General features: G+C 46.2%; 1 protein-coding gene across 1 annotated transcript; it reads right to left on the minus strand.

Annotated features, from left to right (window-relative positions):
- Window positions 1-1,141: 1,141 nt before the first annotated feature.
- On the minus strand, window positions 1,142-25,136 carry ATOH8 (atonal bHLH transcription factor 8). The gene is made up of 3 exons (XM_074148091.1): window positions 24,693-25,136; window positions 10,483-10,674; window positions 1,142-1,933 (listed from the first exon to the last, which is right to left on the minus strand). The coding sequence occupies exons 1-3, from the start codon at window positions 25,134-25,136 to the stop codon at window positions 1,928-1,930; spliced, it is 642 nt and encodes a 213-aa protein (XP_074004192.1). The 3' UTR covers window positions 1,142-1,927.
- Window positions 25,137-71,879: the final 46,743 nt, after the last annotated feature.

The raw sequence follows: 71,879 nt of genomic DNA on the forward strand, positions 1-71,879 counted from the left end.
CCATCAGTCTTGCTCAAAACCCAGATAGGAGAATTGCAGCATGGCCTCATACAAAACCTGCAGTTCCCTCTCACTTGCTGGTTCTTGAAAGCAAATGCACTTTAAACCCAACCCTTTGACATGGGTGCTGTGGTCCATGAGCTCAGCCCCTCTCCCTGTTCTAAAATAAAAAGATGTCCTTAATTTATGTAACAAAAGACAGGGTTAAAAACTGTGCTTTAATAAAAGAATACAAATGGCAATCTAAAAATGTATTTTATTGGGCTGCTAATAATGACCAGCGGTGATGGTGGAGGGGTGAGCAGCATAATGAGCTCGTGGGAGGGGGCTTGGACACAATTGTCCCCCCCCGTGTCCCAGAAATTGGGTAGAAGACAATTCGAGCACCCTCACTGGGAGCTCGCCCATCCTTGCCTGGGCCAGGGGACTTGGCAGTGAACAGATCGTCACCGCACAACCCGGCTCCCTCCAGACCCAGACCCTGCTCCCATGAGCTCAGGTTTTGCATATAGGCTCCCCAGCTACGCGTTCATCTGCCAATTGCTCAGCTTGGGAAATAAACGGGCAGGCACTGAGGAGTTCAAGTTTTGTATTCACGTCAGTAAAACAGAGACTATTCCCCTCCCCTGCCCGCCCCAGCCCCTTGCCCTCCCCAGCGCCCGGCGATGCCCGGCCAGATTCAGACTGGAGTGAGTCGGACACCCGGGAACCTGATCTACGCTGATGTAGCCAGGATGTAAATCTGGCCTCACAAATAACCTTTCCCCTTGAGTGGGAAACAAAATATGTTAATCTCCTTCGTTTGGAAACCCATTATTTTTTTTTTTTTAACTTGAACACAGAGCTCTGTCCCCTCATCATTAGCAGATGTCCTGCATACAAACTGCATTACCTATAAAGTCTGCTTACTCCAAGCAAATGTTTCTCAATCTTTTCTATTTTTTTTTTTTACTTCAATTTGAAGTGAAAGGTACAGTATAGGATTCAAATGCTTTTGCATTACATGGGTTTCTGACCACTTGAAAAACCCCACAGAAACGACGACTTCACAAACCTGAAACGCCTGCTGAATCATTTTGCTGCATTTCATTCTGCCTGGCTGAACTTTCTTTTGATTTCCTTTTTTTTTTTTTTTGGTTTTACATGGCACTTAGCTTTTTCTTATTTAATTTTATTTATTTAATAATAATAAAAAAAATCATAGCTCCTGTTTCAGCTCTCACTTCATGTCAGTATTCTATCCTGTGGATGTGTTGCACAGGCAGGAACGTCAGGAAATTGCTCAAAAGGCAGAGCTACTCCCAAAAGGAGTAGCTCAAAGAAAGAAGCAAACCTGAACGCTGAAGCACGATTTGGTGTTGTCCCAGCTCTTGCCCACACTGAACGCTGGCTCCAGGGCTGCAGGCAGAGAAGTGCGAGCAGGAGAAGTAAGAGGCAACTCACAGAAGGATTCAGAAATTCGGATTTGTCACTGACAGCTGGCTGGCCGGCTTGCCACCATCTGAATGGCACCTCTGATTTTTCTTTGGCTCAAAGATTTAACGTTAAGGCAAAAATAAGACACAGTGTAGAAGCTCCATCAAATCTTTGGCACAACAGCAACAACAACAACAAAAAATTACTGTACACATGAGCTGAGAGGGTAACATTTCCCAGTTAAGCAAAGGGAAAAGTGCTAAATAAATTGCACGTACTAAAAGGTGGCTGGCTTAACAACAATAAGAAGCATCCCTGTCCTTTTTTTTTTCCTCTTTTCCTTTTTTTCCTTTCAGTTCCAGAGATTGAGAAAGTTCCTTGGCCAATCGTCATCTTGAAAAGGGGTTTCTGCAAAAAAGCTGCTTGCAGTCTTCATCTGGATTGTGCAACCTTTGCCAAGAACAGATGTAACTCTGGCTGGAAGCTCTCCTGAATCCTCCCTTCCTGGTTATTACTCCTGGAAAGAGAAAGATGCACCATCAGAACAGTGAACACATGGTGTCCCGGCAGCTCCTTGCACAAACGACCACCGTTGACACATACTTGGATGTCCTCAGGGATCGTTGGCCATGGGACCCAAAAAGAGTTGATCTTAAAGAGCAACCACCTGTAGGTGCCAGAGTCCACATAGAGCAGAGGGACTGGCAGGGAGGGGCTGAAGAAGTTTTGGGGCAGAAATGCAGCCAGGTAATTAGGTGCTGGCTCCAGGTCCTGCTACAAAAAAAATTAGAAATGATAGCAAATACCTGCTTTTGACAAGATCTGCAGCTTTTTGGGTCTATTTTCAGCTTCAGAAGCTGATCTCAGAATTACAGAGGGGAAGCAAAGGAGTTGGGACAAGCTGGATTTGTGCAGGATATGGGGTTTATTTCTGCATTTTAGCATTTGCATGTACTTTTCTGTGTGCACGGCTTCTCAGCCTGCAGGACTGCAACCTGTCCCTTGTGCCTGCGCATCCCCCATCATCTGGCTACAGAGTATTATGGCCAGGTCCACTGGAAAATGTACAACTCCAAAGCACAGCAGCTTTGGACAGGGAAAACCTCATCTAAACCCCCTTTAGCATTAAAATAAGCCCCTCAAAAATCCCACAAACAATCCTTAGCGTAGTTCAAAACGGACTAAAATCCTCAGGGCCTGCTCTTTCATGAGATCACATCTCCGTTGTCCAAATTGCCTTCATCACGTGGGCTCCTAAATCCTCCTTTAAGTAACTTAGGAATTAGAAACTTGGAAATGAGATCCCATTTACTGAGTCCAACCACTGTTTCTTGCCTTTTGCCAATGGATTTAAGAGCCCTTCAGGGTGCAGTATGGCCTCTGAAAGTCCTTTGGACACGGTCATCAATTCCTTGGACAGATCAGCCGTCTTTCTGACAGTCTTAAAAAGGTCAAACTCCTTAAAGCTTGGCCTGAAAAACCTTTTTGCCTCAATCCGTTTTGTTTCTGTACTGCCTCTTCTTTTCCATTACTGGATATTGTAACAATGAGGTATAAAATATTACTAAGATACTGATGTTTTGTTTTATTTTATTTTATTTTATTTTATTTTATTTTATTTTATTTTATTTCTATCATTAGGGCAGCTGCTGATGAGATCAACCATCGCAGCTGAGCATCAACACAGAGGGACCCAAAATCCACCTTGCCACCCCCTCCTGCAAAATGCACATTCTGGGAAGCACAGGATTGCCCTGGACCATCAGAATTTCCCTCAATAAGAGTATTTCACTGAGAGCACCAAGGTCATCCTCCATGCAAGAAATACTGGTCTCTGCTAGACCCCAGACTCTTGGAGTTAGAGTCAGCACATCTAGATATGGTGGTGGAGGCATGTGGCTATGCACCTCTGCTGGAGGACAGAAAGGAGCCATGGGCTGGCTGCATCCCAGCACGTCCCAGCGATAACAAAGTCCCCGGATAAACATCACTCCATCGGTCTGAGCCAGCATTGGTTGCTCTCCTACGTAAGCAATAATGAACTCTTCACATCTGGCACATGCCAAATCTGAAAACAGAGCTCGTTATTGCAATTACTATCAATAAGGAGGTGTTTCTGCTGACTGTAAGACACTACCTAGTGCTGCTCAGAGCAGGACAATGTAGAAACTATTGCCACAATTCAAGGCCTTAATTGGGATTTAGGATTTTGAATAAATGAAGGTTAGGTGGGAGAACAACAAACAGCCTTGTGTATTGCAAATGTTTCTGTTTGGAACCCCCTAAAATTATTTTCCAACAATAAATAATATATATTAATAACCTGTAATAGAAAAGTCGGTTGTTTAATTTATCCCACATGGAAAGAAAATGTAAAAGAAAAAGGAGGGAAGCAATGACCACTCTCATTAATATTAAAAGACAGTAGAGAGACAAATCCCCCCTGTTCCCGTCTGGAACAGCAGTCTTAGCAAGCAAAATCTTTTCCACTGCAGGAACGAATTACCCAGCAATAGCAGCCTCATGCCCTAAGCCAAAGCCACCCGAGTCACAGGGCCCCCCGGTCCCCTCCCTTGTGCCTCTGGTGCTCTTTAAAGCGCTGAACAAATAGGAGCTGAGACTGCAGTTAACACCTCCTGCATTCGTTCAGAGACACCCTACCCTTTAGCTCAGGGTGCTCGATGCTGATAAAAAGCATTGATGGGTTTTGGGAAGCAGGATGGTTTTAGGAAGAGGAGCCTCAGCGTCAGGTCTCTGCTTTGAAGTCTTTGCAATTGGGGAAGATCAGCCATGGCGGGGGGCAAGAGGGAGTATGTACAAACCAGGCAAGGGCAGGTAAGGGCAATTGCACTGTACCTTCGAGGCAAAGGAACTGAAAGGGGAATGGTGAGATCCCTCTGCAATGTGATGGAAGAGCTCAGCAGACCCTGTTGGCACAGCTCAGTCGGTCCTCAGGCGCTGCCCGACGCTGGCCATGGGTTACGTTAGGTGGGAACAGGCCCCTTTCTTTCCCCCTCCACCCTTTTGCACTCTAGCCAGGAGCTCTGAAGACAGATTTATTAATCAGGGTCTGCTTTAAACTAATAATATCAGAACTCCCATGGCTCTTGAATTTGACAACTGGCCCAATGACCTTGGTGAGTTTGCAGCATCCCGGAGCATTTCAATCTCTATAAATCAAAGCACTTCTGGAATTGAGTCAGCCTTTGTTCCAGGGCTTCTCCTGTCTCTTCTACTCACATTTTCCTTTTGCTGTAGTTACCTGATATCTGTGGGGCGGATCTTACCCTATTCTTGGTAACACCCTTGCTACAAAGGGAATGGAGCCTACACTGGGACCCTGCTCCCACTGTGGGAGCAAATCCCCAGCTCCAGCCTTTGCATGATGTGATACGGTTGCTCCAACACCCCTTAAAGCAAAGGGGGGATTTGGGGTGCTGTCATGCAACAGTAGGGTCTCACATCACATCCCTTTTGCAAGGAAAAGCTTTCAGCCCTGCTCTTTGGGGTACTGATGCTCAACCCCTGTGATGGGCCAAGGCAGGGTGTGCAGTGCCCTCGGGGACACGCATAGCTGCTGCTGCCTCCCTGCCCGGTGCTGGGTGAACTTGCTCATGAACTTGTCATGAGCCCCTAGCCACACACCCATGCCCCATTTACAATGGCTGTTTTGGGTTTCAGGGACACATCAAACGCAAGCAATACACAGAGGAACCCATTATGGTGCTTCTGCAGCCTCACTACCCCCATTGCCACCTTATTTTTAAGTAGGTCTGTTCTCCCGGGTGCTAAATCCTCAAGCTAGCATGGGGCAGGGATAACTCATGGCCTGGGGGATCCAGGCTCCCCCCCAGGGGATGCTGCCGTCTTGCTGTCCCGCAGGCAGACGGGTGGACGGACGGCTCGGGAGCGGGTCGCTGCTCTCCTGTGGTCCAGCTCCTCCCCGGGGCCTGCGGAGCCGGCGGCCGTAGGGAAGCAGACTGGCTGGCTGCCCGCTCTCGCCTGCAAGTCCTAGCAGGGAAATGAAGCTATTTTTAAAGAGGAACCTCTGCTAAGTCAAACTGCAGGGAAAGGGAGGTCGAACCTCATTATCAGACCCCCCTCCCCACACAGGACGGGAAGCTGCGAGGAAGAAACACCATGCAGATCATCGAGATTTTTACTGTGCTGGCTCCAAATGTGTTATAATAATCAATATCAGATGATCAGTAACAGCAAGCCCCGACAGCCAGGATCATCCGCGCAAACCAGGGGGTGGGAGCTGTGGCTTTATCTCGAGGCTCTGTCTAAATAAATCATGAGTCATGATACAGTGTTATAGAAAAAATATGCTCCAAGCGAATGGTTTCAGTGCCATACAAGTCAAGCCTGCCACTACCATTTCTCTTTTATAATATAAAAGCTTAACTTGTTCACTCCTGCAACTAAATACGCCCACAGAATGCCCTCCTTTGAATTTTTCAATGGGAGTAAGTGTTACCTACAGCAGGAGCTCTGCTTTTAGCAAAGTAGCAATGAGGCGGCATCAAGGCATGGCAGAACACCACAATAACTATTTTATATAATGCAGTAATTACATACATAATGTGAGCCATTTTAGTGCAGCAGACTGCAACAAATAGAGTGGCTTTTCATTCTATATATGCTTCTATATCATTTAATTATCAGGGAATATATAGAGAGAGACAGAGCACATTTTTAATTTTTAATTCCTTGCGTCTGTGCGCATCCACACACACAGGCACAAAACCAAGAAACTAAATTCCAGCCGAAAACTTTTATTGAGCTCCAACTGCTCGCCTGTTATTCATAACCCAGTTTCCTCTCTCACAAAGAGACCTTTCGCATGGTTTGGGGTTGGTTTTTTTTTTATGTGTGTGTGTGTTTTTTTTTTTTTCCTTCTGCCTCGCTAACAGCTGCTCGCAGTGTTGTATCCTGAGTGATGATGAGGTTCTGAAAGTGTTTTTTTGGAACAGATGGCCAGGAGAGAGCCGGGGAATGTGCCAGCAGCGAGCTGGGGAATGCGCCAAGTCCTGCAGTGACTGAGTACTCCGGGTTCCAGCTCGCGTGCCTTTCCCCTGCCCTCTGCCCCAAGTGGCGCCAGCAGGACTTCCCAGCTCGCGCTCCGAACATCTGGAGTCTGCGACTGCCAGAAGAGCCGGGACGGGGGGAGGATGAAGCGAAAAAAAAATAAATCCCTCACCCATCCCTCCCTGCTCCGGCTCAGCTCCCATGGCCGCGGCGATGTTGCTGCCTAGCACGAGGGCGAATCAAAAGCACAGAGGGGAAGGGAAGGAAAAGAAAATGAACCTTGCGATGGGAGTTTGGGTTTTTTTTTTTTAGCGTTCGGGGTTTTCTGTTCAGTGCTGGGTGCTGGGTGTGCTGTATAGGGTAGTTGTTAGTGGTCGGATCCTGCTCTGTGTAAACCAAAGGGTTGTGGTTGTGCTGCCCCACAGCCCTGAGAGCCTGATCCTGTGGGGCTGGGGGTGTGGGGGGCTGCGGCGCACAGCTCTGCACCCACAGAAACACCAGTCTCCAGGGAGAGCTCTGGGACACGTACACTAAAGCCCTAACTCTACCCTGAGCTGTAACACTGCCTTCCTGCAGGGCACCAGAATTTGACCCTGGGGGGAAAAGGCTTTAACAAGAGACGGCAAACAGCAGGCTGGACCCTAAACCCTACAAAATCTGTGAGAGGCTTTCAGGGGACCTCTGGCCACTCAGGATCATGTCCCGTGCAGAAACAGCGTATGCCAGGGATGAGGAAACTGGGACTCCCCTTTCTGATCCACCTCCTTTCGCTGTCATCCTCAGCACTGCCGGAGGATGCTCTGGGCTGGAGCCAAAGGTAGATCCCCGTTTTTCCCAGGACATCAGTAGGGACTCGGCAGGACTCGGGGCTCTGTTGAGGGGGTCACAACCCAAATCTCTGATGTGGTGCAATCCTCGCGTGCATGGTGAAGAGCAAGGCTTAGTCCAGGTCATTTGTATAACCCAGCAAAAGGCAGCTTTAAAAATGAAGACTATCATCAGAATTCATCACCCTCTCATGCAGCATTTTTTTTTAACGGAAAAGGCATCTGAAGCCCTTCAATTACCGCCTCCACCATTTATAAATGAGATCTCCCATCACCAAACACCCTCAGTCAAGTCTCAATTGCAAAAAACAAAATCACCGTACAACTGTAGTTAGGACTGGAAAGGGGATTTTTTTTTTTCCCTAGTCAAGTTTGAAAGGGTAAAGTCAACTTTTCTAATTAACAAAATGGAGTAGAAAGGGGGGATAAAAATACCCATTAAATTTCCTACTGTGACAGCAAAGTCTGAACAACATAATGTTAGGGATAGCAGATAATTTGCCCTCAAAAACAAAGCAAACGGCAACACACAATCCGGCAAACGCAACATCTGGAGCCCTTGCCTGCCAAAACAAACTCCAACCAGCTACTTTTTTTGTGTGAAAAGCTCACGGTGCCATAGCACATCGCGATCGGAGAGCTGAGAGAGCGAGCGATGGAGGCAAAGACACAATAAAATTGAGATGACAGGAGATAAGGATACTGTGGACCCATCTCGAGGAGTGGAGGTCTGCATTCAGGCTTGCTGTGATTATTTTTTTTTTGAGAGAGAATAAAAAAGGAAATCTAAAAGCAACAACAAAAATACCAACCACCCCAAAGTCGATAATTCAGAGGAACTGCTCAGCTAGCAGTGGTTTTGGAAACCTGATTAAAAACACACACAGCTTAGAAAAACGTGCCTATTTCAAAATTAATGAGGGCGCAGTGATTTTGGGCCAAGCCATTGTATCCTCATCCAGCCGCCTGTGTGAGACCCCCCAGGAGAGACATCCCTTCACACCACCTGACATCCAGAGCTCGGATGTTCCCTGCACAGCCATCCTGAATCTATAATTTCCCTCTGACAACGGCATTTCCCTTCCTCGTGCTCACAATGACACCGATTTGCTTGGTTCGTGGAGAAAGGGAGATACCAAGATGAGTCCTCCCAACCCAGGCTTTGTATCCCCTATCTACCGGGAATTACTGGTGTTACTTAGTGGTACCTACTGTTTTTGGCTTCATCATCAGCTGAATGTGCTCTTGCCATCACCTGAGCAAATACTGCTGAAAATAAAATGATACCTATCAGCCAGGGGAATCCACAGGCTCCTGGGCTGCCCTAAACTTGGACTTTCCCAAATAGCAGAAATCCATTTGCAAGACGCTTCCCAGAAAGAAAAGCAAGGCAGAGCAGGGACCAGGTAAAAAGCCCAACTTTCTTTTCGGAGAAGGCCCTTGGAGAAGGCTTAGGGTGGGTGTCCAAGAATGTGGAGAAAAGGCGGATTTTCTCCTGGTGATGCTGTTTCTGTGGATCAGTGGTGGCTCGTTGGGAGGCGGGATATGCTGATGCCCCGTGAGAGTTTCATTGTTCACATGCTCTTAATGGGCTCAGGGCTTTTCTCCACGGGTCCGCCCTGGAGCAAACTTCAGAGAAAAAATGCCATAAATGGAAGGCTTTTAATTCTTAATTATTTTTTTTTTTTTAATTAAGGGTGGGACAAGCCCTAACCCTCAGATGTGAACACCCTGGGATTTGGAGCCATTTGAAATCTGGCTCCGTGTTTTCTGTCTTTAAGCTCACATTGGTTCACATAAGCCAAGACAATGGGTCTCAGTCCATCGGGCACCCAAAGCCTGAACAGCAGCCCAGAAATCTGCTGAAGCCCCAAGAAGGATGCTCATCCTCTTCTTCCCCCCCGTCTCGACTTGGGAAGGGGACCTAAGACCCAACTACCAATCTGCCAAAGCCCCCAAAAGAATGTTCATCCTCTTCTTCTCCCCCATCCTGACTGGGGGAGGGGACCCATGACCCAAGTCTCACCTCGCCCTAGGGTTGGTGGCATCACATCAGTGTCCCTGGCACTGCACCGCCTACAGCACTACAGACCCCATACTGAACACCTGATTTCGGGCCATGCCCAGAAGCTCCCCCCGCACCTCCCAGTTTCAGCTGGTGTTGTCGGCAATGGGCAAGTGGTGCCGCGTCTCCGCCTGGCACTGCTGCTCCGGGGGCATAAATACAGCCCGTGACAGCAAGAGGAAGCGACAGGGAGTGTGCTATTGTGTTTATTTATAAACTGAATTTCTGCAGGATGATTTGTTGGGCTAAAGAGGAGGAAAACTGAGGAAACCTGCCCGAATCGGAGGCAGATCTTAATGACACTGGGGAAGGAGCCTGCTCCCCGGCTTAGCTGCCCATTCATCCATTAAAACCCCACTGATTTATTATCCCGCCTGACAAGCGAGCCCAGAAAGCAGGGGGAAGTTCAATTCAAGTTTACAAAACTCTTTTTGTCATAAAAGCCCGAACAAAGACATCAATCACTCCTTTAATTCACCCACGTCACTCTCTGAGAGGAAAACTGGCAGAACGCTCCGCTTCCTCCTCCCGCCGCTTGACGATGATTTCACCTAATTGGTTCAGTGTTAAGTAACCTAAAGGAATGCAAGGCGTAATTAGATTTAACGTTGTTTCCTCAAGATACCCACATGTCCTTCAGGTCATACATCTTACTAATGTGTTTATACATACAATGTCTCCATTAGCTACTTTTTTTTTGTTGTCGGGTGATTTTTCTCGGAGATAAGTGTTAGCTTAAACAAAACAGAAAACACAGGCGGGCGACCATGGTTTATGGGCTCCAAAAGGCGACTTGAGGTTGGTTTGGTTTAACAAATAACAGCCCCGAGATGACTCTAATAGGATCATGCTCGTGTTAAAACACACGATGGGCGACTAACGAGAGGAAGAGCCCAGCGCGAAGGATGGGGAGGAGAGAAAAGCTTTTGATTAGAGAGGAATGTGGTTATTACAAGATCAGAGGGATGGAGGAGAAAAAGCAAGAGAGAAAGGCAAGGGATAAAAAAATCAGGAAAATTTCAAGAGGTTGAGAAAGGAAGGAAACCACTTTGGATTTTTTCTTTTTTTTTTTCTTTCCCTTTTTTCCCCTCTTTTGTAACTTTTACCATTATTTGGGGGGTCAGGGGGGCGGCTGTAACATACCTTCCTTTTTTTAGATCTTCCTTCTGCTTGTAAGGTCCTAGTGCACTGCTCCACGCATTCAGAGAAGCTCATGTTACTGTGATCAGCACTGTAATCCAGGTCTGCTAGTCTGGCCAGGGAAAGGATATAGTTACAGGCTATTCTCAAGATGGCCAGTTTGGACAACTTTTGACCATAAGAATAGCAGGGAACCTAGAAAGGGTAACAGGGAAAAAAAAATAAAATTAAAAATTAGGCCAGATGAACAAAATATTTTGCTTGAAGCATGACAAAACAACTGTAGGTTATTTTCTTAGCAGTTTTTAACATAAATAGGAACTCTAGCGATAAAAGGCCATATGGTCCCAACAGGTTTTTAAGAAGAACTCCCCCCGCTGATCTCCATGGGGACGAAAGCAGCACGAAGCCTCTTGATTTCAGCGGGGCAGTTCTGCTTAAAACGTGATGGCAGGATATAGCCTGGGATGTCTGCCTGCCGTTCAGTTCGCTTCTCGGAGGCCCTTTTTTTCTCAGAAACCTGCAAGCCCCATGTCACCCAGTTACTCGTTTTCAGTAACTTACTCCCCACAAGTAGCTCCGATGCCCTCACGGGTCTTGCAGAAAAAGACAACAAGGGGACAAATATACCACAACCCGGTGGTTTTGCACTCAAACAGTATCGACCATGACTTCCAGCCTGTGCAAAACCACAGGGCTGTTGTAGGAGCAGGACCTGGAGACAGTAACTCCTACCTGCTGAAACACCCTGTCATGGTGCCTCACCTCCCAGAAGAGACCAAACCAGAGGTTCAGGGCCCCAGCCATATCTTAAGCAATTCATTTCTTTACCCTTGAAGACTTCTAGTGTAATGTGAAACATTCAAACAATTCAACCTAAACAGTATGTGTCTAAACAACTGAAGAGCATACGTTTCCTGCTGCAGAGGGTTTGATTGCTTTTCGATCACGATCCAGCAAAACACTACATATATGCTCAATTCTAGGCACACAACTTCGACATGTCCAGCTTAAAGAGAGATCTTCTGAGTTCAGTAGGCTTGGGGACACATTCGCTAGTTTGCAAAACTGCTAAAGGTCATTCAGCCTTTAATGCACAAGAGTCTGTTGCCTACAGGAAACTGGAGCCAGGCGTTTATCTGAAATCCATCCTAACCACTCAGGTTGTCTGACTGCCCGTCAATCTAAGTTTTCATACTACATCAATCACTGGAATGCCTCAATGTTCCTCTATCATCTGCCTCCATACCAGTCTGCATCCTCCTCATCCCTCTGGAGTGTCACACTCTGCTTAAGGGTTGGAGATTTTTTAATGCTTCTGGCCATGCTCATGCCTCAGCTTCTCTTTTCTCCACAGAGACAAAGCTGGAGCAATGTCCCTGACTTTACATGAGGAAAGATAGGTTCACCCCCTCCACAAACTCCACAGTGGCCATATGCAGATGCCAAGGGAGGAGCAGAACAGCTCAGGCATATATAGGATTTCCCCAAGTATTCTTCCAGGCTCCAACTGACGTCAGCTCCATGACATCAGCTAGATGTGCCTTTCTCGTATTTAGCAACTGATGATAGACTTTTTTGTCCATGAATTTGGTCTGGTAAGCTGAACCCCTGTCAATTTTGAGCATCCACAACATCCTTTTGCAAAGTTATTTCCCTGGCCTATACAACACTGCCCTCCTTTTGCTTGTTTTGAACTCGCTCCTACTGTCTTCACCTGAGGTCCCCCAGTTCCTGCACTAGAAGAGAGGACAACAGATTTTTATTCACCTCCTCTGTGACACACATTTTTAATCCTCCATCATCTCTTCAGCCTCTTTTCCAGAAGAAAAAGAAAAAACCTCCTCAGCAGACAGTTTTGTGGAAGCCATCCCATACCTCCGATGACCCTTGCTGCTCTTCACTGAACTTTTCCTAGTCCTTTTGGAGCTGAGAGGATCAGAACACCACACAGTATTCAAGTTGTGGGTGCTCTGTGTATTATCTAACAGATGTTTATGTTCTCTGTTTTCTTTAATATTCCTTTTCTCATAACTCCTGATTTGATTTGTGACCACTAGCAGGCACTGACCCAACGCTTCCATTGAACCATCTACAGAAACCCTGAGGTCTCTTGTCTCTGAGATAATGGTCAGCTCAGGGTCTATCATTTCATATGTGGAATCTGGTATGGTTTTTCCCATATGCATCACTTTATCTACACTGTATTTATTTCATCTGCCATATTATTACCTAATCACTCAGAGTCATAAGGTCCCTCTGTAATTCTTCTTATCTTTGCTACCTTTAGCAAATATCAGCACCTTTTGCTGGAGTACTGCCAACAAATTTCCTATCGCACAGCTCAGGAGCAGCTCTGCCATAATACTTATGGAAATCCAGACCAACTGCAATCGGGTTGGATCACCCTTATCCACAAGCACGTGGATTTTAATGCTGTTAACCCTATGGGCCATTTCATTTGGCTTGTATGACACAGTTGAGGTGCCCAGAAGTATCCAACCTCTCCAGAAGAAAGCCAACACACTTCAAACCTTGTATACACATCATTTGCTACTGATACCCCTGAGGAGGCAGGGAATCTATTAATTCTCCGGGAATACCCAGCGCATTGACCTCTGGGGGCAGTTGCAGGGAGCAGAAACTTCTCTGCTTCTAACAGAAACCCAAAAGGGACAGAGCCACTTGCAGGCCCCTCCTGCTGGAAACAGCCCTAGGCGTCACACAGGATTTGAGAGACACCTGTAAGACCCTCTTTGCAAAGCTGGCAGTCAAGGAAATGTTGTCCCCATCGCTCCAGCCAACAGCGCTTGCCCTCAGACCCTAATACCTGGCCCCCAGATGCAATAAGCTGAGAGTTATTTTGAAAGGAAGAGCTTTGGGCAGCAGAAACGCCCAAGTCTCTTTTGACGCCGATGTAACAAGAACAGTGGAGATCCCAGATCAAACAGCAGCGCAGAAGACCAAAGCAAGACGGAAACTAAAATGGAAGGATTCAGTGAAATGTGGGAATAATTTCAAAATTAGAGCAAGAAGGAAGTTAAATCGAGTGGAAGGAAAATAGACCACGAAATCCTTGAGGCTGATGCACAGACGCTGTCCAGTTACAACACAAGAAGGCAGGCTGATGTCTTTTTTCCTCATCTGTTTTGCTCTTTCTTTTGTATTTTGTTTTTATTAAAAAAAAATATAAAAAGAAACAAAATAAAAACCAAACTGTTTTGTAGGACGTTTGCTACAAATTCCAAGAAGGATCACAGTACTAACACAGTTGACAAAACCCTCGACTGGGATTACACAACACTTTTCCCACACGCTGCAGCAAAGTCCAAACTGGAGCTGCCCTGTATGTACAGGGGAAGAGGTTCACCTTGAGCAGCTCAGATAGCACTGTGATGGGTGCGGGGCATCAGCATTAGGAGATAAGAGTTTTTGCCATGGTAACAGTGTTAGAATAACTGTTTTGTAGGAACCCTCCCTGTCTTGGCTCAGCTCCTGCCATTTTAATGTTTCCTTTTGAATTAAACATGGGAAATTGAGAGAGGAATGAGCCACTTAGTTCAGATCCACATCCAAAGCTTCCACAAGCAGGGGCAGGGGGGCAGGGAAGAAAGTGAACTTTGGTTTTACCCCTTTTTTAACATAAAGCCAGCAGGGAAGAAGGGACAGATTTGCACAAGCTAGAGTGAAGGGTGTTGATGACACACCTGGATGCCAAGAAATCTTCAAAATCCAACCCAAAACAGAGCGAGCATCTCAGAAATGAGAAAAAAATGCCCAATGCTGGACCCTCCCACCTCCCATGGGGTCTACAGATGGGATTTGCAGCAGGAGGCACAGCGAGCAGGCATCTGTCATGCTCCTAGTGAGCACCAGACCCTCTCCTTCTGCAACCTTCTTGCTCATCATGCCTGAGCCAAACAGACATCAGTGCTTTGGTGGGAGAGCTGTGAAGACAGAAGCTGAGCAGGTCCGTTCAGAGCCAGAGGGAGCCAGGGGAGAGCTCAAGTTCCCGTGTAGTTAATGAAAATATTTCCCTTATCTGACCTCACTGATTTCTGCCGAGCGGCAGCGCAGCTCACCATCTTGCCTGCAATATTTGCAATGATTAAAAGGAATTAGGAAGGAACTGCAACTGAAATTTCACACCGATCTGAAGGAATGCAGCTGCCTGCTAGAAAGGAAAGGATACTGGCACTATCCTCAGCTTTGGGAGATCAGCATGGCAGTGGGCTGGGACCAGCAGGAACCAGAGCTTCAGCCAGAGGATGTTTGCTCGTTGTGTTTGCGAAAGGCTCTGCAGAGTCTCATGGGTCTTATCAGTGATTCCCAGGCTGGCAGTGGCTTAAGCAATGCAAGATGAACGCTCTTGAGACATATTCCTGTGCAGAAGAGCCTTCTTTGGCAGGAAGATAGGACAGGATATGACCTAACAGGTCTTTTCCATCTTTGACGTCTGCGATTCAGAGGCAGTGCCCTTGGAAGACCAAAGATGCTCCCTTTGAAGTCTGTGGGAAGTCTGCCGCACACTTGACCAGAGCAGTTCTCGGCCCGCAGCCAGCCCTCTCGAGGAAGACAGGGCTCCACTGCATCTCCCCAGAGGGTCACTGTCATCAACCAAAGACATGGTCTTGGAGCTGATTCTCACCCAGGGCACAGGAGAGGAGACTGTGGGATAAGGCTGGGGAACAACTAGAGAAAAAGATGGGTGAAAGGGTACAATAAGCACCCCTGCCAGGTGAGGGTGCAGGGTATGTTCACCATGATGGGTCTGTGGGGAACAGCCAGGAGCATCCCATGGACTTCAGAAGTATTAAGACAGTTCACACCATTGAGCTTCTGGCTGGGTAGCTCTGTCCTTATCAATAAGATACAATTTCTATAAACACCCTCTGGACCTGTAGAGATAACGTCTGTAAAGCCAAGTCCACCCTGATTTTATGCTGCATGAAAACACTGGAAGAAAGAAGAACGTTGGGTGCTGGGAGTCCAGACCTCTCCATTACCATGCTAGAAATGGGACTCAGCAGCACAGACTTGCACAGATCCCCTCCTCGTGAAGGTCATGCAGGACAGAATTGGGCCCCCAGGGTACAGCAGGGAAAACAGGTTGGTTCCAAGGCAGAGAGACATCCGTGTTTGTGATGCAGCATAAGCTAAGCCCTCTTGACAGCTAGCTCCTCCACAATATGCCATAATAAGCTGCTGAATTTACCTGTCTGCTAATTCATCTGGTTTATTTTTATGCTGGGAGTTAAAACACACCAGGGCCCCCCCGGGAGAGCATTTGGCTGCCTCTTCCCTGCATCTGAACACACAGTGCAACTGCACTGTCTCATTGTTTGTGCTGCGCCTCCTGCCAAAAATATTTCCAGAAGGTTCATATAAATGTCCAGTGCTTAATAGTTCTGGCTTTTGTACATCCCTCCTTCTACCCTGGGTTGAGTCAGACATTTCCCGGGGTTAAGAAACCTCAGGGAAGAAGCGGCAGGTTGGGGCCGCAGGACGACTGGTGTTCCCTGCTCATCAGTCCCAAGCACAGGGGAAACCTCTCTCTCTTTCCATCCCGAAGTACTGCCAGATTTAGTGGCTGTGGACCTACTGGGAGGAGCAGGAGAGATGTTGTGGATGCCCCATCATTGGAAGTGTTCAAGGTCGGGTTGGATGAGGCTTTGAGCAATCTGATCTCGTGAAAGATGTCGGTGCCCATACTGGGGGGTTGGACTAGATGATCTTTAAGGATACCTTCCAACTCAAACCATTTTGTGATTCTATGAGTAACAGACTTAACAAGCTGAAGGCCTTGTCCAGAAGATCATCACTTGTTTTCAAGATGTGTTACATTGTGGAGCATGTTTGGGAAGGATTTGGAGCCAGCTCTTTTCTTTCCACCCAGTTCTCAGAGGACCTGTTGGTTGATGGGCTAGTTGGTGTGTCCAGAATCACCAGCAAGGGACTCGGCTTCCCTTCCTTGCTCTTGACAGCTACATGCCCTAAGTCCTCCTGACATCCCAGATAGGACAATGATGATTAATACAGCTGTATGATGGAAAAACCTGCAAGCATTGCTGGGACGTCCTTCCACAGTCCTGCCAGACCCCTTCAGTGCAGCTGGTTATCAGCGGGTGGATCTGGCAATTGCAGTAATAGCACCATAGAAGTAGACAACTACCATGGAGTGCCTGAACTTAGGATCCAGGAGAACCACAGTGTGTGGTTCAGAGCCACCAAGCAACTTGCAGCTACCAGAGAGGCAGCTTTGCTGCCTGCAACACTACTCACACATGCAGAGGCAGAGACAGATGCATGGCCCTGGTCCACAAATACCCCTTCTCCTGCCCACGGCACAGCCGCAGACAGCTTCCACTGATGTCTCCTCCATGCCACTGGTGCTCACTACACTGAACTGGACCTTTGGGGCAGCACAGCACAGATTTGAACCAAGCAAGGCCAGATCCTGCTTTGTGGATAAATGGCATGGTTCTCAGGGGAGTGCTTTTAGAGAAGGGCCCCATAGAATCATAGAATAGTTTGGGTTGGAAGGGACCTTTAAAGGTCATCTAGTCCAACCCCCCTGCAATGAGCAGGGACATCTTCAACTACATCAGGTTGCTCAGAGCTCCATCCAACCTGACCTTGAATGTTTCCAGGGATGAGGCATCTACCACCTCCCTGGGCAACCTGTTCCAGTGTTTCATCACGCCCATCGTAAAAAAATTCTTCCTTCTATCTAGTCTAAATCTACCCTCTTTTAGTTTAAAGCCATTACCCCTTGTCCTATCGCAACAAGCCCTACTAAAAAGTTTGTCCCCATCTTTCTTATATGCCCCTTTAAGTCCTCAATAAGGTGTCCCTGGAGCCTTCTCTTCTCCAGGCTGAACAACCCCAACTCTCTCACCCTGACTTCACATGAGAGGTGCTCCATCCCTCTGACCATCTTTGTGGCCCTCCTTTGGACCCGCTCCAACAGGTCCATGTCTTTCCTGTGCTGAGGGCTCCAGAGCTGGACGCAGTACTGCCCAGTAGAGGGGCAGAATCACCTCCCTCGACCAATCTGTGGGTGTCACAGTGTCAAACGCTCGGCAGAGCTCTATTCCAGCCAGCAATGGGCAACTATTTCACACCATGGGTGTGGGAGGTTTTTGCTTCTCTGCCACCAGAATGCAGTGGGCAGCCCCGTGCTAGCAAAGCAATCACAGCAGCTTGAAAGAAAGCCTCATCCTTGCCTTGCCACAGGCAGCGAAGCATGCAGCCAAGGACCAAACCTAGCTTAAAAATGCCAACAAGAACAAAAGCAGCATCGCTCAGGCGAGAGCACTAGTCCTGACCGAGGCGCCTTCGCCTGTCGGGTGGGTCCATGCTGTCAAATAACCCAGCTCCCGGTTCCCTCCCAGCTCCTGGCTCCCCCATCGCTCACATTGCAGAAATATGAGTTCACTCCTTGGAGCGAATGAATTGGCTTCCTCCAAACAAAACCTAGGTGTGGTGCTGGGTGAGTTCACCCCAGGGATCTCTTCCAAACGGCAGTCTGGTTAATGCTGCCCCAGGCCTGGCTCCACTCCATTTTGGACAGTCCTCCTGCACTATCCCTGGACGTTTTGCACCCTCAAAGCCTCCTGCATATCCTCAGGGCATGCAACACAAACTCGCAGCATCATGCATGAAAAATATCTCATTGCTGGCCTGCAGTAAAGCTCTTTATTGCAGGCTCTTTGAACCACCTCCCAAAACAGTAACTAAACAGAGGACTACTAGGGTATCACAGGAGAAATCCCAGGGCCATTGAGCACAGAAAATCTCCTCTAGAAGGGGCTATCCTGAAACACTACAGTGAGGACACACTTTTTCAGGTGATATTTTAGTAGCGGTCATATCCATCTCTGTGATCCAATTGGTCCAATTCACCTGCGGAACCGGAGAACGAGGTCCAACAAAGGTAATGGCATTAGCTTGGCCTTGGTAATTCTTGAGTTACCAGCTACTGCTGGACACCACAGGGTTTTCTCTCCTTTGCTACCACTGCTTAGACCCAGGAGCTGCCCTGAGCCTGCAGCCAGCTGCAAGGAGCACAACACTCCCCACACCACATGCATCCCCGCTTGCCACAGGGGACAGTGCAAACTGGGACCAGGGTGGGATATATCAATTTGTGAACACACATGACATGGACCGAAGGAGATGCAGGTTGGGAACAAAGAGCCCAGAGGGCTATGCTGCACGGTACCAATAAAGCGTCCCACCTCCCCGCCATGGGGACTGCAGCCTGGAGAGGAATTTGAGAGCGGATTAAGGCAGGGAGCGGAGGCTGGATTCAAAGCCTGATGGAGAAAAGCAGACTCTTTCCTCTGGTTTCAGCGGGAGCCGTAAGAAAACACAGAGGTTAACCTGGGGTGGCTGCATCAGGAAAAGCAAATACCTCCCGACAGGAGCTGGATTTGTAGCAGAGGATAAAATCAGTTGACAGCAGCCAAGGGAGCAAACAAGCCCCATTCTTGGTGACACACAGTCATTGTTTTCAGGATTTTCATCCTTTTGTCTGGTTTCTCCCTTATTTTCTCTCCCCTTGTGTTGCTTCAGGCCAGTATTTTGTCATCTTCTTTAGCTGTTAAACCACAGTGCCGCCCCACTCTGCCCCAACTGGGCTCTAAATAACCATAAGCATTACTCTGGACTGGCTGAAACCACCAACATGCTCCGGTTAATGCTGTGCTGTTTGATGACAACACACAGTGGTGGCACTGCACGTTGCGAGCAACGTGTGGAGGATGCTCTGGCTCTCCTGAAGTCCAGCAGCATCTCTCCAACTGCCACCATGGAGCAGGGCCAAGCCTTCCCATCCAGCTGACACCCCCAGGGAGCTCAACAGGCTGTTTGTCTTCAGGAGCTGGGTTTTAAGGCATCCCAGGGTTTCCTGCTGGTGGCATCATGGGGGGATGAATCACTGGGAATAAGGCTGGGAGAAGTCAGCAGGTGATGGAGGAAAGCTCTCAGCCTCCTCACCATGCAGTAAGGACACGCCAGCGACACTGGTCACATACGGTGTCCCGCCTGCAGAGGTGACAAACCACAGCTGCCTTTGGGATGACACACAAAGAGGGTGAGCATGTAATGATGTATCCCCAGAATAGTCTCAGTCTCCACTGGCTTGGGGTTAAGTCACTGCTCAAGCCGCAGGTCCTGCCTGCATTTAGCGCCTGGCTTGTCCCTTCAAACCCCTGCAAACAGCTTGCCCCCATGCCACCCCACAGCAATGCAACCTCCTCCCATGGCCTTGAGGCTGCCGCTCCTGACGTCCCACCACACTCCTGATGGGAGCAAGCAGGGTCTTTTCTACACCGATTTAACAACAAGCCACAGCAGCCATGTGCATGCTGGCAGCAAAAAGTGAAAGGATGCTAGTGGGGGGAAAAAACCTCCACTCCAGCAGCTAAAAAGCCCTATAAAACCCTAAAATATCTCCAAAACCCACATGAGTGCGGAGAGCGAGGCTGTCAGCTGCTAAGGCAGAGACCGCCCTGGTAATGCAGTGGTGAAAAGATTTAGAAAAAAGCCAATATACTTCAAGGGAAAATAAATGTCTGTGGACACATTTGCCCCCGGCACAGACTCTAGCTCGCTGTGGCTCGACGCGTTGCTCTCTTGAGGAGGAGCTGGACAGCAGTGCTCCAGAGAGAAACCAGATGTGCAAGCCTAGGCAGGCTCCAGATCAGGAAGGCTGCTGTGGTTGTCTCCGTCCATCAAGGGAGAGTTTGCTGCCACCTTAGGGTCTGTCAGCACAGCTGAGAAGCTTGATCGCAACTCCTGCAAGTGCAACATACTGGTGGGAGTTGGTTTGCTTGGGTGCCCACTGCAGCCTGATGGTGGAGAGCACCATCTCCTCCTGGCCAAGGTCTCCAGGAACAAATCCGGTGGCTAAGTCCACGCCATAATAAAGTGAAGATGGTCTAGTTTCACACTTGGGATGTGCTGGTGTAAGAGATTCTTGCTCAAAAAGAATTTGCAGACAAAAAAACAGAGCCAGCATTGCTGGCAACTGTGGCCTGGCCTGGATAGCAGTTGCTCTGAAGATGTGCAGTGGTGTTGTCACATCTTGGTCTCCTCCAAACAGCTGCATTGCTTCATGAACTGGAACATCCACCAGCATAAGGGCACTTCAGATGGAAGAGATGACCTCAGCTTCTTGTGAACTCAGTGCTGTGTCTCTGTCTGCATCAGAGATATATGGGTTTGTTGACCACCCACAACGGCAGGGAGAGAGAGAGAAAAAGGATGGAAGTGGCAATCTGTCATGTCACTTACGGGGGGTCCTGGAGCAGCTGGGACAGCGCAAGAACCTATAGACCAGCACCTGCCAGGGCATTTGAGGGCAGACCAGTGTTCTGGGTTGGAGCTGGCCACCCACAGGGACAGGAGCCACACCCAGGAGGGAAACCCAGAAAGGCAGCAGCAGAGGAAGAACAAAAAAGTATCTCCACCATCTCAAAGTGTTTTAGATCAGGTGGGTGTTTTCTACGGAGAACTATGCTGTTAGCCTCAGGAGTCCACTGTCAGCGGAAGGATCACTTGGACAAATGATGCTTGGGGGACTGTGCGGGGGAAAGCTCTTGCAGACTGAGTAGCTGAAGATCACAAGTGCGAAGACTAGGGAGAAGGAGCTGTATCTCAGGAGCATCTACTCCTCAGTCCCTCATAACTTCAGTGTTATGGCCCTATGGCGAAGACAGCAGCTCGATGCAGAGAGAGGGGCCACTGTGTTCCTGGTGGCCATGCCACCAAGGGTTGAGCACAATAGCAATGACATGTCTCTCCCAACAGCAGGCAGCTTCTTGGAGCAGCAGCTGCCCATCTACCCAGCTACCCACCTCTGAGGGGGCCCTGGCCTCAGAGATGAGCCAGGGACAGCTAAGTGCTCAGGGACATGGCTGGATTAGCCTCTCCTTATGTGAAATGACTGTGGTCAGTTCTTCCTCCACCAAAAGCGGGGGAAAAAAACCCAAACCCACTCCTTCCTGCCATCTGGAGAGCTAGCCGACACAAGCCGAAACATGTGTGCCATATGTACACAGCTGCAGAGTGCAGGGACGCCGCTGTCAGCCCATCTGCCCGGCATGCTGCATGCCAGTTGCTTGGCCTCGGGTGGGCTGCTGAGATGGGGAAGGTGTCCTGCAGGGAGGCATGACTTCCCCTTCCTCCTCCTCCTCCTCCTCACCAGGCATGGACGTGCTCCCTACAGCATGGTCATGGTGGGTCTGATCCTGCAAGCGTTGAAGTTTTATCTCATGCATGCCAGCAAGGATGGGTATCTCCAGCCCTGCGCATCCAAACAGGGTGGGTAAGGGGCCGACACCTGCGTGGGTGCTGGGTACCAGTGGCTGAGAGGGGGTCCTGCTCCCAGGGCCTCCACATTCAGCACCCGACCCCTTCCCAAAGGAGCCTGGGGCAGAGGCCGGCTGCGTGCGAGCGCAGCACTCTCCTGTGCTCCTGGCCCGCCCGTCTGCGGGGAGGTATCGGTTTCAGTGCCTCAGGAAAAGCCTCCCAGCTGCTTAAGAGCCTGATATGTGATGACAAGGAGGGGACGGAGGACTAACCAAGGAACAAGAAGTAAAGTGAGGTCTGTGGTTGACGGCACACAAGGATTGCCTCCCGCACGGGGCCAAAGGCCCTTTGTACGCTCAGGGATGTGAAAAGAGAGCGCTTACCCAGGGCAAGAGAAAGCCTCCCTGCTGCCTTTACCTCTACAAACGCATCTCGCCATACTCCCGCTTCCCAGCCCCGCTGACCAAGACGTCACGGAAAGCAACGTCCTCTCTCTTCTGATTCAAACTGCTCCTCAAAAACCTCTCCGCCGGCACCGGTGTGAATGATTTGAGTGACAAGCCAGCGCCGCGCGTATGTGCAATGAAGCTGACTGTCACCTGATGTCACGTACGGCACCAAGCACGCCGTTGGCAGCCCAACAAGAAATGAATCCAAATGTCATCCAATGATGGTCGGGACAGCCAGCCCACCCCTCAGCAAATTGCTAGGAAAACCTCGCAGCAAACATTTCCCGGAGAATGATTTCTTTCTCTCTGCAGAGCGAATAGAGCTCTGCCAGTATGTTTCTGTGCTGACCCTAGAGACCAGCTTTCATGGGAAGAGAGGACAGCAACTTGTTCTCCAGGCTCTTTGGGCTCCCAGTTGAGTCCAGGGCTGAAATGATTTATGGAGACAGGGCCAAGGCCAGGAATCTGAGGCTTTTCAAGAGTTGCCCATTTCCCAAAAGAGTGCGGCTTTAATTTGTTGCTTGCCTGACTTCTGCTTGAGGCTCAGCCTAGAACAAGATTGCCAGTGATTTGGGAAATCAGTGCTACTTCCCCTTGCGGTTTTGGTGGTGTAGATGTCTGTCCACGGAGAATTAGACTGACACTTCCAAGCGCGTTACACGGTCGCCAAACAACCAAGATATGGAAGCAGCTTATAGAAACAAAATATATCAAGTCTGGAGTTTGCATCTAGAAGGGGCAGCCTCTCAGTACTGGAGGGACAGCATCCAGCACATACTGGATTACCGCAATTATAACAGACGCTGTCAGATCCCACCACTGCGTGGTGATTAAAAATGCTCTCATTTAGATGCTCATCAGCAATTCTCTCCTGACAGATAGCCCCAGTCTCAGCCTGCGCTTCCTACTGAGGTCGGTGCTGGAAGTCTGTTTGCAGAAGTGGATGACGGGGAAGGATTAACTCTTGGGGTGCAGCTACCCAATACACAGCTGTCATTGAGAAGCACTGCAGGAATCACGCAGCAGATGGGAACAAGCAGAACTCCTCTAAGCAGGAAAGAGGATTGAGCCCTAAAGCGAGCATGCTCGGGGAATGGCTTGGTTAAGTAATGTCTGAAAGATGGTAGCCAAAAGCCTGGGTGTGTCAGCCCCCCCTGCAACCACAGCGTGCTGCTCCCACTGGGGCTGGGGGGACCATCCTGGGAGAGGCAATGCTCACCATCTCTCACAATCAAACTCATCTGCAGCTCACAGCCCTCCAAGCCCTATCCGCCTCCTCCTTCCTACACACCTGGAATAGTCCCATCAGCATTTACTGGAAAGGCAGAAAAGCTGGGACAGCTGGGCTTGCACAGTGTGACAGCACATCTTTGTCTATCAGTGAGCTGTTACAGGCTGCCTACACGCGGAGAGAAGTATGGGGCTGAGTATAGTGACCAGGATTTATCCTCGTGGGCAAGATACAACAACCTCAAGGCTGGGGTATGGCTTCTCTGGATCTCTCCTCACCTTCCACATGTCGGAGAGGTGATGGAGAGATTGTGTCCAAAACTTCATTTACCTTTCAGAAGCTCCACCCTGCAGTGAGAACATATCTATTATCCTTTACAGATGACCATGAGGATTTTCAAGACCTCTCAACAAGAAAGCCTGGCACTGTACACACTTGAACCACACGCTACAGTAAAAATCATGGGAAACTAACCGGGAGGGGACCACGACTTAACTCACCTATTCCTGGCAGACATGGGGCACACTGAAATCAGTTTCAGAAGTGGCTGCGGGACTCCCAAGGGGCCAGAAGGGCCAGGCACCCTGCACAAAAGTCAACGGGAGCATGTTGCTGCCCAAATTCCCAGTGATCCCTTTGGGGCAGCCCACCCCAGCAGGAGAGCTACCGAGCATCACCCAGCTCGCAGCCTGGCCTCTCTCCACCCTCTGTTTTCACTCGGAGGGCTTTCTCAGTTTGCTTCATATTTTTCCCTCCATGCGATTCTCTCTCCCGGGAGGGGCAGGGGGGGGAAGTCCAAAAGTTTCTAACCGCAAGCAAATTAAAAGCCCTTATTTATTTATCTCGATTGTTAGCATAGTTCTAGGGTTGGTACTTCCAGGCATTTTGAACCGACTTCCCCTTCTGTCAGGCGTCCACTCCAGGCTCCTGCCTTTAACCTCCCCTGGCCTCAGGCACACGGCGGAGCGGGCGCTCTCTCCGCGCACCCATCAGCGCCCCTCGGGCGTCCCCGAAAGGGAGAGCTGAGGGTGTCTGTGTGTGTGTGTGTGTGGGGTGCCTTGAATTTGCCAAGCGATGCCCGGCGCCACCATCACCCCCATCCCCACCATCACCCCTCCGCTCCCCGCAACCCGCCCGCGGAGCCCCGGCTCCCCGCGGGACCGCAGCAGCCGGTGTTGGGGGAGGTGGGGGGGGGGGGGGCGGCCGGCGGCAGGTACCTGCTTCCGCAGCGCCTCGAAGGCGGCGCTGATGGTGTGGACGCGGGTCCTCTCCCGGGCGTTGGCCAACAGCCGCCGCGTCTGCTGCAGGGCTTTGATCTCCGGCGAGACGCCGGACGCGTCGCCCGGCCGCGGGCGCGGGGAGGCGGCGGGCGGCGGCGGCGGCGGCGGGCGGGCTGCGGGGGGCGGCGGCGGCGGCGGCGGCGGGGCGGCGGGGAAGGCGCTGGCGGCGGGGGGGCCGAGCGCGGCGCTGCGCGGCTCCCAGGCGGCGGTGGGCGGCGGTGGGGGGGGAGCGCGGAGCCCCGTCCGCCGGCCGCTCAGCACTTTCAGCTCGACGCGGAAACTTTTGCAGCCCTGCTTGCGCCGCAGCCGCCGGAGCCCCCCGAGCTCGGCGGCGCAGAGGCGCGGCCAGGGCTCGCCCCCCGCCAGCGGCGTGCTCCGCATGGCGCGGGGCGCTGCGCGGGTGCGCTCAGCAGCGGACGCTCCGCCGCTCCGCTCCCGCTGCTGCTGCTGCCGCCGCCGCCCCGCTGCCGCCGCCGCCCATCTGCGCCCGCTCGGCCGCGGCGGGCAGCGGAGCCCCGGCGGGCCGGCTCGCTCCGTCCGTCCGTGCGTCTGTCCGTCCGCGGCTCCCCGCAGCCTGCCTCCCACCGCCGGCAGCCGGCCCGCCGCGCAGATGAGCGGCTTTAAAGAAACAGGAAGGCTGGCTTTTTTTTTTTTTTTTTTTTCTTCCCAAAACAGCTGTGCTGCCAATCTCCTTTGTTCATCCCCCCCCCCCCCCCCCCTTTCCCTTCCCTCCCCTCCCACCCCACTCCCACTTTCTTCTTTAATCTCGCTCTTCCATGCGATGGAAGAGAAATCCTGCCCCCCGGAGACTCGCCGCGACCCACCGTGTGCGCTTCCCCACCCCCCCAGCAGCCCCTTTGCTTCCCCAGCGAAATCCGTGATGTGCTTTGGTTTCCAACCCCCTTTCATCCCGCTTTTCCCCTCCTATCAGTCGTTCCTTCACCAAGATCCTCATCCGTGAGGTGGGGGGTGCTTGACTTCACGTTGCCTTCCGAAGTGCTCCCGGAGCACTGAGAGCACCCCGGCGGGATGGGGAGCCCGGGGAGCCGGGGAAGCTCCAACACCTCGCAGATATCCCTCCCGTCGCCGTTTTGCCTTCCACGGCTCCCTGAAGCCTTCCGTTACTGCTTTGCTACCGACTGCGGATCTGCTTGGAAGAATTCTTCCGCAGGAAAGGGCTGCCCTGTTTTCCACAGGGATAACAAGGGAGCCCAGACGCGTGGGTAATTGCTACCAGCCGTGGGCTGCCTTCTGCTGGCACTCTGAAACCCCTTAGCTCCCCTTACCCCATCCGTGCCAGGGGCAGCAGCCCCAGTGCAGCAGGGTCAGGGGTTTCCACAGAGCGGGCAGGAAGGTGGGAGGGAGGGATGGAGAGCTGTAGGAACTTGCCTAAGGTCACAGTCAGAGCTGTGGTAGAGCTGGGAATAAACTACATTTCACAGGATTGTAGGAAAATTCAGGACAGAAGGGACCTTGAGAAATCCTCTGCGATTTTTAAAGGTATCTCTGTTGTTTAGGCACCTGGCTTCTGTTTTCAAGTCACCTAAACCCCTTAGACATTAAGTCATATTGAGAATCAATGGAATGTAAGCTGTGAGATGTTTGAATTTACTGCAGAGAAAAGGATGTTTGTTCCTAACCGGAGGGAGGTTTGTTCCTCCTCCCACGGCAGTCAACCTTGCAGCCATCAGAATCTCATGGGGTGAGCAGAGGGAACTACTATTAACCTAGCTGAGGTCCACAAAGCAAGACAAGACCTGCCTGGTGGCTAATGTCCTCTGCTTCATGCTCCTGTGGCCAGGCTGCCCCAGGGCAGACATAGCAAGGGTTTCTTCAGGTGGAGAAACTAGAGCTACTGGAGATAGTACTAGAGAAGATATGCTGAGTCCTGCTGCAGCACCATGTCTGTAACAGCCATTCTTCCACTTCCATTAAATCCTCTGCCCCAGGTGTCACTGCAGTTTGCTTTTCTTTTGCAGAAAGGCTTTAGGTGAGTCAATAGAAGTCAGAAGTGCCTGACTTCCCAGTGTGGGTAGCATCACCCCCCCCGCCTTGTGGTGGTGCTGGCAAACTGCTGATACCCTCAGCTAGAGCCTGTGAATTATTGCTACTAATGCCAGGGCATGCCCTAGTGACAATTTTCTCCATCTTTCATTTCTGAGTTCCTGTAACTCTCAAAGATGAGACCCAACAAAAGGATGTTTGGTTGACCTGATTTTCCCAAATGTCCCAGCGAGTGCCAGTAGCACCAGCCCCTCCAGCAATGTCTGTCTTTCAGTGGTAGCCTACGTTAAACACGTGGTGGCTCTTCTCACAAGAGAAGGAGGATTAAACCCAAGATCTTGGCCAAATTTCAGTCTCAGCCATTCAATTCTGCTTACCTAAAATACTCCTGCTGTTCCAGCCTGACTTCATGTACTAAATCCATTTGGGGGGTAAATAGATGAAGCCCATTAAAAACAAAGGAGTTTGCAACCATTTAGGCCATTTTTTTTCACGTCTTGCCCTTAAGGCACATGTATTTTCTGGGTGCTGGTTATATAGCTGCTCCCTTGGCGGTAGCTGCATTACGGAGTGCTTCCAAGAAGAAACCTAAACCTGAGCGTCCCTAGTCACATAACTGCCGTCAGACCTTCCCCTTCTCTCATTTTAGTATCCTTGTGGTTATGGGTATCACAAGAGAGCTGGGGAGGCCCCAATTAGGGCTGGATCACCATGGTCCTTGTCCCTCAGGGTGACAAACCGGGTGGTGCATATAGCCCGTCCCTGTCTGTACCCTGTTCACAGAGGATACATCCGCGACAGCTGCCAACCGTGCGGCACAGACGCTGTGTACATACAGACCTGCACCGAGTGCATTAACCTGCTTTCGTTTCATTAGTTAAAGCAGTGCACGCTGTGTACGGACTCTCTTGTTATCATCCGATCGGGTTGCTCCTGTTTGCCGTAAAGGGAGTTGAAACTAAAGGTTGCTTGAGACTAAACTGAAGGGAGAGAGAATTAAACGCAATTAAAGGGTCCATACAACATCTTCTACCAGCTTAAGTTATTTAGCTGAAAGTTACTGTTTAAATTAAGCAGGGATGAGTTTCCTGCAGAGTAAATCCTTCCCTTTAGTGCAAGCTGTGGTAGCCCCAGAGCCATTGGCTTGCTTTCCACATGCAATGGAGATGGGCAGCAATTCCTGAGCTCACAGAGACCACCTTGCCTCTGGACATCAAAGCAGTGGGGCTGTTCTGGCATCAGTATTTGGCCTAGGAGCAGTGTGGCCTCATGCCATGCCACCAGAGCAACATGGCTTTTGTGACTGAATGCAAGAGAATCTCTGGCTGCTCTGTGCCATATGGATCATAGAATCATAGAATCATAGAATCATAGAATTGTCTACGTTGGAAGGGACCTTTACGATCATCTAGTCCAACCATCAACTCATTGATGCTCAGCTTGCTGCATGGTACGTACGCACCAAAATGATGGCATGGTGTGAAAAACAGATGAAGGGAACTGCCTGCCTGTGGGGGCAAAGTGCAGAGTAACAGGACTGTGGTTATGAGTTGTAGCGAAACTTCTGACCCTTCCCTTCTGCACGCCACTTAATGTCAGCCTTGTCTGCACTCAGAGTTGCATCTTTTTAGCAGTCCTGCGGTGTCCTCTGGGGCAGGTATTCACAGATTCGGATAAGGCAGGTACTTGCAGGGCGTAGGCACACAAAGGGGGAGGTTTCATCTATGGCAGAGCCAAGCTGGTGGTCTGGTGCCACTGTCCCATGGCAGCCTCCTTCTCACCATACTCCCATTGCCTCCCTTTTCCAGCTCTGGGTGAGCAAAGCTAATGCAGCCCAGTCATGTTTAATATGCCTGGCATTTTGTGACACGTTGGTGTGGCCGTAGCTGTACACTGGTGAGGTGGGAAAGGGGTTGATCCTCTGCTTTGGCACCCACCAAGAAAATAACTTCAGTATAAGCACCAACCAAGAAGCTTGCCATGCAACTCTGCTACCTCCATCTTCAAGGGTAAACAAATAAGGGTAAACCCCTTGCTGGTGCCCTGTGGAGGGCATAATAGTCCTGGGTAAAAATTTGAGGAGAAAGTATAATTGGAGAAGTGTTAGCCTCTCATTCCAGCATCCTCTAGCACTGCATTACTCAAAGTCATGGATTAGCTCCATCCAGTACGGGGTTGAACTCTCCCTGACACTACAGCACCATGCCCTAAACCGTTCTCTGCTTTCTGCTAGTGGATGAAACACCTCATTGGGCGACTCCCTGCTCTGCTAAAAATTGATGTGATTGAAAGAAATGACTGTGAAACCCCAGAATGTGTCTTCAGATAATACATTTTTTAAAAGGATAAATAAGTAGAAAGGAAAAGGAACTGGAAACAACACACTAAGTGGCAAGATTTAGCGGTAGGTGCAGTTTGGGGTGTTTGAAAGGCTTGTCCTCAGTGCCCAGGATAGGTGATGGGGGAAAAACATGCTGCAGGTGGGTGCCAGGGAGATGTGTCCAAAGCAGAGCCTGAAGGACGGGACATCTTCCCCAGGAAAGCATCCTGAGCATTTCTGAAAGGTGATTCAGCTGGTGAGAGCTTTGTACTTTCTGAAAACCAGAACACACTTCCAAATCCTGTGAAAAACCAGAGCTCTGCACTTGTTAAAATGGAACATTTTACTCTCATGTACATTTTCCAATGTCCTCCTTAGGCAAGAGGAATTATTTTAAAGTGCTGTTGAAGAGCAAAACCAGAAGTCTGATCACAAGTCGCATGCTGAGTATATCAATGTAAAGTTGAGTCATCAAAGCAAGATTGAGATGCAGCCTTAATCCTTCTTCTTCTAATGTTTAAATACGTGTCATGTACCCTGACATTATCGTTAATAGTTTGACAGCATTTAGGCAGCCGTCTTTCTTGGGAGGTTGCAGAATTTCAGTATGTGTTTTGCAGTGTGTAAGATATAAGAAAGGAGAAGGGGAGAACTTTTCTTTTTTGCAATAAAAATTCCATCAGGAGCACATTCTTTTGTTGTGAAGTATTTAAACAACAACAAAAAAAAAGAAATAAAAAAAAGCTTGGCAGGCTAAAAGTTTGTCCAGTCCTTAATCTGGAAAAAAAAATAAAAAAGAAAAAGAAAAAATGCACTGTTTTTATAGTTCTATGAAAAATACATCTTAAAAAATCAGCAATTTGAGAATATAGGCAGAAGAGGGGAGAAAAAGCGAGAAAAGGCTGCTGAAACACATGTCTATTATTAGTGAAGAGAAGAGAAATTTCTCCAGCATTAGGAAAACCCTGTAGCATTGCTAAATGCCCATAAAATGTACAGTGGGAGTTGCAAGAACCCGTAAAGTTGGTGGTCTCTCATCAGTGGGGTTTTTTAAAGCTATTTGGAGACTTGGCAAGTGTGCATGGGCAGGATTATAGGATAGTCCTCTTGGATAATATGAAACTGAGGAAGGACAGTGAAATGAGGTAAGAAATGAGAATTATTCATACCCAATGTATACTGGAGACATATCTATCATTGACTTAAAATTGTATTTCTTTTTAAATGCTTGTTTTTCACTTGACACAGTCAATATGCACTCAGAGGGAAAAGTGCTTATGACAGTCTGCAGCTTAATTTTATTCTCTTAGCCTGAATTATGACATGTAATCCTCCCCTCCCCTCCCCTCCCCTCCCCTCCCCTCCCCTCCCCTCCCCTCCCCTCCCCTCCCCTCCCCTCCCCTCCCCTCCCCTCCTCTCCTCTCCTCTCCTCTCCTCTCCTCTCCTCTCCTCTCCTCTCCTCTCCTCTCCTCTCCTCTCCTCTCCTCTCCTCTCCTCTCCTCTCCTCTTAAAGAGGGGCTGTAACAGTGATCCCAGGTCTGAAAAATACATTTTGTCAGTGTATCTCAGAAAAGAGCAAAGGGTGAGATGCTTATGGCCCATTCACATCTCCATGATGAGGACATTGCTGCTGCCCAGCGGCTTTCTAGTCTACCAGAAAGAAGTGCAATGATTTCCAGAGGCAGAGCAAATGAGGCTTGTGATAAGAGCTACATAGTTATGCTGTTCATAATGATCTTTGCAGTATATTACCTAAAGGAATAATGGAGTCTACACTGCTTGAATTGTATAAATAAAAGCTGGACATCTTTTAAAAATATACATTACGGTTTAAACTGTGGACTTGATACAGGAATTATTGCATGTATTTATTTTATGGGGAAGGCTGAACTAAATACTTGTACAGGATCTCTCTGGCCTGATATCTTTGAATTCCAGTCAGGTATCTGACTTTCTGAAACGTCAGTGTACATCTTGGTGGAAGCCACTGGGTGCTTGTCAGTCTTGCAGATAGGTTTGGATGCATTACAGATCGAGAGGCTCAATTTTATAAAACAACATTTTTGTTTAAAATTTAAAAAAGCCTGAAGTTCTCAGCCTACCCCCAGTGGAAGTACTACGTTACTCAGACCAATGCCTCAGTGCCTCCTCTGCTAAGGCAAGTGAAAGATGTGTCTCCACTAACCTGCCAGGAGGCTTAGCCACATTGTAGGAGCTTATAGAGTGACCCTGGAGCCATCAAGGACAACTCTTCCATTGACTTCAGCAAGAGCAGATATGGGCTCCTGCATTGCAGGGATGTAACATGTATGGAAGGTTGAATAGCTGGGTAGGGACCTGCAAAAACCTCAACTCTTTCTCCATCTGTGAGCCAATCCACTGATTTATGCACAGTTGCACTGGCAGCTGGTCTGGCTTCAGCCTGATCTGACCTCATCCATCATTGAAACCAGTAAAAATCCTCCCATTTGTTTGTTTAAGACCTGCCTGAGGCTGGGAGGTTGTTCATGCGGTCAGGAGAGGGGTTGTATGTGGAGGTGGACATGAGGTACAGTCCCTTCTCTTGCATGTTGTTCCCTGTAGTGCTCCTGTGGGTCCTGGCAAGCAGCAGTACCGTGTCCTTCCTTGCCCCAGCCCACCTCCTCACTGTGGTCTCTGTGCCCTACAGCACAAATAAGATGCCCAGTATCAGCATTACCTCAAACTCTTCCTCCTTTAGCTTCTCAAGGTGGTGAGAGCTGAAGTGGATGGCATTTTCTAGGCTTTTCAAACAATTATTCTTTACAAGTAGGCAAGAGACACAGGCTCATGCAAGCAGCCTCAGGCTTCCCTCTGCCTTAGTTTCCCCATGAGTGCTGAGCATCCTTTGGATTTTGCTGATTTTCCTTTCAGAGTTCCAGGTCCCCTCCTTCAGCCTGTCTCCAGCATTGCTTCTTCCCTCTGTTCAGTGACAGCTCATTCGTTTACCCCTGTCCCCCCATCAGCCGATATTCCCCGTCAGCCTCAAAGCCTGCCCTGTTCCTGCACTGCTTCGTTCACTCTACAGGTCTTGGCCAGCTCTGAAATGCAGGTGGACAACAGGTTGAGACGACCTTGGATAAAGCTGTCTTCAGTGACTATGCTTAGCAATAAATGGCATGGCAAAACGAGAATATTAAAGACCTTTGTGGAGAAATTGTGGCAGAAAAGAAAAAAAGAAAGAATGAGGTGTGAGGATGCTAAGGTCTTGCACTTAATATTCTTTGGCTCTAGAAAAAGAACAGTGGAACTTAAATAGAACATAGGTACAGGACAGTCTCTTTTTAAGTTCAAACCTATGTATTTTGGAGAAGTTTACTTTTGTGGGTGAGGGCAAAGCAAGCATTTGTCTGCCAGATTTTTTTTAATGGTGGCTGTTGAATGTGGTTTGCAAGGTCCCAAAAATTCCCAATGACTCTTAGTGGTTAGAGTAAAGAGAGTGCAATTAGAATCACATTTATTATAAGCTCTCTAGTCAGATGCTCCAGGTGTAAAAGAGCTTTTAATGGTGAAAAGGGAAGAGTAATGCCACTGAGAACCGCATTTACATGAGCTAAGTACCCACATCTCCAGTGGGCAGTCACCACGATGGTGCAGAAATTGAGGTTTTGAGAAGCTAGAGGATTCCTAGAAAGGCTCATCTTCATAAAGGAGTTCTTATCACCTGCTAAAGTTCATTATTTTCTTCTATTAACCATTCATCACAAGGGCTGAATTTATTATTAGAGCGTGTCAATAGTGTAACTTGGTATTTTTTCACAACACTTCATGTAGCAGCTCGTTTCTGGTTACGTTTGAACTTCACATTGGGATACATTACTTTAGAGGCATGTTAGTGAATAAGGACATGGGAGTCCAGAGTCATACTGTCTTGGAGTTACAAAGTAGAAAGACTGTAAGAAACTAAAAAAAAAAGTAGGAAGCAGGTTGAGTGCAGAGTGGTCCTACACATGGTACAGCATCCCAGCTTCTGGCAGTCAATATAGCAACAGCCCATTTGTACTTATTTGTGATTTTTTTCTGTCCATGGCAATGAATCTGTAACTCGTTTGTGAGAGATATGTCCTTCTTTCTGTTCCGAAGTCACTGCCTGATCATATCATTAGTTAGTCTCTGGCCCTTGATGTTCTGAGAAATGGTGCACAATTATTTCTTGTTCGTCTTTTCCATGCAACTCATGATTCCATAGACCTCCCTCAGATCCCCTCTGTCTTCTTTTCACCCAAAATGAAGGGTTTTAGCCTGTCTTGGCTCTGCTTGTCTGGAAACTGTTCCCCACCTCTGGTGTGTTGTTGTCGTTTCCTGCCTTTTGTAGTTCTGCTCTATCCTATATGAGATTGGTGCACTGGAGCGATGTTCAAAAGTTCTTTATATTGCTCTGAAGTCTTTCCTACTAGTTTTTAATTTTCTCTTTGCCTTTTTAATCCCCATAGAACACTAGGTTCTCATTTTTAGGAAACCATCCACAGTAACTCCAGGATCTTATTCCCAACAGCAGTAGCTCACCCAGCACTCATTATTGTGCACATATCCTTAGGATTGTTTTTTTCTCATTACTTATATTACTCTGAATTTTGTCTCCTATTTTATCGTGCAGTCACTTAGCATTGTAAGTCCTTCTGAATTTCCTTGCTCACAGGTTTAGTTTGGAAAATTTTAGATGGTTTAGTACAGTCAGAGAAAGTTGTCACACTGCTTTTCGCTTCTTATGCCTTTTCTAAAATAAATGTGTGTATTGGGTAACAGAGGTCCTAGCAACACGGAACCTCATCCAGTCCTGCAGATTGGCTTCCTTTGTTATGAAACCTGGTCATTTATTCCTTGTTTGGTCTCCTAGCTTTAATCAGTTGTTGAGCCACAAGAGGGCTTTCTCCCTTGTTCAAGAACAGCTTAATTTTTTCATAGGTTCCCACATTTGGAAATCTAAGCGAATCATATTACTCAGATCACCATCCCCCAAAACTCAGTGATGCTTTAAAAGAGCTTGATTTGTGAGACATGACTTCCACCTATAGATGCAATACTTGACTCTTCCCCATTACACCTTGCTCCCTGATGTGTCTGATATTCTTTTTTAGAATATTTACCAGTTTATCTTACACAGAATCACACTTGTCTGTATTTATTTATTCAAGGAGCTCTCTGGAAACTGCTATTTCATTTTGCATCAAGTTTACTGCTTCTATTCTTTTGACATAGGCTAATTTAAACAGCAGGTTGGCTCTGCACCGCGGATAACAGTTCAGCAATTTCCTCTTTGGATTTCCATAGAGCTCTTGGGTGAATACCATCTGGTCTTGCAGATTTGTCTTATTCACTTTATCAGTTTGTTTGAAAATCTTTTCTACTGACACTCAATTTGAGATATCGCTTTAGACATGCTCCCAGTAAGGAAAAGGTGTAGCATGGGACACATACTCAGTATGTATTTGACTCTGCTATCATGACATAATGTGCCTATCACATATTGATCATCTAATAGTCTGACCAGCTGTCTGGCAAACTACTTGCTTTGGAAGTGTTTGGAGCAGTTTTTATTATTAGCTTTCAGAGCTTGAGGAAGTTGCTCTTCAGAATGCTTTTTAATAGATTTATATTAATTCTTAACATTGGCTGACCTGTGTGCATTTTTTTTTATATTCCTTTTTTGAACTTCATTTCCATATTTTACTTCTAACAGACTTTAATCTGGTGTTAATTCTATTAACATGTAGCATTGAGAATGTACTGTTTAAATAAGCTCTGAGCCCTGAAATCATTTGACTCCTAACTTTCCCTTTCAACTTCCTCTTAGCTCAACTCTTCAACTCCCTGTCAGCATCCTACAAGCAGAGAAAAAGCTCCATTACTTAACATTTGCAAGATAAGACTGGTGACCTATACATCAGTTTACCGCAGGACCTGGTGTAGTACTAGTCAGTAAATGTCTTCCTCAGTTTAATATGGTATAAAATATGACCACTGCCAAGATTCAAGCCAGTTCTGCAATACAGTTTCTCCACCTTGGCCTCCTAACATGTTTCACAGCACATAAATGAATACTCTGTGGACATTATCAACTTTCTGACAGTTTGGTCTGTGAACTTCTTACTTCTACACTGATCGGGGTCTAGGTAGACAGTGTAGCAAAAAGGAATAGGGAAAGAGAAATTATTGATGGGCTTAAGTACAGCAATCAACTTATGATACAGGATTCAAAGTCTCTCTGTAAAGCACAGAATATTGAGGCTACTGAAGAATTGGGCCTTGCCCAAAATTTATTGATCTGTTTTCAGATATGAAGCTTCCTTATAGTGGGAGTTTGCCTTCAGGGTTGGATTTGGGTATCCTGCCATCTTGCATGTGAGTTGTTCAGTGCTGCAAATTGGACACATCCATCCACCTGGGTGACATGGGGACAGTGCTAAGCGTTTGATTCTCCATTGCCATGTCTCTGGTTTTGCACTTTCTCCCTTGGCTAGTCATAGGACTCTCAGCTGGCTGAAGATGGATTGGTTTGTTACTGTTGTTGAATTTGCTGCTGTCCCATCAACCTGGTGAAGACACTCGTATCAGGATTGTGCCAATGTACGAGTCAGGCCTTTCATCCCCACCATGGAAGCTTTTCTCAGGTTGGCAGAGAGACTGCAAAACCAGGGCCATCCCCCAGTCTGCACCCAGAGGTGCACACCACGTCACAGGACAGGGCTTGTTGTTAATGCTGTTAAATCACAAGTGTGCTCTCTTGGATGGATTTGGTCTGGGCCAAGTGAGTTTTCTCAGACAATGCTTGGGCACATGTTAGGGATAGCCTGGAATAGGAATGTTTCCCAATGGGCAATTTGTATGTGGCCAAGATTGGGTTTTTCCTATTTCTTTTTTTTTTTCCCTGCATAGGGCGAGGAGCATTTAGCCATCTGGACCCATATTATGCTCTGACAATTGTCATTGTACCTAGAAAATTGTCTTTACCTGTTTTATTTATTATTATGTATGCAGCTGGAGACTTTACTGCTGTCCTTGAATGGTCTTGGGTGCGAGTTTGAACAAGTCTCCTTTCTTTTTCTAGCCTGCTGTACCATCAGCCTCATAGACCCTCAGCTTGGTCAGTGTCTGGGAGAAAAGATAACCAAGCATGCTGGTTATTGAATAGTCAATGACATGGTTAGTCAGCCACGTCCTTTATCCGGGTCCCTGGTTGTTAAGAGGTCTCAGCAAGGTGGTCAGGATCAGGCAGGGCTCAAAAGAAGTGAATGAAGACAACTGTGGTAGATGGATGCGAATTTGAAGAATACAGTGGTCCAGATAAGTGAAATGAAAGGCCAGAAATTTGGCCAAAATATATCTAGGAACTCTTCCAAGAAGAAAATAAAATTTAGATTGGGATTAAGTTGAAGATTAGGAAGAGCAATGACACAGGAATGCATCCAGGACAAGACAGAATGAGAGTGAGGTCAGGCAGATGTGGATCAAGGACCAGGGATCAAGCACAGCAGAGATCATGCTCAGGAGATACAACACAACCCAGAAGGATGGTGAGGAGCAGAGATCAATGAGAAGGACTCCTTGAATAGGGACTGGTTGAAGCAAACCTCCAATCAAACCTACAAGAAAACTCTCAGGTGCTTGGGCACATTTTATTTTTTTTCTGGCTGCAGAACACAAAATTCAGGGAGAAGTCAGCAGTGGTATGGACAAATTTTTGGTATATAGCCAGAGAGCGCAGGAGAGACAGTGACACATAGACTGCAGGTCCTATGAATAACTGAAAATTAGCTGTGGGTAGTCCCTAGCAGTACTTGACTTGTGACCGTTGATATTCATGGTATCAGTGGTGTTGCCCAAAGCAAAAGTAGCAATAGAACTCATGCGTAAGAATTTGGGTAATATTAGCGATATTTATTAGCTTCTCTAAATGTAATTAGACCAACCTTTTCCTAGGTATCGTATCCAGATGTTTTTATTGGAATGTGTTTGCTGCTGGTTGAGTACTCGTTCAAAGGAGGAGCATCTTCCAGCAAAGCTGTAGAAAGCATGTTTCTAAATAAAGTCTTGCACTTTTAGGCATGATCCAAAACCCTCTTTCCATTGGTTTTCAGAGGCTTTTGGATTAAGCCTCATATGCAGATTTGCCAGTGCTCTCAGATGAAAAACAGTGAAGGATATGAAGTGCCAGATGGCATTAAGTGAAATTTATTGGGTTTGGAGGTAACACAGAAATCCCAAGCTGAATGGACCCAGAAATTCTGGCTGCTGAAGTGTGATTCCCCATCTGTACTGAACATCAAGGTGGCTCAAATAAAGGTCAGGGACCCACATTACCATTCTCTGTTCCACTGGTGGCTTATAAAATATTTTAGGATGCATTGAGTGGGCTGTATAGGAACAGACTGACTAGTTTAGCAGATGTCACCACTAGAAGAATGTCTGCCATGATCTGGTGTCTTGTCCTTTGATAGCTGTTCAAAGAGCAGGCAGGAAATTGCATTGCTGAAAAATAAATTGGATATTAACACAACAGAAAGAGCTGATAATGTTTCTCTTTTTGATACTGGGCTGAGTTGATCAGAAAGATAACCTTAGCCACACTGAAACAGGAGCCTATTGAAATATGCAGTGTGGACCCAAGTCCAGTTTTCATGTGGTCATTTTTATTCTTGTGCTTTCCACCCACCTTTCAGCAGAGCCAAATATGATGCACAGTCAAATAAGACACTGAGGCCCTTTAATTTTAGCATTCACCCTAACTTACAACCATTTTCCTGCTACTGATTAGTCCTAATGACATTCTGAGCTCCTGATAAATTCCTGAGACTCATTTGCTTTCAAATCTGTAGGTACAGACCTTGATAACTATTAAACCTGGTTACAATCAGGGTGGAAACAGGATGGGAGGAAAGCTATAAAGCCATTATGAGGATCTATTTGCTGATCTTACCTTGGAAGGGGGGGTAAAATTTTTTTCTCTTTTTAAAGGTCCAGATGACAGTGTTCCAACTGATATTTAAAATAGCTAGCATGCACTAAACGGAGTTAGGCAAAAGAGCATTTCCAGGGCTGTTCCAAAATGTTTACCTCTCAAATGTTTTCTGACAGAAAATGCCATTATGGATTAAGTGACTTTTTTTGAGAAGTGTCTGTTTTCAGCATGAAATTTCAGATGTTTACTGAAGCTTTTCAGCTAAAAGCAGAAAGTTTATTTTCAGCTGTTTCTATTTCTTTTTAAAGTAAAAGTTAGAATTTTTGTGAAAGAAGAAGAAAACTCCATTTTCAAACCAGCTGTAATCCATTTGCTCTTCCAGATGGAGAAGAGCCTGAAGAATGTAATTTGGAAGTGTCAGGCTCTGTGAGAAGACTGGAAACGCATAGTAGGGTCCTGGCTAGATAGGCTTGACTCATGCCTGTCGCATGGCTTCGCTCCCTTCCATGGAAGAGACCAAAAGAAAATGGGTCATGTATGAAACCTCTAATCACAATTTCTGACAAGGTACTGAAACTTCTCAGAGTTGAAATTATGCACGCACATTAAATGTAATGACTGCCTTTAGTGCAAAATATTTGCACTCATGAAAGCTCTTTGAGTGTTCCTCTTTCCTAAGAAGTGGACCCCAAATACCAGGTTATGTGAATGGGAAAGAAATCTATCATGTTGCCTCAGGTGACAGCCACAACCCTTTCCGTGACCCTGTGGTTGTCATCTCCCTGGTCTGCTAAGCACAGCTGCTTTCAGTGCCTGGTGCTGGCATGGCAGCTCATTCCCACCAGAGTGTAGCATTCTGGTGTCTTGCCCATCTCTGGCCATGTGTACCAAATTGAGGTGACTGCTGGAGCACAGATCAGGATGCTTTGAGCGGGCAGATCCCCCTAGGTTTATTTGTGCTACGTGGCAAATGGTTGAGATACAGCCTGAGCAGGAAACAAAGCCATCTGAGTGACTCCCACACTTGATAGTGGAGACTTGGTAGGTCTCCACAATTTGCCTTGCTCTTCTGCTGGTGCCTATGGTGCCAGTGCTCAGCCAGTTCACCCTCTTCAGTCCCATGAGAGCTGGAGGAACCAGAAAATTAGTTGGGCAGGGTTGGTGCTGGTGGAATTTGAGAGTATCTTTCTCCTTGGAGAGGGGTTTGTGCAAGGTACAAGGCCATGCAGTGTCTGCAGGGAAGGGGAAAACCAGTTATGCAAAGAAGAGAAGAGTTTTGCATGCCCTCATATAATGGTGGATATGGATGTGTCATTTGTGACTGCTCAGTAGAAGCAGGACTTTAAGATCCTTCAAGTAGTGTGTGCTCCACACTGGACCTGAGCCTCCAGCCTTGAGGTTTAGCAATTGAGAAGGGACTGAGAGAATGACTGTTCCTTTCCCCAGTCGCCTCTCCTGTCTTCAAACAGAGACCATCCCACAGAGGTACACCTGAGTATAGGGCATGGAGTCCCAAGCATGTGATGACACCGTGAGCCTGCACCATCCAGCCCAGCGCCCAGCAGAGTTTGGGTACATGTCTCCTGCATGGCCAACTTGCAGCACTCAGAGTCATTGTTTGATCATTTGGTTCCACAAACAATCTTGCTCCCTCCGCAGCAGGAATTATCCTTTTTTCCATCAGTTGATTTTGGATCTTCCTACCGTGAAGCGATCCAAGCAGTGAAGAGCTTGTTAATCCCGTTAGTGCAGAGCCTTTCTGAATAAACTGACTCACAAGGTAGCAGTTGTTGCATGCTAAAAAGCCTCAGAATAAAAAGGAGGTGTTTAATTTGTCTTCCTGGGGCTGCCACACAACCTCTGTTTAGCTTCTGAATTCCCATGTGTCGTGGAGGGACCCTCCTTTGTGCTCCTGCTCCAGAGGCTGAGAAGGTAGCACCACTTGGCTCTGTGGCATGCAAGCCTCTTGGCCACCGATGTGTTGGCTCTCTGGGGGAAGCTGGTAGAAGTGATGTGGGAAGCTCAAACCTGAAGTCATCCTTCCCTGCTTGCCAGAATGAATCATTAAATCATCTGCTTTTACAGGCTGTGGCCAGCTATAAGCACCCGTGGATGGGGAGAATACACTCTCCTTCTGCCTCTGTGCAGCCACATGGGGCCAAATCCTAGCCTGATGCCACTCCAGTGGTTTTACACCAAGGATATTCACTCTTTTCAAAACTAAGATAAAAGTGGTGTTGTTTTTTCTTTTTCTTTTTCTTTTTCTTTTTCTTTTTCTTTTTCTTTTTCTTTTTCTTTTTCTTTTTCTTTTTCTTTTTCTTTTTCTTTTTCTTTTTCTTTTTCTTTTTCTTTTTCTTTTTCTTTTTCTTTTTCTTTTTCTTTTTCTTTTTCTTTTTCTTTTTTTTTTTCTCTTTCTCTTTCTTTTTCTTTTTCTTTTTCTCTTTCTTTTTCTTTTTCTTTTTCTTTTTCTTTTTCTTTTTCTTTTTCTTTTTCTTTTTCTTTTTCTTTTTCTTTTTCTTTTTCTTTTTCTTTTTCTTTTTCTTTTTCTTTTTCTTTTTCTTTTTCTTTTTCTTTTTCTTTTTTTCTTTTTTTTCTCAAAGATGGTATCACCCAAAGTTTCTTGAAGATGTTTTGTAAAGTACTTTTTGAGAAGGGTCAAGAACACCTCTTGCTGTATCTGGGCATCTACCAAGAGATTACTATCCATAGCCCACCCACTCATGTAGGGTGTGAAGGGCAGAAAGAGCAAGAAGGTGGTATCTGCATGCAACAGGAACTCCCTGTTTAATATAGGGGATTTTTACTCCCTGGCACCTGATGCCAGGAAATGTCCTGTGCCATTGAATATGAAGTTGGGCTTTCACAGCTGGCTACAGGTAAGCTAAAACTGTCAGACCTGGTTTTAGTTTCTGTTGGGTGATCCTTCTGGCGATGCAAAAGGAGGAACTTGTTGAGAAGATGATTTTATTTAGATTGAACAACTTTCCTAAGTGCAAGTTCCTTCAGCAAAGCCAAAGATGGTGGCAAGTGGTATCTGGCAAGTGGAGCCTTTGGTTGATTCTCCCATCTCATTTCCTTTTTTGGGTGGAAGCAAGTGATGTTTTTTTTTTTTTTCTCAATTACTGAGACTCAAGACAGCCTTCTTTAATGCCAGGCTGCAAAGATGGAAAGGCACAACAGCAACAAAACATACAAATACCCCAGCAGGCTATGGACACCAAAATATAGAAAAATGGCTTGAGGTGTAGAATAACCACAACTGGCACATGACTTATTGATTACACCCGTCATATGATCAGCCCTTAGCTAGTTACAAATATAGTATTAGAAGTATTAGTGAAACCAGATGGGTTGCAACCAGTCCAGAATGTGGTGAGCCTGCGGCCTGAAATAAAGAGGGAAGAAGCACAATGATTTGGCATTAAAAATCAGCTTTGTGCTAGAACCAAGAACTGATGAGGAAAAAGAGGAAAAGTCACAGAGCTGGCTGTGCTGTGCACACGATGCCTGGGAAATCATTTTTCTGTGTCCCAAGGCACCAAAATCTATTTCCCAAGAGTCTGTGGTCCATATTCGATATTTCATCCTGATGCTAACTAGCTCTGTTAATTAGTCAGATTGTGCTTATTTTGGGTCAGCAGTGAAAGAAAAGAGAGAATGTGAAGACCATCGCCCATTGCATGTTTCTTGCAAAGGAGCTGGACGTGGCAGGACTTTTCCTCTGGGCGTACAAGTATTGTGCTGGGCTGGTGCTTGGTTTGGTGCAGAGGGAACGAGGAAAGAGGTAAATGCAGCTTTCTCCATCAGTGCCTCCTTCCCTGATGCCTTCAGATGCTATTCCTAATGTTTGAGAAGGTTTTAGTCCCCTGATACTCAGTGCCTGCTGCCACTCTTGCCTCTGGATGGTTTATATGTCCTGAAACGCACCCCTGTGACTTCACATCTTGCGTTAGTCCTCCGCACGTTAGCTCCTCTCCCAGACAACTGTGCTGGTCTCATCTTCACTTGGAGAACCCCAAACATTCATTAAGTGCATATGGAGACCCAAGGGGCCCAAGCGGCTGGTCCAGGAGTACCAGGAGCACTGGGCATCCCATCAGCAGTGATCTGGGGTGGCAGGACACGGTGGAATCGGACTGGCCACACACAGCTGAATCCTGCACTGGAGTAAGTGTTAGGGGCATTAGTGTTTGCATCAATCCCGGCTGCAGAAGAGCCCCGGGTTTGTCAGCTGGGCAGCTGATTTACCACCCCGCTCGGGAACGGAGCGGTCAGCGATACGGCATCAGAGCGCTGTCGCCGGCTGTTAATAGCCGGGCTGCTCAGGGTCGCGCAGGTGCACACCGAGCCCCGTGTGACTCTCTGCAGCCCGCGCAGCTGACAAAATATGCCCGGCATCTGGCACTGTCCTCGTGTCTGGGCCTCCGGGCTGGCATGCCAGCCCCGCACAGCCGGTGCCTCCCAGTGCAGCCGGAGCTGGATCCTTACACAAACACACAGAGGCAGCCGGAGCGGAGCTGTGCCAGGGACGGATTTGGCCCTATCGTGCAAAGCAGCTCTCGGTCGTGCCTCCAGTCTCATCTGCGAGGTCCTCACCAACCTCACCCGTGCCTGTATCTCACCTCCTTCCAGCTTCCTTCCCTCAGCCAAACTGTGCGTCACCATCCTCTCCTGCCTGGTCTTCTGGAGATGCTGGGCTCTGCAGCTTTGGTCCCCAGGCAGGTCCCTCTGGCCACTCTTGTTCCCCTCCAGTCCTACTGAAAGGTTCATGGAGATGCTAGGGCTTGCAGGCTTGTGGAGGGCTGGCTGCACCCATCCTGCTCAAGCTGTCATGAGGAAATTAGCTGGCAAATTCTGATCAGCCCATATTGCATGGCTGAGCTCCTGGATTAGATGGCTTGAGGCTATGCGCCTGCTTTGGTTGGGTTTTTGAGGGCTGTATACATTTGTGGCAATATATGGATACAAATGACTAATAATAGGAAAGCATGTGCTGGGTCTGTGTCCACTCCTTTCTGTCCCAAAAAGGAATGGGCTCTCTCCAAGAGCCCTAACCTTGTCTTGAAGGCCAGGACAACATGCTTTGCTGATGAGGTGGCCTGAATTTCATCACCCTCATATCACTTTTGGTTCTTGGCAGACGTGAGAGTCCGTTGCTTATAATACTACCTACCTCTTTAAAAGGGCTGTTCATCTCAAAGAGCTTTAAAAAGAAGCCAAGATCATTATTTCCATGTTACAGATGGGGAAACTGAGGTGTGGGAAGCAAAACCAATTTCTTCAAGCTATACAGCATCGCTGAGGCAAGAGCAGGGAAGGGCTCACTCCAGCCCACCTCCAGTGGCCGTCCTGCCTTGGGCTGCAGCCCTGGAGCACAGGGTTGGGTGGGAGAGCTTACTGTGACATTTATACTTCAGGGTGATCGAGTGTGTCCACACTGTGTTTCTTTGCTGCCCATCAGTGCTCCCTTTGAACCACACTGAAGGTGTTCCAGAGAAGGAGGTGCTTGTGGGCAGGCAATTAGGTGTCATGGTTGAACGGATGACTAGAGCATCTAGAACAGTTCTATGGGCTGGACACTCTCATGCAACCCTTTTCACAAGCATTAATCATCTAGAAAAGAAGTTGGGGAATTGCTTTTTTTTTTTTTTTTTGCCCACGACATTGTCAGGAACTTGGGTATTTTATTAAATAATGGTTAAAGATACTTTACAATAAAACCAAATAATTTTCACTGTTTTGCACTTTGCGAAAGAGAGTCTCTTTCTGCCCTTAAAGCACATCAAGGAAAAAAAAAGGTTGCAATATCCATCTTACAGTAGAAGGATCTGGGGTAGGGGGATTCTTCTCAAGATCACACAAGAAAATGGTGATGAAGCTGGGAATGCAATCCATTTTAAATCAAGTCCTTGTCCAGTGATTTAACGACAAACTCTTGTTCCAAGTATCAAAGTTTTAAGATGAAAAGGGATGCAGAAAAGGAGAACAATGGAGAGCTGGAACGCTGAGCGCATTTTAGTCCATTCTCCCCTGTAACTGCATCAAGATCCAAAACCATGAGAAAAATGTAAAAAGAAAGGAGCTGATGGAGAGACAAGGGAGATCGAGCTAAAATCATCTTTGCAGGGACAATGGCTCTGAAAGCCTGAAGCAGAAAAAAAAAAAGCTGCATTTCAGGTGGGGAGTGAGCTGAAGTTGCAGTTGAAAGCCTGATGGTCTTTGGACTTGGATGGGCTGGTGGCTCTGTCACTGGACAACATGACATGGCAGTGCAAGGGCAGCTGCCAGGTCAGGGGACAGCAGCAGAGCACAGGTACAGACCCCACTTAGGAGACCCCTCAGGAATCCCTACCTGCTGATCATAGCCAGGATCTACCACCAAAGATCTATAGTTTCTCTCCAATTTCTTCATGGATTGATCAAATTTCCTTATGTGGAAAATCACCTCTTCCACCTGCAATGGCAGTCTCCTTGGGTGACTTTGCCCTGTGGAGTGGTGACATTGTAGTTGAAGATGGGTGGATGCTTGTGATGGGTGTTACGATGCTGTGTTGAACTGTGAAGATGCTTCTGAACAGTATCGAACCCTGTGTGTTTGGAGTTGCAGGTACAGCTTTGGTCCCTGGGTTTGCTTTCAGGAGAACTCCCCTCAACTCTCACACATTGGCTTTTACCCATATGGATGGAGAAGGCAACAAGGAGGGAAATTTTATTGCCTTTTACCTCTGGAGAAGTGCCATAGTCGACATCAGCCCATCATGTGCTGGTGACTGTGCTGCATTCAGCTGCTGGCCGGACACCGATTTCCCTTGTTAGCAAAAAGGGCAAATCCCTAACGATGATGTTTGCTGAGTTGGGCCACCAGCTTGCTCAGAGCCACTCCTGCTGGGATGCCCTCCCTCCCTGGGTTATTTGGGCTCTGCGTGCAGCCTGACACTCTGCACAAATGATACAGCAATGAAAAACTACAGATGTGCAGGCAAGAATGCCCGTCGGATTTTTGCCTCCTCCTATGCTGCAGGGAGTTAATGGACATTCTTCATTACAGGAATTTTTTCTTTTGTCTTTTGTCTACTCCTTCCACTCCTGTAAGCAAATTAACCTTGAAAAAAGTCCTATTGCCTCCCATAAATATAAACAAAAGTCTCTTCTTTAGTGTTTGATACTTGTCACTGGAGGAAAAAATATTCTTGTTTGCTGTAGGGTACTTTCGGAGGCATCCCCTGGGGCTGCCCACTCCTCCAGCAGACCTGGCATGAGGCGCTGCTTCTTCTGCCTTGTGCATGGAGGCGGCAGCAGGCAGGATCCAGCCTCGTCCATCGAAACACAATTTCTTCTGCCAGATGTCACTTCTGCGTGGCCACGCAGACCACAGGGGTATTGCTTCAGGAACGTGCCTTTCAGAAATACCATTCTCCAGCTCCTCAGCCCCTAAACTGCTGGGGCTCTGTTTGCCTGGGAAAAAAAAAAAAAAAAAAAAAAAAAAGGGCAAAAAAAAAAGCAACATACACACACAGGAAAAAAAAAAATCTGAAGGCATCCAGTTGCTCCTGGGCAAATTGCCAGTGATTGAGTGACCTGCTGCTTCCCCAATATTGCATTCCGCTGGCATGTCTTTAGCCCTGGCTGACGCCAGCCATCTAACTCACCCCCAAAGCAAACATTTCCAGTTGGCACTGCTGCCTTGTTTTTCTGAAGAACCGATTCATGCCTCCCTTAAAAAGTTTTACTATATCCATTTTTTTTCTTTTTTTTTTCCTTTTTTTTTTTCCTGGTGCATGGAGCCACTGGGGAACGGCTGCTGCTTCAGGGATTTCTCCTTAAAATAAAAAAAAAAAAAACGAGAGAGAAGGGGAGTTTTTTTTCCACCTCCCTTTTTAGCGAGCATGATAAATCCATTCAGAGCGCTCCTTGTGCGAGAGTGTGGAAACCTTCTGCTAAAAGAGTTATTCTGTTCTCATTCACAGATAATTGCTCCCCGAGGGGCCGGGGAGAGAGCGAGGAGGAGAGACCGATAATCCAGGAGGACATGGATACAAATATCAGGCTGCGGCGCTGAGTGCCTGCTTAATTTATTGGGAACGAGCTGTTACTCAGCACTTTGCAGGATTAGACCTGCTGTAATTCTGTTATTTAAGGAGAGACAGAGTCGAACGACAACAACAACCCACCCGGGGCTGTTGCGGAGACGGGTGGTGTTGGAGAGGAGCACATGCTGGTTTATTTTTTACGCTATGGAAAGAATGAGCTTTTAGGACACAAAGTCCTCGCGGTCGGCGAGGGGGTGGCGGGAGGGGAGCGAGGGGACAGCCTGGCTCCGCGCTGGCAGCCCTGACGTACAGACCCAGGTTAGGGCTGCTGCTCAGCCAGCTGGGATGATGTATGGCAGCAGGGGGGCTCCCCCAAAAAGGGCACAGATTCACCACCAGACGGGTCCATAAGCATCCTTGCCGCCTGGCAGGTAGATGGGTGACAGCACTCAGCAACACCCAAGTCACCCGGGTGGATGATGGTCCAGGCCACCGCCAGCGCCCACTGGCTCCCGCTTGGACCGCAGAGTGCTGATTTTTTATCGATTATATATAATTGCATAGTGCACCAACTTCACACCTGATGGGCTGTTCTTACCCAGGACTTCATGTGGAAGGGAGAATTCAGCCTCCTCCTCTCTTCAAATCTTCTTGGGATTCATCCTGCATCCCCAAAATGGGGGTAAATTACCCAGCAGGATGCCATGAAGCTTGAACAGGATAAAGGAAGGTGCCCTCTCCTTTTTGTCTTTATGGACTGCTTCTTTCATATTGAAATTCCTGCAATATTTGACACATTTGTCTGAATTTTCACTGACCATGACAAAAAAAACCCCTCTGGGAAGTCAAGGGCTTGGAAAGAAACGTTTAGACTTTTCTGGCCCAAGTGAAAGTTGCAGTGACATTAAAATATAGTAGGCTTTTCTGCACAAGGTTTCTTTCTTCTGGGAAAATAAATATATTTATCTGACTGTCTATTAAAGCATCTATCACCCGAACAGAAAGAGCCTGAACATAGCTTTCTGTTTTCTCATGGGGTGGTCCAATGAGGGCTTTCTCTGTAGTAATTTGGGCTATTTACTTCTCCCAGATTCTTGGGTACGTTTCTCACCTGACTTTCTCTCTATGTTTGAATAACCATTCAGCTGGGGAAAGAAAAACAGCTAGCACATAGAAGACATGGTTCCTCCTTGCACAACATCTTCCACAGTAAAACCAGCAGCTACCACTATGTCCATTTTACAGGCGGGGAAACTGAGGCAGCATAGATGAAATAACTTCCCTAAGGAAAATTTTGTTGGATAAGGGAGTTGGAAAGCACTGTCAATCTTTGTTTAGTACGGCTGTTGCAATAAGAGGACTGCGAGCCACTTTAGGGCTTCTCCACATATTGAATAGTTTCAGGAGAGAAGAGGTTTCTTTGTGACAGCAGGATTTGAGAACTTTGGTGATGCAAGAATAAGTGATCGCTTATAATTCTCTTGAATTTATTATTGGGTGGGATTAATGGTGATTTTCAATCTGGGGGTTGCAATCCTCAGTCAAGGATACCATCCCAGGGAAGTTTTCCCTTCGAAGATCAATAATTGCTCCCTTCCTCATGGACTATTGAGTGATTTTTGGCCCAAGCAACCCTGTGCTCATTTTGTAGTAGCAGCTAGAAGAAAAGCTGACAGCTATGAGGTAGTAAAGACAAATGGTGGAAGGGAGAGATTTAGGAAAGTGGGTCTCAGCTGTGCTTATGAGGAGTGATGACAGCAAACCCGTTTCTCCAGCAGAATGAAACCTGAAGGGGAATACTTTGCTCTTTCAGACTGCTAATGTAAATAAAAGGCATACAGAGGGACTCTGGTAGGTTAACAATCAATTAAAAGCAAATTTCCCACCCTGTGTGATATTAGAAGGCTGTGGGTGATATAAAATGGGACAGAGATGAGGCACCATGGTGAGTTTCTCAGGCAGTGCAAAGATTTTAAACACATTACTTAGCTGGGACAACCAGCACAGCAGTGGTGTTTCCCTTTTGGTTTGCAGTTTCACCCTCTGTGAATGCTTCAGGAATACATTTAAATTCATACAAACAATTGATTTGATTTCAGCTAAAAGAAAAATGATGAGAACTTTTCCACTGATTTTTCAAAAAGTCTTAACCTACGGGCCTAATTTGATCTGACTGTGTCCCTTCAATTTCTTAATGCTGTTAAAAATGCAAAACACAAATTCAGTTCCCTGGAAATATAATTCTTTAGCTGTTATCTTTGGCTGTTATGATTGGTTGTTTTGGTGATGATGTAATTCCATGATGCCGTATCTGAATTCTTCAACCCATTTCCATCTGGTTTAAATGCCGTCATCAAGCCAGAGCAGAATGAGACTGTGTATCAACCACCAACAAAACCAAGATCAAATAAGCCATGAGAACTGTTTGCTTTCAGTCCATGATATTGGAGGCACGTAAGTGTGGGGCCCATAACATCTCTCTGGATTTCCATGTTGTCTAAACCATGGGTTTTATTCTACAATGCTCTTCATTGGTACTCCTGGTGGAATGAAGCATGGCATGTTCAATGGCTGCACCCTGGTGTTTCCATCAGTGCTGCTGGCTGCTGCATGAACACGTGGCAGATACACCATGTCTAGGAAGCACCGGCTGCAGGATATGTGCCCATTGCGTGCTTGGCCCCCTCAAGCCTGATGTGACCTGCCCATGTATATAGGAGCTGTGTTTTGGACGGACCCATGGGCTGAGCCTGCAGCCTGGTGCAATGGGGGAGCTGCAGCTGGAGGAGGCTCCAGCCCATGCTGCACCGGGCAGGATGAGGCCAAGCCCTTGTGGTGTCAGCGCCCAGGGAAGCTGCTCTCCTGCCGACTGCAGCTGCCCTGCAGTCAGGAGGAGGAGGAGTGCCAACTGCGCACCCAGGGCTAACCCCAAGGCAGCCCCGTAGCCCGCCGGCCGCGGCCATTCCAGCTGTCAGGCAGCAGTTGCTGCCTGCAGCTCGGCGGCCGCCTGTGTGTCATCCCCCATGCCTGCCCGTGTCACCCTGGCCCCCCAGATGGGCACAGCTGGGGAGCATCTCTCTTCTCGCAGCACCAGTGCCATGAAAATGTTGTTGGTTTGGCACCTCTCTACAAAATATATGTGGCCTCCCTATAAGCACTTGAGTCTCGTGCAGCCTGCAGTGTGCAGCCTCACAGACGAGCTGTCAGGGAGGGAGAAGTGCCCCATATCATCCCTGTTATGCTGCCAGTATCTGGGTTCCTTCATTCCCTGAGATACCATACATCCTTGGGGCACCTGGCAGGAGAAGAAGGACCAACGCTTGGGTTTCTCTGCAGGAGCCTGTCCTCCTATGGCATGGTTGCTGGTCATAAAATGGTCTGTTGACGTTGATATGAAATGGAGAAGTGCAGCCCACCACTGTCTTGGTACAGACACTACGATCTTTCTTTCCCTTTCTGGACATCACAGGACATATACCCAGCCTTGCCCTACTGGGGCCAGCTTAAGTTGTAGCTCTCTGCCCACAGTGACGTGAGAAAACCTCTTGCTGGGTGCAGGCTGCTCTGGTGTCCCTGAACCCTTCTCTCCCAGCATGTGCTCCAGCCAAAAAATTACTATCAGTGTTAGCAGACTCAGAACTGCACAACTCCCTACTCCGTTTCCTAATTGTCTTTTTCATCTAGTGGTTTCCAAGGGTGGTTTCTTTACTTTGGATGGGTCAATACTGTGCTTCCAAACATCCCAGGTCAGGTCTCAACTGTGGTTTGAACCTTGGTTGCTCAGACCCGTGACTGGCCCTGAACATAGATGCTTTTCATGCCCAGCACTTCCACACTTTCCTAGGGAGGACATAAATAGCATCATAACAGTCCTAAAGCTTAGGAGTTAGAGTGCAAATAAAAACTACGCTGTAAAAAAAAATATATATCCCCTGTTTTTGAAGGCAGTGTCATGGTCTGGGGAGCCTGATTCATGGATTTGACAGCTTGCTTCTGGCAATAATAAACAACTTCTCATCACCCGACAAGGAAGAGTGATGGGCAATGTCAGCAGCCCATCTGAAACACTGCTGAGAGTATAGATGCTTGATGCAGATTATGCTGTTATATCCTACAAAAATAAATGGTACATGGAGAGAATTTACGGGGACGGGCCCCAGAGCCGACTAATAGCATTCTCTAGCACCATCTAGTGCTCTGAAAGTCCAATTTCTTTAAAAATGCTGAGATTTAATCATCATATAGATCAATACCATAGGCAGTTTTGAGCACCGTGGTGCAGAACCGTGATGTGATGCATATCTTGGAATATATTACATGAAAGGGTGAGCATTAAATTGAGTTAAGTGTCGGCCATGAACCTAGGTAATAAAATGTGGCATATATATTGCAGACAATGCAGATCTGCGATTTATGCTAGCTGGGCTTTGAAAGCAAGAATCCATATTATTAAAGTATGCGTTCAATCATTTCAGAAAATCAGAATGGATTCATAAATTTAGACCTCAGAGGCTGAGCCTGAGTATCCCTGAAGCATTTAAAACGTATCCTCCTTTTCCCTAGCACCTTGCCATTTCTTTTCTAAATATCTCTGTCCCTCTCCAAACATGTCCTATCTTAACTTACATCATTCCTATTTTTGCAAGACTCCCTTCAAGGCTGATGAGATTCATCCCCAGAGGAGAATGCCCCACTTGAAATAAACAGAAAAGGGAATAATGGCAAGCAATCACCAACACCTCCAGCAGCTGAAGGGAGAGCTGCCTTGAATCTGGCTGTTAAACTGGGGGGTCTGGGGACAAATAACTATATAGACATCACCGGCTGTTTAGTTAAAAGCCCAAGACTCAAGCCAGGTTTGTCAGACACATTCTCAGTAGCCAGTGAAGCTCACGACAAATCTGGGGCCAAGTTTTGAGTGCCAGGAAGAGAAAACAGTAACACTATGCTATTATTTACATATTGTATTTTCCTTACTTGTCCATTAGACGAGGTTGTATGGAGCTACTGTTGAGCTGTGAACCAAACTTGTAATGTTTTCTATTTGGTTTTATGCCTGACTACCTGTTGTGGGATGTACCTTAGCTCAGTCTTTTCAGGACTTGTCAAACTGATGGAGGAGATATTTTATACAAACATGTATCATTTCTGTGGTACAGTGTTTTCCCAATACCTTCTTTTCAGAACGTGATAAAACTGTTAATAAGGAGATGGTGCTAACAGTCTCATAATAGATCTTGTCAGATTTTCTTCCCTGAGATTCCTTGGGTTAATGAATGTTACCAATAGCCAATGCCAGGTTGATCTTGTCTGCTGATTTCCTATGCTGAGTTGGTCTTTATTTCTTCTCTGTCACCACAAGCAAGCCAAAGCAAGAGACTCAGAAGGTACATGCTTTACCCATTAAGCCATTATAGTCCTAATCAGTAAGCTCGTTCAGCTCAGCTGCATTCATTTGTCAGACTTTTGTTTATATATTCAGGGTCAATAGCAGTAAAGTTTTGGCTGGAAAGTTGTGAGTGAAAGTTATTAAGGCTTCATGAATTTCAACACAAAAGAAAACCAACCTCCAAGACAGACACAGCACCCTGCTGCACAATTTGTGCCAGCACTAGGGGTTGCAGGAGGATAAGGACTTGAGACATAGCCCACACTTTTGGGAACGCAAGTGATGATGCGACACTGCATCTCCATACAGCCGCTCCATCACCAGCACTGCTGAAAGTCTCTATTGAAGTAAAACCCTCCTGAACCAAACTGATGCAAGGAAAAAGGAGTGAAGAAGAAAGCAAGAGATGCATGGCTGTGCAGGTTACTCTCTAATCCTCCCAACACGGGCTCACAGTGTTTTGTCAAATGTAGAAAAGAGTAGAGAGGTCTCTTTATTAAAGTTAGGCAGCATGTAAGGTGCCAAAATTATTTACATAAACCCACTCAGTCATGAAGAAGAAATGGTAATAGGCTCAGTACATGGTATTTTTTAAACTAGATGGGATGCATGAGAATGTACTGATGGAGGAGCAGTCAGAGACAAGGAGCACACGGCCTAGAGGCATTCCATGTGGTATTGTAGGTCTGTCAACACTAAGGACTGGACACAGCACTCCAGGTTTGGCTTCACCAGCACTGAATAAAGGGGAAGGATCACCTCTCTCAACCTGCTGGCAGTAATTTGAATAACGCATCCCAGGATACCATTGGCCTTCTTGGGTGCAAGAGCACATTGCTGGCTCGTGTTCAGCTTGGTGTTCACCAGGACCCCCAGGTCATTTTCTGAGGAGCTGCTTTCCAGCTGGGTGGCCCCAGCATATATTGGCGCATGGGGTTGCTCCTCCCCAGGTGAAGGACTTTGCACTTCCCCTTGCTGAACTTAATAAGATTCCTGTTGGCACATTTTTCCAGCTTGTTGAGATCCCTCTGGATGGCAGCTTGACCTCCTGGAATACCAGCCATTCCTCCCAGTTTGGTGTTATCTGCAAACTTGTGGAGGGTACACTCTGCCCCAGCATCCAGATCATTAATGAAGATGTTAAATGGGACTGGACCCAGTATTGAACTCTGGAGTACAACTGCTAGTTACGGGCCTCCAATTAAACTTCATGCCACTGCCGTGGCACAAGCTGTGGCTGGCCATTCAGCCCATTTTCAACCCACCTCACAGCCTGCTCATCCAGCTCATACATGAACAGTTTTTCTATGAGGATCCTACAGGAGATGGTGTCAAAAGCCTCACTGAAGTCCAGGTAGGTAATATCCATTGCTAATGCTCTTGAAATGATACTTTCTTCTTTTAGGGGGATCTTTAAAAAATCTGAGTCTGGACTTTGATCCAGGTTAGCTGTAGTTTAAGATATGTGATATCTTTAGGCCAGTGATATGAGGAATGTAGTCAATTGCAGAAACATAAGTATCACCAGGGTTCCCTGACAGAAAACAAAATAAGAAAAATTACAGTCTGTATTTGCACTCTATAAGGGCACGTTATTTGTAATAGTACACTTTTACATGTAATGGACCTCATGCTTGTTGGAAAAGATGCCGAGCAAATACGTTCTCAATTTGTGAGGTTAGACCCTCCTGGTGGAATGCAATAATTCTCACTGAAGATCTGGGACTCAGGATTTCTCTTCTTGTGCCTTGTTCTTCAGAGAAGGGCTATTGCCCTGGGAGAGCACTCCTCTGCAGACTGAGATTGCTTAGTTCACTTAAAGGACAATCCCAAAAATATTTTAAAATATTAATTTTAAAAAAATTCTTTTAAATCAAAATAATTGGATTCTCACTTTTCTAGAAAAACAATTTGTTGTAAACTATTTATTTCTGGCTCCAGTTTAGCAACATGTGTCACCAAAATTTATTTGAAAAACTTGCCAAAAACCAAAAATCAAATCTGCTTAAAAAAGATTTTATTTTTGTCTTGTTCAGCTCTAATTCAATGTCCCTTTTTCTTTTAAAAAGTGTATTAAACCCACATTTTTCTTGCATTTAGAGATGCAAGATAGAGTGGAGCAGGGAGAAAATTTTACAGCTACAGTCTTGACCTTGGCTAGAAAAACTTCGGTGTGAATCTAAACAAGAATGTCTTTATAGCTGTGAGGTTTGGGTTTTCTTGAAATAACAGGTGGCTGTTCAGATAAGAAATGCTGGGTCGGCCCATTACACAGACAGGAACCAGGTGCGAGGTGCAGATCTGCACTGGAACTTCCTGAAAATTTGGGAGTCTGCAGCCAAAATGCTTTTGGATCTGATCACTGCTGCGCTTCCCATTATAATTATTTTACTATAGTGTGTCAAATTGCCTGCAACTGGAAACAGAGTCTAAAAAACATACATACTTTAATATGTCAATGAGAACAACGCTAATGAACAATTAATAGGCTAATAAGCAATGCTGTATTTTGGATATTTGTGACCTTCAAAGAAGATCAATGCTGCTGTTGTGACACGTGTTACTGTAGCATCACAGAATCACAGATTGGTTGAGGATGGAGGCAACTCTTGAGATCTAGCACAGGCTTGAGATGTAGACCAACCCTGCTTAAGCAGGGTTACCTACAAAGAGTCATTCAGGACCATGTCCAGTCTCGTTTTGAGTTACCTCCACAACATCTCCAGGCAACCTGTTCCAGTGTTTGACCATCCTCACAGTAAATGTATTCATGAGTTTTAATTTGTGCCCAGTGCCTCTTGTTATGTCAGTGGGTACCACTGAGAAGAGTCTGAATCCCTTATCTTCATTCTCTTCCATCAGGTATTTATACATATTGATAAGATCCCCCCCAAGCTTTCTCCTCTCCAGGCTGAACAGTCTCAGCTCTCTGTCTCTCCTGATATGAGAGATGATATAATCCTTATGCTGGACTCGCTCCAGTAAGTCCATGTCTCTCTTGCACTGGGGAGCCCAGAACTGGGCACAGTGCTTCAGGCGTGGCCTCACCAGTGCTGAGAAGAGAGGAAGGGTCACCTCCTTTGACCTGCTGGCAATACTTTGCCTAATGAAGCCCAGGATACTGCTGACTTTGTTTCTGCCAGGGTGCATTGCTGGGTCATGGTCAACTTGTGGAATACCTGTAGAAATGTAAACAGTCATTTGCAGCTTTTAAATAAATACTGTGACAGTGGGAAAGACATCATACAAGCCATATGATACTGAGGAGCCTCACGCACAGTCTCACTACTACAAGGAGCTAATGCAAGGACAACTTAAAAGAATCATAGTAGTAAAGTGAGAGCAATTTATGGCTGAAAAGGTTGATGCTAATTTATGGCTGTCAAATAAGCAAAGTTGGGCTACAGACTCATATGGCTGTATTTATCCTAGTGCATTCCTTGTGGTGGCATGGGCTTCAGATACTGGTGGGCTGCTGGATTCCTCTGCTGTCAGATCCAGACATGGCTTAACACCCAGCCTCTACACTGGCAGCTCAATCTTACACTGACCTTGAATTATTTCATTGCTGTTTGGTTCAGTACCACCACCCCCAACTAAATGTCAGTTTGCATGCAGAGAACATCTTACTTATCATTCTTTCAGAACTCATTCAATATGTTTAATTAAGACAAACAGGGGTGTACACTTTCCGGTATCTAGTGCCCCTTCTGTATATGGGAAAATCAGCTCCATTACCTGTCAGCAAGCAGGAAGACCTAAGGTCACGAGCAGCTGAAAAACATACAGGGGGAATTCTCAGCTGGTGTAAGTTTGGCTTTCTCCTGTATTTTAACAATGTAGTTTTTAATAAATAATGAGACCAGCTATGGTCCGAGAAGCTTGTATTGATAAATGAATCATCTGTTTTCCACTTTGAACACACTAGAGAAAGCCAGTTACAGGTGGTGTCTGATTAAGCTGCAGCATACATTATTTCTTGAAGTAGACAAGACATTAAGAGTCTTAGCAGGATTGCAGATATTTGCATTGTTGAAGATATAGTTACCATCTGAGGGTATGCAAATGCCTCATCTGCACTAAGAAATTGGATGGTAGTGTAACCTGGATGGCTGACCAGAGGCGAACTGAAGTTTCCAAGGGGCCTGTGTTCGTAGAATATATCACATAAAATCACTGAAGATTAAAAGTAAAGAAATAGTGGATTGATTCTGACAAAAATCTTGCTGTAATGTTCAATAGTCCATTTATTACCCTGTCTTCAGAGCTCTGCATCACTGAACGAAGCAGTCATAACCCATCCTTCACCCTCTGCCTCCAGATGGCTTTCCATTGCCTCAAGTGTATTTAAAGAGTTCTTCTGAGAAAATGGAAAAGTAGTACATGCCTGACTCATAGCGAGAGCTTTCCAGAAATGGCCAACACCTCTGTTATGGAAAAATTCACATACTTGGAAGAGAACATATAAAAACCTTCAACAGGACTTGATCCAGCTGAGATAAGCTAACTTGTACAACGGAGTGAAACTAACTACAGACTTATACCACTTGTTTAAAATAATCTTTTCTTTGGCTGTTATACATTATTTTACATCTCATATATATTATTTTAAATTTCATCTCACTTCTGTACATACTACCTGTAGAAAATTTCACATATTTGTGGGTCTGATTTTATACTTGCTGAAAATCAGATATTTGAATTTGCATCTAGACAATTGGAGCAGCATTTCTTTGGGTTTCTAAGGCAATCAGAAACCTAATGCTACCTAATTTCAGGTAGCACTTTGCACAAAGATCTGTCTCATCTTGCCAACATTTGGAAGATTCAGATGAATGAGGAAGTCTTTCTGGTTTTGACACACTTTGGAGCTGTGTCACACACAAATGCAGGAACAACTTGCAAGTTATCACTGAATGCCCTAAAATGACTGAAACATGCTCCCAGTACATTTTTTTTAAATAAAGATGATTCTGCAGCGTCTATCTGAGGCTCAAATTTGAAGCTCTGAGCTATAAGGCACATCTGGTGTAGCATCTGAAGAGGGGAGGGATCCTGCCATGCATGCTGGGCAGAGAGTTATTTTATTAACACCTATGAAAGGCAATCCCCAGAAAGCCAGTTAGTGACTGCTGAGTTTCCTTTTCTGCTCCATTCTGTTCACGGCCACATCACCTGTATGGGGTTGTGTTGGCCACCTTGTTCCAAAAAGCAGGGCCAAACTCTGCTCAGCTCAGGAGGGGAAGATGGGGACCTTCCACAGGTTTGCAAAACCTGGAAACAAATGGAGCATGTAGTGCAGGAAAACAATGTGTTTTCTCAAGTGTTTTTCCATGGCGACCTGCGTGGTTATTCCCCTCTTAACTGCCTGCTCTCCTGCCTGCTCTGCAGGGCAGGTCACTGTACCTCATATTGGTTCACATGAAACTAATGAAATCATGGCATAATATTTTCCATACCTCGTATTGTGTCCTTGCTACAGTGAGTTACATGTTGCTTGTAAAATATTTGCTTCATCTGTTTAAAGGGGAGAAGTGGGGGTGGAGAGAGAGTCCCTTTCATTGCCTGATTTATATGTCAAATATAAAACTAAAATGAAACATGTGGCTGATTGCCTACAGTTTTATGTCAGGTGTAGAAGTCAGTGGCCCTGCTCGTAAATCACACTGCTCATTTGTAACCGTTGCAACAGATTTATACGATTTATAACTGGGTTATTGAGCTATGTCATCAGCATAAGCATTTTCTTATTAATAAACGGACTGCTAAATTGGGAGATGGTTTGTAAAGCAATTGACTATAATTTTTTTGATGGGAGGAGGGAGACACCTTATTGTTTGCCATCTATTAAAACAAAACACTTATGAAAGTCCTGGGCCCCTCCCTGAGCTCCCACTGCTTTATTTCTTCTCTAGGGACCTGCAAAACAAGCTCCTTATTCATAAATTTGAGATGATGCTGTAAGGATGATGTTTCCGTTGGTGATTCATATGATTTACTCAGTATGTTTGATTCATCTGTGAAGAAAAACAACCTCTGGCTGAGGGACAGATGCTTATGGGGACTTGACATTTGATTTTAGCTGGGTTATACAGGGTTATGAACAGGAATGGATTTTCTCTATATAGCAACTTTCCCCGCAGCAGGAAATCAAACCAGTGTCCTAAAAATTTGCCTCCAGTTTGTATTTGCAAAGGAAAGGGGGTGTTTTTGTAAGGTTTCAGTGGAACTCTGTCTTCTGAAATTTCTTTTCTAAAGTTTTGTGTTACGTTGCAGGGTGTTAAACCGATAGCACCTTCCAAAAGGGAAAGGATGGCATTGCATTGATGGGTGAAGAACCTCAGATGCAGTTGTTTCAGGATGCCTTAGGGTGGAAGATGCCGTGTAAGTAGGTCATGTTTGCTGCAACTGGTACATCCTGTAGCCAAAGCAAGGTCCTCCACAAATGCTGGGAAATAGAGTTGAGATTCCTCGGAGTGGCTCCAAAAGGGACCCAGCAGGTCCTCTGAACCCAAGCTCTGAGTCAGACAATCCTACTCATAAACCGGAACTTCCTAGTTCATATTCATAATAGAAGACTTCAAAGTCCCAGGTCTGATCACAGACAGTTTTAACTGAGCTTGATTTCAAATTTATGCTACATTTTCCCAATCGGTGGGCCTCTCTAATAATATTTTTCATTAAAATTTACAAATATGCCTAATAGCAGGAAATCATTCAATGTTTTAATTTCATGTGTGAAGTCTCATCATTAAAAATGACTACAAGAACCTGGATCTACATTGACTTGTAACCCTACTTTATGGAAGCTTTTAAGAAAATGTCCCCCAAAGACTATATTTGAATCTTATTTAATTATTTTTATTTGTAAGAAATGAGAGAGGCCCTGCCCTAAGGGCCTCTGTCAGATCATTAAAACCAAAACTAGAGTCAGATTTCATTGTAGCAGCAGCTAGACCTGCACAGCAAAGGAGACGAAAACAAAACTACACTCTTCATGGGATGAGTTTCTGTGTGAAGGTTATAAAAAATCTCAGAACATCTAGTAAAACCAGTAGAAAGTGACCATAATTTTCCAATGGAAGTTTTTAAATTGTTTTAATTATTTAATTTAAAGAAAAAAGAAAAAGCATCTCTACCAGATTTCTCCTCATCCATTTGGCAAACTTTGCTTTTCCGCCCCACTGTTTCCTACAGAACCACAGCCAGTATGGCTTTCCAGCTTGTTGATTTCCTTGTGCCATAATTTTTAGCATTGTCCGTAAATATCAGCTCTGCTCTGGGGATTTGGGACAATTCATCCTGTCCTCTCTGCTGGCTGCCTGTCCTGCTGCAAGAGCAGAGTGAACTCATGGCCAGATAAGGATCCACATCCTGCAGTCAGTCTCGTTGCTTATTATAGATAATGTTAGTTTTAATAAAATGCTGGGCATTGTTCTCTTCCATTTTTACCATTTCTGAGTGTCTATTGCTTGGCAATTCTTTGTGGAGGCTGACAGAAATAACTTCTGCCCCAGGATCAATACACTCATGGGAATTTGTGCTGGTGAGAAGGTGCACGTGTGCCTGCCAGGAGGGAAGAGGTCACAGAGGACTCCAGCACATGGGTATCACAGAGTGCAATTACACAGGAAAGTAGGAAATGGAAGTCCTCTCTCATCTTACCACAGACTATTAAGGCCTTTGGTGTTCATTGTAAGTGTCCATTTGTTCTTCTTCATGTTGGCAGAGAGAGTCCTTGGGAGGAAGGACTTGAGCTTTTCAGGAGAGGTGTATTTTCACTTTGCCTTCCTGGGGAATCCTTCTATCAGCTGCCAACGTGATATGTGAGTATCCTCATTTTAAATGATTTTCCACAGGTAGAAGACCTGAGTGGTTTTGGTTTTTAACTGATTTTTTTAGCTGACTAAGTTTGTATTTTGTAACTATCTGGGAAAAGGGGCTATATTACATGCGAACACAGTTTGGGAAATAAAAATATCAATCCAAAAGAGAAGTTAAATGCTTGTGGCATCTTCAGGAGCATTGGTATATGGGTCTTCATTGCAGAATGTGTTACCTGAAATATGTGTGCAGGCTGATAGGGCTGTAGTTTGCAGAGCGTTACCCAGTCTCCAAACAGAGGAATCATAAATCCAGGTTCCCTTCTGTGCCTCTAGTTTCAGCCCTCTGTCACACAGCCATTTGTGATGACAAAGCAAGATGTGAGTACCCAAATACTTGTAAACACATTTCTGATTTCCTCTTTTATAAATGTGTTTATGCCAAAGAATTCTAGAAAATTAGTCTCCATGACAATTATTTAGGAACCAGATCTGCCTTTCTTTATTATTCCTGCAGTAGAAGCAAAACATAGAGCAGTGTTGCTTTGAGTCTAATGATGGACTGTGTGGGGAAGGGCCCAGCTCCTGTGTCCATGACATTCTAAGAAATTGTAAGTTACTGATAAATACCCTGGTGGATTTTAGCAGCTCTTCACTCAAATTTTGAAGGGCCAAAGACCACCTTTTATTTACCATTTTACATGGTCTCTCTGAACACCAATGCCATGACAGCCTACTCCAAAATGCTCTTTCCAGTGGCTTCTGTACTGCTTCTGTGCCTACCGTGCAGTGAAGGTCCACCCTAATGACATGCCTAAGAAGTAGAAAATCCTCACTTTATTTTGTTGCCATCCACAGGACATGCCAGGAATGAAGAAAACCGGAGACCCCATGGAGAGGACGGTGATGTTCGTGTGTGGAGCATCTGACCATCAGGCAGGTTGGGGAGGACTTGGGCAGGGGAGGGATGTGCTGGAGGTGGAAGACAGCAAAATGCATGGTGGAAGGGTGGCAACCTCCATCCCTGAGGCTACTTAAATAGTAACATAATGAAGTGATAATTTATGGCCCAGTTCTCCTCTGTCTTGTCCTTGTGTGGTCCTCTGCTGCCAGACACTGTTCGAGCAGAACTCCCCACTCTCACTGTTAACAGCTTCCCAGCGTGTAAGAGCACAGATTTATTGTGGGGGAAATTGCCTTTTAACCGACCGGCTGGCATCCGCTCTAGGCCCTCCAAGGTTTTGGAGCAGTGTTGCTCCAGAGAGATGGGTTCAGTATCAATTTCACTTTTATATATTTTATTAGAGCTGTTAAATAAACTAACCTAAACCCAAGAAAATATCGCTGAAGCTAACCTTTTTATTAATAAAATACTGAACTAACCCAACAATAGAATACTTGAACTATCAATTGGACTAACTGGGACAAGGCAGCTTCAGTGCTGGACTAAAAAAATAGACTACTAAAAATCTAGTCAACTCTTGTAAATGTCAAGAGGGAGGCTAAGAAGGTGGCTAATTGTAAATTGTTAGACAGGAATTTTACCACTGTCATTCAAATGCATTTTAAAAGGTTCTGATTAAATAGCTTAAATATTCCTTGTCTGAACCACAACATAAGAACCATTTCCTTATATTTCAGTTCTTATGTTCAGTCTCAACTTTCTCTTCTCTCTCTCCCAGAAGAGATATCATAATCAGACATTAATGGAACATTCTATGCCAAGTGGTTCAGAACCTTTATTTACTGGGATTTCAATGACAGCTCAAAATCTAGGGACCTCTAAACACAGGACATATTTCACCAAGTGCCTTTGTTGACTTTGTTCGGAGTCATTGGACCTGGAGGGCTTATCTATCTGACCTTTTCCCCTGGTACTTTCATAAGTGCACCCACCAGCAGACAGTTGCTTTCTGACATTTTAAAGCTAAATGGGAATAGAGGACAATTTGGGTAGAAAAGCTAGAAACATGGGAAACAGGTTGCTGAAAATGCTGGAGCCTCAAAAACTTGCCCTCTGTTATGGCCTTCTCCATCCCTCCTGCTCTGACGAGGATGTGTCTGAAGCTGCTGCCAAGCAGGTGGTTGATTGTGGTGTGGCAGTATGCTCTCCCTGTTTTCCTCCCCCCTCACCACCCCCAGGTCCTGCTCGGGCCTTGGCCACCATGGCCATCACAACAGTGATTTTGTTAAATCACTGTTTCACCTTAATAAATATTTCAACTACTTCACTCTAACTAGTGAAGTTAATCACTCTGTCCGTGACACGTGGTGATGGCAATTCTTTGCTGGCCAAGAGCTCCTCACATCAGGCCATCATTGGACACACAACCCTACTAAGAGGTGTACAGAGCAACAGTCTTTCCTCAGGCATCTTGGTTCAAAAGGTGAGACTTCCTAGCCATGCATGGGCTTAAAATTAGTGATTTCTATTTTCTCTGCCATACAGCATGCACTGTTGAAGTTTTGGGACATATCTAGTACGCTGGAGACATGCAGCTTAGTCCAGTCAAATGTGAATTAGGTCACTGGTGTCATCGCTAAGTAGGAAAAGTCCTACACAGGCCAAGAATTTTTGAAACATTTAGCATTTTGCATAGCAGAAATTACTGCTAGGTTTTCCTCCCAGTAAATAAACAAATAAACAATGAAACACAATATCTTGGGACATCAGGTTACTTCGGAGTAATTTTCCATGGCCTTATTTGAGTTACTAGTCCTAAGTTTTCTGAGAAGTTATTGTAGCCCTCCCCAAGTAAGTTGAATAGGAAAATCCCAGCCCAGGTGAATCAGCTGCCCAAACATCCATCCATCAGCAAAATCAAAATAAATTCATACTTGCAGGAAAGCTCAGCATCATCCTTCTGTCCCTTGCCTCTCAGAGCTGACACAAAAGCTGATTCTTCATGGTGAGAGGGTGATTATAATAACCTCTCTGTTTCTGGGCAGGCAGCTTGTTGTCAGAGATGTACATCTCAATGGTGAAATGCTGCTAAAAAGAATATCGAGACTAGGCTTACTTGAAATATAACCTTTAAAATGGTCAAGTATAGGGAAAAATACACATCCAAAGAAAATCTAAGTTCTAAAAACAAGCAATAATATTAGGTGCCTAATCAGGAGCTTAATTAGGAGCTGTAATTTATTAAGGCTCCCTGTGCAACTTGTATGCTTCTGTGCAGGGAGAGGCTTACCAGGAGGGGGGAGAAGTTCAAATGACTTAGTGCCGCGGGGCAATCTTTACTCAAATGACACAATGGCATTGCTGCTTCTCTTCCCTCCCCTTCCCAGCTCTCCACCCCATCACTGGTTGTGTCCAGATGTGCCTGCCTTTCCTCAATACCCACAAGCTATTTCTTCTTTCATGAGCTGCCCCTTATTTAACACAACTCACTGTGCTGCTGCTCTGTATTTTGTTTTAGTCATTGTACAAAATATGTTTATAGGATGGGCTCATGACAGTAACAAAACCCAGGACATGCATGAAGAAACCCTCCTAAATGGTGGAGAAACCCCTGCAGTACTAAGTGCTCAGCTGGTATTCACCAATCATCATCCCTTGGGCTTATTGCTTCACATATTGGCTCTAGGCTGTGCTACCCACACAGCACAGTGGGTCTGCCCCATCACAGGTGTTGCACAATTTGTGTGTGATGGTAGCACTTGGGAGCTACTGGTATGTGTGTCTGGGTCAAAACCCAACTGCTGCATCATTTCTCTCTGTTTTTCCATCACCCAGGCACTATGTATAGGACCTGCAATGACCTGGACATCTAGGTGGGACATTTGGAGTAGACCAGACCTCCTGGAACTGGGAAGGTGTCCTGTGGTTGGGCCAAGCATGGATGGGATCAGGACTATGGAGAACCTGTCATGTGAAATGGGAATGCTGAATTTGGCTTGTTTAGTTTAGCAAAACAAAAGCTCAAGGGAGGATGTGACTGTTGTCTATAAATATATGAGGGAGAGAAAAAGAGTTATTTCAGCTTAAGGACAATGTTGGCACAAAAACAGATGGCCATGAAGTATCTATGACTAAATCTAGGTTAAAAATTGGGGAAGGTTGTTAGCAATTGGGGTAACGAGCTCACTCCTAGCAGGAGGGAAGAAAACAGGTGTTGGTAGAAGATGGAGTGTGGTTGATTTATAGAAGGAATTTTATGATGTTTTTGCTTGGAATTGCAAGTGTCAGTGACACAGGAGTCCTCCCAGTCCTGTGTCCCAGTTCTCACTGGTTGGGATGCTGCTGGCAGTGCAGTAGGCAGACTGAAATGAAGTGCAGGCATTTCTTTTACAGATTTTCAAGGCCAAAATGGAATCTAATACCCCACTAATTTGACCTCTCCCCAGCACAGGTGATACCTGTATCAAATTCAATGTTTCTGTCACAAATATATCCATACTTCAGGCAAAGATTCAAAATGATGGGCAATTCACCTATGTCTAGGAACCTGTTCCTCAGGGTGCACACACAGAGCAGGCTGCGCACTAAGGGACAGCCCTGAGCAAGCTGCACGTGGCACAAAGTCTCATCCGGCACCTCAGTGCTCCACAGTGCTCTTTGGAATAGCTGCTGTGATGTCTCCTGCAAACTGTAAGGACTCTGGGACTAAAAGAGGGTAAACAAGCACTTGCTGATACTTCTGCTAGAGTTCATCAATTCAGATGGTGCTACCAGGAATCATGCTGAGTGGTGTGATCACACACACATTGCCTGATGCACAGGTGGAAGAGTTAAGGTACTACAGCTTATATTTCCTACAGCTTCTTCTGTGGTGGCTCTGCACAGCGGCTAATGGAGAAGTGAGGTAAGGAGAAATAAATAAGACAGTTATTTTTTGCAGATGATTTATCAGGCACTGTTTTTCACAGTGGAGGGCTGTTTCTGGCTATTCTGTGACTCATGGGGATGGATTGCAGTCAGCAAAGTGATAGTTTTGTCTCTGCAAATAGGGAGGTCAGGAAACCACTTGGACTTTCTTTAGTCATCCAGCCCTGGAGATGAGACTACGTTGAAGCATGGGAGATGTAGTACAGGTTTAGGAAAACATGGAGGCATTTGCCAGACTTGAGCTCTGTGCCTCCTCCAGAACAGGAGTGTGCAAACCTATTTGGCACCTCTTTGACAATGGCTATTGCCCCTCAGTCTCATCCCACAGCATGGCCACTATCAGCCTGCAACCCCAGTCGTACATGGGATGTGCAAGGAAGTCTATGGGTGTGGACTGTGGCTGACCTTAAAGCCCAATGGCACATGGGAGTTGTTGGCAGTTCCTCCTCACTGGGATTCCTCAGAGAAGCTATTTCATGGGAATCCCCCCCCAGCCTGGGCAATGGCCATTTCAGCAGGAACAATGTATCTCTGTGGTGCAAAGATGACTTGATATTGATGTGATAACAATCTGAAAAGGGCCATGGTTGCAGATTGCACACCTTCTGGCCAAAATAAGGCAGGGAATGGCTGCTCTCAGATCACTTAAGGACATGGAAAGAGATGTGATTTTTCTTGGCATTCTGGAGGAGGATTAGATTTTCATTGTTTTCTATGTATCCTTACACAGAAAGCTTAGAGGAGGATGCTGGTCTCGTGTGTTTCTGGAAGACAGGGAGATAAGAAGGGGTGCCCTGTGTTAGTCATGGCTGTTCCCCATCTGCTTTGTTTTGAGATAACAGCTTCATGGAGAAGGCTATGTAGTACAAAGGGAGATGCTGGTGTATGGCTTGGAGCAGACATATTGTGGACAAGTGAAAAAATACCCCACATGATGACAGGAAGGTCAGGAGTGCATCGTGCCTCTGCTTTGAAATGTGCTGAAACAAAAAAGATGGATTTCTGATTTCCTAGAAGACAATACCCTGGGAGGATGTGAAATTTTAGAAATGTTAGACAGCACTTTGATGATATTTTTTCATGAGTTGCACAAAATCCACATGTTAGAGTAATAAATGAGAGAAAATTCACTGAATATTAAAAAAAAAAAACCCAACAAACTTATAAATAAGGTTATTGTGAATCTGACCATGAAACACAGCCATTGTAGCCACATAGTATAATCACATCATTAAAGCAATGAGCCAAACGGTTCTCCTTTTCCATTTCCACTGGAGGTGAATGGTGGGAAGATCTTCAAACTATTATGACCAAAAATGTTGGTCTCATCAAAGGGTGTTCTCTGCATTTTCCAGGAGACTAGAACAGCAGAAAATAGTCTGCCAAGCAGCAAGACCTTCATTGCTATGTTTTGTCTCTGAATTGTCTTAACTGTACATTTGCAAAATTATCTTTTTGTTTCCCTGATCTTGCTCCAGGAAACGCTGTCCTTAAGGCCATTTCTTAGAATGGCTGTGGTTTTCCCATCTCTTGTCCTCCCAGATTCACCCAGAGACCTAGGTCACCCTCTTTGCAGATGGTAGCTCTCCTGTTTATGTCAGCCAAGGTGTGGAAGATGCTGAGGACAGTCAGTGCACAACTGCTTCTTTTCCCAACCCTCACCTTAAGGCCAAGTATGATGGAAAGATTGTATTTCTTCATCTTGTGAATGCTGTTCCTCCCATATTTTCCTTGTACTCTGAGGTTTCTTTTGAGATTTTAAGAAGCTTTCCAAATTTCTTTCTACAAATACTTATCTCTATAGCGAAGAAACATGGCAAGAGAGTGCAATGCTCTGAAGGGATGAACGTGCAAGCATAGAGGGACAGGGCAACTAGAAAACTTACATGGCCTCATTGCTAGTTGAGCTCAACATGGTGAAGTTCTCCTTGCCCACAAGAATTTAAATGGGGAGGAGAGATCCTGCCAGAATAACCCAGGGCAAAGACGAACACCCAAATGCAAAAGCCGGTGCCAAGCCAAGCAATGTGGGGTAGCAGTCAAACACTTGCCAGCAGCGAGAGCAGCGGGAGCCTGTCCACAGCAACCCAACAAGAACAAGCTCTCCGCAAAGTAAAGTAACGTGTGATCCAAGGAGGCTTAACTACAGCCAATTGACCCAGGTGAAAAGCAGGTTGTGTGCATAAGGCACTTTAGCATAAACTAGCTAGGGCTGTTGTTAATATTACTTCCTAGGGTCCTTCAAAACGAGGTTGTAGTTGAATAATTTAGCAAAAGTTCCAATGTTTCTCACAAAACAGAAACCAACTGTCACTGGATATTAATGGAGTGAGAACAGTAATTAGGTCTAATTTCAAATGTCTCAGCCAACTAAATAATAGAGTGAGAAAAGCTGTGTAATTTAGCTCTGCTCATCAAAAATAAGATTGTCAAATTGTCCATATATACAAATCTCTTGCTGAGCTCTTGGAAGGCTTAGGCAGGGCTTGTTTGGGAAAATACGCAAATTGTGCACAAGGTGTCAAGACTGAGTGCACCTTATGTTTTTCTGGTTCATAAAACTTGGATCTTTTAGGTTTAAATGCTTCAAAGCTCAGCTCTGCCCTCAGGCATTCCCAAGAAACCAAGTTGAGCCTGGCCAAACCAAGAGCTGTCACTGGGTCTGAGAAGAAGCCTTTGATTCATAAATGGGAAATATGCTCCTGACAAGGCAGGTGTGTATGCTCAGCCTGCCAGATGGCAGAGCCCACATAACCACTTGCCTTTGAGCCACATTTTACAATAACGGTGTTTGCAACTGCGGAGCCAGATGCTGGTCTTGATTGTGCGTGAACTCCCTTTGCAGTCGCGCCACTGAATTTGGTAGAGATATGCGGGAGTCAAGCTCATGTATTTAAGGTCAGAAACTGGCTCCTAGACTCCAACCCTCCCTGATGTATGTGCTGGAGCTGGGCCAGTCCCACTGCAGTCTCAGATATCATGTTGGCTGGCCAGACACCACTGCTTTCTCGTGCTGTGTCTGTGTGAAAACATCTTTGATGACTCGGAAGTAACTATTGCAAGAGACAAAGTCCAAGGTGCAAAGCTGCAATGGAAAGTGTCGAAAGCCAGAGAGCGTGGGAGCTGAGTGTGAGAAAGGTATATGGTGTCTATAGCCTTCAAAGAGTTATAAAGACTCTATAGCCAGCAGCTCATGGGATCTGTCACCCCGAATGACTGACAGGCTGGTTGGCTAATGGGAGATTTCAATATAAGCCTGGACCAGGTCTCAGATCCACACCCCTTGATGTATCGCAAGACCCATGCTAAGGGCAGATCCACCTTCAACTGGTGAAGCCAATTAAGATTTTATACTCAGTAATAGCATTTGTTTTCCTTTGGCTGTGTGAAGCGTGCTCAGATTGCAGGTTCACAGCTGATCAAGCTAAAATTTGCATGGCAGCATTAGAACACTATTCATTCCGTTAAAGTCAAAGGAGAAAAATGGGAGGAATGGGGTATGGAGAAGAAGCGAGAGTTGGATGTGTCCGATTGATTAGTGTTGGCTTTTAAGCCCCCTCTTCCAGGAGTGCATGCATACAGCTGGTTTTATGAATATTAATAATTTGCACAAGACCTTTCCTGCTGGCCTATGTGGTGACTGGCCTTGCTGAGACTGCAGGCGCAGTCATCCAGAGGTACCAGATCTGGGAGCCTGGCTTCTGCCTGCTAGGCTATAAATGAAGGCCACCAAACTAATGTCACATTCACCCCTGAGGACTCATCAGATTAAGACAATTTATAACCACAGTTGACCTGTGCTGGATTTGAGTTGGTGACCCAGAGATGAAAGGCTTTCTGTCCTAGTGCCAGTTCTTTGACTCGCTCTGCTGTAACAATAAATATCCCCCAAATCTCTTGGAACTCACAGCAATTATAGCCTTAAAATAAACTTATAGCACAGGCTAGTGATTACCAAATGTTTCTTATTGTTTCCCCTCTGGGAGATGTGTATCCCTCAGGAAATGAGTTTCTAATTAGACAGGAGTAGCAGGGCAGCAACAATAGTGTGGGAAAGCTAAATTAATACAAGTTTCTAGGTACACTCTGACCATCCCGTACAGGAGCTGACAAATGATGAAATGTGACCGGGCCAGGGGTTTTTAACTTTGTCTCTTCTTGGGAGGTGCCTACGCCAACTGTGGCAGAAAATATGTGAGTGGAGGGAGAGAGGATATAAACAAAGATGCTATTAGACACCCCAGGAAAAAGCTGCACAGAGCAGCCCACAGAGGTGCTTCAACCTGCCAGTCCCAGACCATCTGAGGTTACTGGCAGTACCCCGTGCAGGACTTCAGCTACTAATTCTTTGGGCAGGTAAATAAAATAGGTGTGCATCCTCTATCCCCCTGAGGTGCTAACCCAGCTCATTTCAGAGTCCAGTATTCCTTTTAAATACACAATTTGAGGGAGTCCGGATCCAGCTCAAGCCAGTGCCCTACCCATTCAACAGAAAGCTGGGGTCAAAACACTCTCTGGGGACTGTATGGCTTAAAGAGACCAAGATCAGTGAGGCTGCAAAGAGCCTTTTGGACATAAATGATTGTCTTCATGCCATCTGGAAACCTCATGTCTGGTTTTGTTTCTGTGGGTGCAAGAGAAAGGCTTCTCCATCCCTTGCTTGCATTTGTTTCATTTCCCACAATGTATACCATTTATATACCTTGGGAATGCAAGTAGTCCCTTGGAAAATGTCTCAAATCCCGTCCATGCAACAGTGGTCTGGAGAGCAGAAAAATCAGTACAAACACACTCAGTCCCTCTGGAAGTGAATGTCTGAGTCTACGCCCACACTCAGATGCTGTCCTGATGTCTGTTGCTACTGAAGACCAAAATCTTGAAGCTGCATCTTCCTGGACAAAATGAGGGTCACCCTTGTTCAGAAACTATCTCTCTTGGTTTGAAATGCTTTACTGTGATGTAAGATACACCAGCATGTGAAGAGATGTGCCTAAGGTAGGAGCCAAAATATGGATACTATGGTTCACAGCCATATCCCAGAATTTGCGGAGTGGATGGATACGTGAGATTGTTTACAGGAAACCCCATGTGAAGTCTTCATGTGTAATTTGCTGAAGATTAAAGAATGGATAAATTCTACTTGTGTGTGTATGTAGCTCAGGAGCACTGGAGAAGGTAGGATAAATGGCAACAAGTCAAAATAAAACTCTGAGGAAAGAATAGGATTTATTTTTAGGTGAAAATGTTGCATTTCTCTGGGCAGTTCAGAGATTTATTTTATTTTGATCTGGAAAACATAGTCCCTACATGACTGAGAATGTTTTTATTCTGAAGCCAGACAAACTATTTTTTGCTGAATTTCAGCTTAGCCTGCAAATTGAAGCAAATTGCAGGGATCCCGAAACTACTCATACCAAAACCAAGAAAGACAAAATTAGCGTCATTCTCTTAGAATCAAAGCCACTGGATCTCACTGGATCTTTAAAGCACAATAAAATACAGCAAATAACAAGATAACTGCCCAACATGATCAAAATAAAGAAATGTCTTGAATTTTCCTTATGTTAAAGTCACTGTGGTCTGAGTGTCACATAATCCTAGGCTGTAAAAAGTAGCAGTTCTTAGAAGGACCAGCCTCCTTGAACTATTTTCCCCTCTTGTTAACAATTTCCATCTCATTTCCTATTTCCGGCTCTAACTCCTGCCGATAATGCTCCTCAGCTAATATTGAAACCAAGTGGGAAAAATATATGAATAGTAGACATCCGATCCAAGCTTTGTGTAGAGAATCCAGGGATGGAATGTTCTTGAGAACAAGAGGATTTTTTAAATAGCAAAAGATTACTTGTTTAGGAGGAAAATTTGCGCTGACACCTATATTGGGTACTGCTGACGTTTGTTTCCACAGTGCTCTTAGGTCAAATGTAACCATCTTCTCGAGAATGCATTTTTTCTTTTTTCTTTTTTCGTCACAGTGTTCTCCGTGCAGAGTATGTCTGCATGGCAGTTTGCTGCACTACTGCAGCTCGTATAAGCATTGTCATGCTAGCTTAAAAGAGTGAACTTGCAAATACTATAGAAGTTACCAACTGTGTTTGCGATGGCGTGCAACATTGTCTTTTGGTTAGCAATATTGGCTTGCTGTGCCCTCGCCTCCTACCCTGGCTTCTCAATCTCCTGCTGCGCATCAGTTGTGTCAGCAGTATTTTGTGCAGTGACTCTGAGCCATATCCACCCCCTTCACTTCCACAAAAGGCATTTTTCCTGCACACCTGACACAGTTCTTGGTGCACAGCTGGTTGTGCAGATGTCCAGCTTCTGCTGGAAATGAGTAGCCAGGGTGGTATAAGCGCATGGGGCAGACTCATCTTTCCTGGTATTGTAGCTAGAAGTAATCTACAACCAATCTGGCCATTTCTGAGTGAGTTGCCATGTAGTCTTTTGCAGTAAAGATAAAAGCAAATGATTTATTTATGTAATGATGAGTACTTATGCAAGAGGTGGGTATGGAAAGTCCTCCCTGAGCAGTGATCATGCGAGGGTCTCTCTGTTGTAGCATTTTTATAACCTAACCTACATTGGAAATACATCAAAGAGACGTTGGCTATGAAAGGCAGGAAGGGAGTGGTCCGAGGAATTACAGCTACACCAGTGAGTTGAGCAGAGCCAAGGAATGTCCTCAGGCACCGCAAGTCAATTGTGCTGTTGTCAGTCCCTGGCCACCAAATGCTTGGGAGCTGGCGGGAGCTCGAGGCTGATCCCCACAGCAGCTTGAACGTGGCCACTCTGCTCTGAAGGACAGCAGTATGAACATAGGTGGTTGCATGCTGGTGGGCTTCAATGCCAGGGAGCCATTCTGGGCATCAGCATTGGGATAGACAATTGCTGGTAGGAAGAGAAAACTGCATTTGGTAGATTCAATTTATGCTATTAATGCTCACAGATTTCTCTGTATGAAGGGAGAGGGTGTATGTGGCTCAGAGTCTTACATGTAGCTCTGGTAGTAGAATTTGAACCTCACAGAGCTGCCTAATCTCAAGTTATTTGATGATCTGTCTCTCCTTTGTGTGTAAGCCAATGCACGCTTGGGGCTCACAGTTTCTTCCACTGCGTATTCGGCTGATCCAGGACTGGGCTGCACAGGAGGAAGAGGAGTCCCAGTTCTCCTGGCATCTAAGGCTCTGGTCAGGTCTTCATCTACTCTGGCTGGTGACCCTGGCTGGCAAAGACAGGTCCTCAAGAGACACTGTGGCTCTAAGTCAGGTGTGCATCTTCCGCTTTCTGGATCCTGCCCCCACACTCTCTGATACTGGCTTCAGAATCCCTGCTTTGATTTTTTTATGTGTGAATTTGGATCTCTCTTGGGCATTTATCTCCCTCAGGACCTCTGCACATAACATCTCACAGCAACAAGGGACCAAGTTTTCTTTTTCACAAAGCCATCTGGGATGGTCCTGAGGGCAGAGTGGAGCCGCAGAGCTTTGGGCACATCCCTGCTGGCAGTGTAATTTTCTACTACCTCCATCACAGCCTAAGGCACCATTATCTCTCCCTCCATCACTCCCAAGATAGCTAGTCCTTTCTGCAGATTCTCCACACTCCTCTCCTTCATTTCTCACTCCTTTCCCATCCCTCTTTTGTGCCCTGCTCTGTCTGGCTAGTCTCCACCACTGCCACTCTGCAGAGTCTGAGAGCCTTCAGTAGTTAATTTGTGTCAACCAACAGGTCTTCTGCCTCAAGATCCTCTCCGCTACCAAGAAAATTATTGCTTTGGCTCCAAGAAATCACATTGTAAGAGTGAGTCAGGAAG

The sequence above is a fragment of the Numenius arquata genome, chromosome 5 (assembly GCF_964106895.1).
Source record: "Numenius arquata chromosome 5, bNumArq3.hap1.1, whole genome shotgun sequence".
Taxonomy (NCBI): Eukaryota; Metazoa; Chordata; class Aves; order Charadriiformes; family Scolopacidae; genus Numenius; species Numenius arquata.

What these genes read in the sequence shown, in the direction of transcription:
- ATOH8 (XM_074148091.1), bottom strand. Translation starts at nt 25,136, where the DNA reads ATGCGGAGCACGCCGCTGGCGGGGGGCGAGCCCTGGCCGCGCCTCTGC. An exon ending in TCGAGGCGCTGCGGAAGCAG is followed by an intron (nt 10,675 to 24,692) that starts GTACCTGCCGCC and finishes TACCCTTTCTAG; the next exon opens with GTTCCCTGCTATTCTTATGG.